Source organism: Cucumis melo, chromosome 8, assembly GCF_025177605.1.
Source record: "Cucumis melo cultivar AY chromosome 8, USDA_Cmelo_AY_1.0, whole genome shotgun sequence".
NCBI classification, from domain to species: Eukaryota; Viridiplantae; Streptophyta; class Magnoliopsida; order Cucurbitales; family Cucurbitaceae; genus Cucumis; species Cucumis melo.
In genome coordinates, this window is record NC_066864.1 from 10,729,319 (window position 1) to 10,801,407 (window position 72,089).

General features: G+C 33.7%; 2 protein-coding genes across 4 annotated transcripts in view; both read left to right on the forward strand.

Annotated features, from left to right (window-relative positions):
* The first annotated feature begins 42,248 nt into the window (after nucleotides 1-42,248).
* Nucleotides 42,249-44,568, forward strand: LOC103495813 (transcription factor bHLH100-like). The gene is made up of 3 exons (XM_008457481.3): nucleotides 42,249-42,641; nucleotides 43,062-43,424; nucleotides 44,334-44,568. The coding sequence occupies exons 1-3, from the start codon at nucleotides 42,321-42,323 to the stop codon at nucleotides 44,397-44,399; spliced, it is 750 nt and encodes a 249-aa protein (XP_008455703.2). The 5' UTR covers nucleotides 42,249-42,320; the 3' UTR covers nucleotides 44,400-44,568.
* A 24,872-nt stretch (nucleotides 44,569-69,440) lies between these two features.
* LOC103495814 (uncharacterized) overlaps nucleotides 69,441-72,089 on the forward strand; it is a 15,820-nt gene continuing 13,171 nt past the window's right edge. Inside the window, exons 1-3 of one of the 3 annotated variants that reach the window (XM_008457482.3) lie at nucleotides 69,441-69,768; nucleotides 71,207-71,345; nucleotides 71,438-71,580. In XM_008457482.3, coding sequence (XP_008455704.1) covers nucleotides 71,261-71,345; nucleotides 71,438-71,580 — 228 coding nt within the window. In that variant the 5' untranslated portion in view covers nucleotides 69,441-69,768; nucleotides 71,207-71,260. Of the gene's footprint in view, nucleotides 69,769-71,193; nucleotides 71,346-71,437; nucleotides 71,581-72,089 lie in introns of those variants that run through there. The other 2 variants (XM_008457484.3, XM_051088251.1) reach the window with 2 other exon arrangements.

The following is a 72,089-nucleotide window of genomic DNA, read 5'->3' on the forward strand; positions in this document are numbered from 1 at the left end:
TATGTTTCTAAGTTAATTCCATATAAACTAATAGAGAAACCTTATGAACTTATAGATCATGAGCTCGAATGATTGAAGCTTAGCTTATTGAATCCTTTTAGACCGAGTTAATCAACATTTGTTAACTAACGGGTCATTCCAATAAAGTCTCGTAGTTGCACTACCCTCACTAAAGATATATTTGTGTCAATTTGATATAACCATGATTAGTAAGTTAATCTTTCACAAGTTGTTCATAACTCGGCTGGATCAAAATACCATTTCATCCCCTAGACTACATCTTGTTTCTTACATCCCACTAATACACTATATTGAACAATTGGTTTAAGGTCTAACCTATAAACTGAATTCCTCTCAGTCCAATGAGAGGGTGGGATCACTTGTTCAAGACTAGGATTTAGTTCTTAAGGGAACAACCTATCTACTAACTCTAAAATAGGTAGGAGTGGATTTTGTATTGCACCCTATGTCTCTAGTCATTCACTCGATCTTACCCCTGAAATGAGAGGCTTATTTGGCCAACGCCATTGAGCTACCCTCACCTATTCATATCTAAGGATAATACCATTAGAACAAAAGTTCGTAGTTAGCTCAGGATTAAGATTAAGTTACCTAGGTCATCATAATCAAAATATTTAGTTTATATATAGTTAATGGTGTTATAATTTAAAAGTGACTATTTCATGGTTCCAACCTTATGTAAACTCTTGACATAGGATGCCCCCACTCTCATGTCTCTACATGAGCGATTCAAGATCACATCGTTTATACTAACTATAGAGCAGGTCGCAGCCATAGTGTTCTTGGAATAAGGCGTCCAACTTTATTCATACACTATAGACCGTTTGGGCTAGAAACTCAAACTTGATCTACATTTATGTCTCTACATAAAGTTCAAGTCTACACTTGATAACCTCGGGACCTTAGTTTATTTTATTAAAGATTATAGTATTCTATTTTTACTAGTAAGTCCTCAATAACCACTTTATTAAATAAAATATAATTTTAACTACAAACTACGAGTTTTAGGACATAAATTCCAATATTAGGCCATCTTCAAAACACTTACACTTATCTTCTTCATCCAATATAAAGTATATCGTGTACTTTGCCATCTCAGTAAACTTCTTCTCATACTCCGCAATAGTTTTATTGCCTTGTTCCAATCTAAAAAATTTCCTTCTTTTCTCATTAACAAACGAACGAGGATATAACTTCTCCTGGAATCCCATTCGAAAATCTTCCCACGAAACAAGATCCATCAATCCTCAATGTTTCCTTCCAACAAGAATGTAGCCAACTTGACTCTCTGGCTTTTGGGCAACATATTACTCTAAATCACTTTTCTACTAAACGCATTCACTTCTCTACGTCGACTGGATCTGCAGTTCCTTCAAAAATCGTGGCTCCTAGCACCTTTAACCTTTCTATGCTAAACTGTTCCTCCATGTTCGGTTTAGCAAATAGTGGCTCCTTTCTTTCTCTTCTTGCTTGCACATTGATCGACCGTGCTTGCTTTTGAAGCTTGTCCTCTACTCTTTCCTCTTCTTAGCAACCTTTCTATGCTAAACTATTCCTCTATGTTTGCTTTAGTAAATAATGGCTCCATTATTTCTCTTCTTGCTTGCACATTAAGCGACCATGCTTGCTTTCGAAGCTTATCCTCTACCCTTTCCTCTTCTTAGCATGACAACAACAGCTTCACAAATCTTAAGAATAGCCCGATTGAAAAGACTATTTGGTTGACCAACACAAAACCAGATTATATCACCTCCACCATGCCGACATCCTTGAAAAAGCTACGACCAAATGCTAATCTATACAAACACTGATAGGAGTGGCGTGCACATGTGGTGATAAGATTATGCTATCACCAACCAACAAACTTTAATATACCAACCTTCCTTCATATTTATACCCTCTTGCTTCTTCTAAATTTTCCAATGTGGGACAAGATTTATACCTTTTTTATGTAGTTCTTGAACCTTGCTTATGGGTTAAGCCCACACATCATTTCCAACACTTATAGTCAAAAGTTTTAAATAGACCAAAAGTTCAAACTAAAATGTTTCTTTTTATAACAAGGATTGAAAGTGATGGTTAACATTCATTTTATTGGATAAAAGTAAAATAATATGTTTCATCTCAAAACAAATTGATAATTAAAAGAGTAATCCGCGATATATATACCATTTTGGCTTTTAGTTATAAATTAAGTTTATAAATACTATTTTGATGGACAAGCAATAAAAGACATGCTACAACAAAAATAAAGGATAATGCTTTACTCTATATGCATCTAAACGTTTTAGAAGCTAACATGCACGTGCTATGCGATGGACCTAAACGAAAAGCATAAAAGGTATACGAAGAACTTACCTTTTATAGTTCTGAGTTTCTTCTTTGATCCAAAGCTTTTTCTATGCCTAAAATCACGAGCAGGGACAACCATCAAGTTGACCTACTAAGCTCATGACCAAGAACGGAGTTGTGGGACTCAGTTTTGTAAAGTAAAAATTAGATAGAGTTGGAAGTGATGTATCGTTTAGGTATTTTTTTCCAGAAAAACATCAGCTTTTTCTCATTCTATAATGAGAAGTTTTATATGAAATTTACATGCAAATTGCATGTAAATTATTTCATATATAATCAACATCTAATCAATTCATTAACTCTTTAATACAATTAGTGGCTTCAAATTCACAATAATCTGCCACATTTCCCATTAACCGTTAATTAATCAAGTAATTAGTCAAAGGAACATTTTGGTCATTTGACCAATTAAGTCAAAGTCAAACTTTGACTTTTCTTAGTCAAAAGTCAACTTTTGATTTTTTACTAATTTTCCCGTCTTGACTAATTATAACCTCCCGAGTATGAATTCTCATTCATTTTTCTAAAATTCAAATCATATTTGAATATAAACCTGGTCAAAATTTTGTTTCTCAAAGTTAAAAGTCAACAAGTTGACTTTTACAACTTTGACCGTTTCAAAACTTTTAAGCTTTTAAATATGAATCTATATTCATATTCATTTAAATCATATTTAAACAAATAGTTTAAAGTTTATTTCTACCAACTTATATCTTATATCTTTGTCGGTTTCTCTCTCTCTTCTTTATTTGAACAATTTGAATTACTTCAACATGCTTGTTCTTAGTTGTATCCATATGAGCTAGTAGGGGAACCTAATGGACCTATAGATCATGGGCTCCAACGATTCGAGATTAACTGGCTAAACTCTTTTAGACCAAGCTTAATCAACATTCGTTAACTAAAGAGTCATTACACTAAAGACTCTTAGTTGCACTCCCCTCACTATAGATATATTTCTATCCACCTGATATAACCATGATGAATAAGTTGATCCTTCACAAGTTGTTCGTAATCTTGGTTAAGTCAAAATACTGTTTTACCCTCGAGATTACATCTTGTTCCTTAAGACCCATTGATCCACTATTGAACAATTGGTTTAAGGTCCAACCTATAAATCTGAATCCTTCTCGGGCCAATGAGAAGGTGGGGCCCCTTGTTCAAGACTTGGATTCAGTCCTTAAAGGAACAACCTATCTACTATCCCAGAAATGGGTAGGAGTGAATTTTTTCTTGCACCCTATGTCCCTAGCTATCCACTCGATCTTATCCCTAAAATGGAAGGCTTATTGGACCAGCGATGATAAGCTGCCCTCACCTATGCAAATCTAAGAATACTACCGAATGAACAGAAGTTCATAGTTAGCTCAGAATTAAAATTAAGTTACCTAGGTCATCATAAATGAAATAGTCAATTTATAGTTTACGGTGTTATAACGAAAAGTGACTATTTCGTGGTTCTAGTCTTATGCAAACTATTTACATAGGATGCCCCCACTCCCATGTCTCTACATGAACGATTCAAGATTACATTATTTGTACTAACTACGGAGCAAGCTGCATCCATAGTGTTTATCCAGAATAAGGCGCCCAACCTTATTCATACACTATAGACTATTTAGGCTATTAACTTGAACTTAATCCATGTTTATGTCTATACATAAAGTTCAAGTGTATTTGACAAATTCAGTAAAATAGCCTCGGGACCTTAATTTATTAGTTTTAAGATTATAGCATTCAATAATAAAATTTATTGGATCAAATAACAAAGTATGAGTTTTAGGACACAAATTCCAACATATTTCACGTGCAGGTGTATATACCAGTTTTGAAAATTTCTAGTCGTTTGCTTTAATAACACTATCATAGATGTCTGTTGCCAACCCTTTAATGTCGATCTTAAACCGATATTAAAGTCCAGTTTTTGAACTATTGTCTGTATTTTGTTATCCACTTTTACTAACGTTTTTAAAATTCAAATCATGGTTTGTGAACTATAAAACGTAGTTTTTATATTTAGAATTTGACTAAAAATATAAATATTTATTAAAGAACAAAAAGTAGAATACATAGTATAGAGAAAAAGTAGAGAAAATTACGAGCATATAAACTTCAAAAATGGAAAATGAATAGTTGCATGAAGTGACCTGTGGGACAATTATTTTAGGCAAATTTTATTGTTTTAGATTGTTCTTTTTATATAATGCATGAAACTTTGGATTAACTTTAAAAAATATTTTTCAAGAAGTCATTTTTGTTAACCATTTTTTATAAAAACTATTTAAAATTAAAAATGAGTCATGTTTTGACAACTTTTGTAAGTGTTTTTTCGTAACGACCCAACTTTTCAAACTAAGCTGAGGTCATTTCTTTACTACTAAGACACTTCATCAAATAAAAATTCATAACAACCTATTTAAAATCAGTAAACATCCAAAAATAAGAAAAATTGTCTTGAGGCCCAATTTCAAACAAATTCAAAAGTTCACATCATTTATAAAATCATAAAAAACAACAAAAAAGCAAAACAAATATATATGCTAAACTTGACTCATTTTTCAATCCTCAAAATTAAAAATAGTAAAAAAATAAGTGGAAGCATTAAAAAAAATGTTCCTATATGGCGATCATGAGTCCTTCTTGTCCCTCTCTGATCTACCTCTCGCATTATCTTTGCCTAAAAGAGTTAAACAAAAAAGGTAAGTATAAAACATACCTACTAAGAGACGCACTACTGATCCCGTTAGGGGTAAGGATGTTAGATTCCTACTAGGAGTACTCTGTAACATAACAGTCTAGTTATCCTGTAGGATGCACACATCAATCTAGTGATCCCGCAGGATGCACCCATCAGTCTAGTGATCCTATAGGATGCAATATCAGTCTAGTGATCGCTTAGGATGCACATATCAGTCTAATGATTCCGTCGGATGCACATATCAGTCTAGTGATCCCAAAGAATGCACAATGTGGTGATTCTGTAAAACATTGTGCCTGTAAGGTACACTACCCCATAGATAAAGTTAACAGATACCCCCCAGTCCATTCTAAACAATCCATGACAGTCACATCAAAACATATTTAAAACTAACAATTCGATCTCTACGCATAACCAGTCAAACCATCTAAGTTTAGTCAAAATTATACAGTCCATCAATATATCTAAACTACACATAACAATCAAATCATTAGTCAATAGTGTAAACTAACTGCACATAACTGTTAAACCATGCAGTCAATATGTTCTAACTACTGTCTTAGTCAATACAGTCCAACTTCAATATGAACCCAGTATTAGAAATTCCTTACCTTACTCTTAGCTAAGATCATTGATCAACCAATAATTCAATATAAACATAAACATAAGGATTCAAACGTTATATGAAACAAACTCACGCCAACCAATTCACCCAAATGTGAATTCCACAACTTAACCAAGTAAATAGAGAATCGAACTCCAATCAAACTTGTTGTATAGTCTAAGAACTCGAGCTCCAACCCTTCAAGGATCTAGTGATAAATCAACCAATTAATCCAACATTATTACTTAAGCAATGGTTATGAAAATAACCACAAATCCACAAATTTCATCCTTGCCACAACTTTGACAGTTCGCAATAAGGCAGAGCCAGTGGTGCTTGAACCAACTAAACGATGGCATGTTAAGCAGAACAACGCGACTTTCTTGAAGAAGTGACGGTCGGTTTGCACTCACGACTTGAAGAGGAGTCGCGCGCAACTATTGAGGGGACAAAGAAACTAAATGGCTTGGGCTACAGCTTGGGTTTGCTCGACGGTCGTCGTAGGAAGAAGAAGTCAATGGTGCGAACAGACGAGCGTGACGATGGGCAGCTGGGCTTCAAACGCGATGGTGGCGGCTTGGCTTCCAATCCGATGAACGAACGACAGGGGAGCGCGACGGGGTTTGATGTAGGCACGACGACTTAGGGAGAAACACGGCAGCAGGCGACGTTGAACAAAGGGAAGAAAAGCAGGGGCGACAGACGACTATAGTAAAAGAACGGAGGAGAAGATTATTATTATTATTATTATTATTATTATTATTATTATTATTATTATTATATTATATTATTTATTTATTTTATTTATTTTATTTTATTATTTCCTTTTCTTTCCCTCATCTTTTCTCTTTTTAATAAAAATTTTCTCTTTTCTTCGAAAGAAAAAATCAACAATAATACACCCTAAAATTTTATAATTAAACTTAACCAAATAAGTCGGAGAAATACCTCCAAATTTTGGGGGCGTTATATTTTTGTTACAAGCTTTTTGCTAAAAACACTTGCAAAAGTTGCATTTTTTGTTATATGCTAAAAAAATTTTTATTGATAATAAATTACTATAAGAAAAACACCTATAACATACTATGAACTACTCATTTCAAATAATTGTTTTTGGAGTTGAGGGAATCAAACGTTTGAGTTAGCAATTTCAGTGGTAGTGCAAACTAGATTTTGTTGGCTATAACAGTGGTACTAAGAGGTAGCCCGCAATGGACAATGGTAGTTGCGACAATATGCTAGAAGTGCAGTGGATGAGTACTATGGTGTATTGGTAATTTTAAGAATAATACAAATTAGGGGGAGAACGATTAACCGTTGAGCAATTAAAAGTCATTTTTAAAACTTAATATTCCTAGTGTTTATCCTAAAACAAACTTAGCGTAGCAAGCCTAAGATTCTAATTAACACACATCCTTTCAACATACTTTGTTCTTACTCGCATTGCATGTGACGAAAATTATTAGGAGGTCACCCAACAAAAAATTACTCCAAGCTAAGCACATTGAAAAAAAAAAAGTGCACCTCGTTAGTATAGACAGTAACTTTCAATTCTTTTAAAGAGTTTCTTAACCATACTTTTATGTACTTAAAATTCATCTCATTCGAATGTGATCTCAGTTTATTCATATCCCCTTCTAAAGTCGGAGCGTTACATTAGCTTAAGAAAAAAAAATTATATGGATTAACTTTGAAAGAAAAATATCCAAAACTAATTTTTAGTTGAACTTTTTTGATAAAAATTGTTCAAAATACACTTCGAAAGTTATTTTTATGTGTATGTGTTGTGAAGCACTCTAATTTTTTTCAAAATAACTTATTTTTTAAATTAAACACTTGAAAATACATTCTGAACACGTTCATATTTTATAAACTCGATCGGTTTATCAAATTTTAGTTTAAGAGGTTGCTAAATACTTTTGAGTATTTTTGAAAAATGATTTTTTAAAAAGAATTTAACACTCAAAAATATACTCCACACACCATACATGATCCAAATAATGTACCTTAAATTGTTTTATCACCTAATGGTTATGACAGAAAAGAATGAGTAATCCAAGCACAATATCAAAGGCATTGAAGTACATTCCAGAGCTTCAACAGCAAGTGGAGGGATTAAGGAGAAGGAAGGAAGGCCTTGTCACAAAGCTTAATGAAGAAAATTTAAAGCAAATAAGAAAGAACAATAAGGAACCATGGATGAGTTCTTTGTGCGCTGTGAATTGGCTTAGTGAAACAGAAGCACTTCTCCAAATAGCTTTAGAAGAGCAAACCCACACACAACTTCCCTTTTCACAAATTCTCCTCTCCCTAGAAGACGATGGGCTTCTCCTCTCAACTGCTTCTTCCTTTCGATCCTCCAATGGGAGTCTCTTCTTCACTTTACTCCTTCAAGTATGTTTATCTAAGGCCTGGTTTGATAATTATTTTGCTTTTTATTTTTGGTTTTTAATAGTTAAGTCTACTTTCTTTTAATTTTCTACAATTATTCATGTCTTAAAATTGTATTCTTAGCCAAACTTTAAAAACAAAACAAGTTTTCAAAAACTATTTTTAAGTTTTCAAATTTTGGTTTAGTTTCTAAAAATATTATTGATAAAAGTAGTTAAAAAGTAAGTAATTTAGAAGTAAAATGAATGTTTATAGGTTTAATTTTTTAAAAGTAAATAAAAACTAAATGTGAAATACTTATCAAATGGAATAATCTAGATTTTTTTAAAAAAATTTATGTTTGTTTTAGTCCCACAGTTCTTTATAATGATTTTGTCTTTCTTTAAAGAAACATCTAAACTCTTATTCAAAATCTAAAACTTGCCCAATTTTAAAAACTATTTTTGTGATGAACTTTACCTTCCAAATTTAGCTTAGTCTTTGAAAAAGATAAATGGTAAAAATAGAAGAAATAATATATAAATTTGGAGGTGAAACTAAAGTTTATAAGTTTAATTTTCAAAAACAACACGCAAAACATAAAATGATTGACTAAACGAATCAAAATATTTTAAATTTACAATAATCTATCAACTTTAAATGTGTTTTCTAGTTTAGTTATTCAACTTAATTAGAATTTACAAAACACCTCTAACGCATATCATAAATGCAAATTATATATAACAAAATCTATAAATGATAGATTATATCACTCATAAACTCTTATCAATTATACAATCTCACAAATTGAGATTTAGAAGATTAGATGTAAATTATGTTATATTTATAAATTCTTTTACATCAGATTATATCTATAGATACTTTAGATCTGATTTCTATGTTTTCAACTATAATAACTACAAACTTAAGAGTTTAAGAAGAAGGGTGATTTCTATATTGTGGTTCTATATGTAGGCAAAAGCTAATATTCTTCCAAGAGTGCTGCAGGAGATCTTGAATAAAAAGCTCAAGCCATTGTAGGGGAAGATTGGATATATTTTTATATGGATAACTTCTATAACTATTAAAAATAGAAAATGATAAGAAGTTTTCTCATAATTTTTAGAGTTTTTCTTAATGATTGTAAGTAAACATATAGAAATTTCATATTGAAATATGTTATACAGTAATTTGCATTTGTAGCATTCATATATATATATATTTGACTTATTCAATGGAATTTGTTTAATATGAGAGTAAATGAACCAAGTATATGAACTTATAGCAACTACTATTAAGAAAAATGTAGAGATGGCATGATCAATTACATTTATTTTTACCGTACTACAACACACATATAACATACGATATCATTAAAAATACATTTAGCTTTTTTAAAAATATTGTAGTAGGCAATGTTATTGAAAATCTACATCATTGTGTAACATTATTCTATCATAACAGTATTCTTGTGCTATAAAAAATGCTATAGCAACTTCCTTTTACGGTTAATTACATAATATTTGTGGTATAAAAACTTTTCATAAGACCATAACAAAATATTATAACGAATTTTCTATAGCATTTTTTGCAGACCTTAAAAATGGTATAAATCTAAGCTATTCAAGATTTATTTTTGGGCAATTATCAAAAATGACAAATTTAACAAAACATTTATAAAACATAACAAAATTTCAGATTTTATCAATGATAGACATTGATAAACACTATATTTAAACAGTAATAAAAATTGATAAACAGTAATAAAAATTTATCAATGTCTATCATCGATAGAATCTAAAATTTTGTTATATATCGTAAATATTTTAGTTTATTTACTATATTTAAAAATGTTATGTTATTTTTTAAATTCTTTTCTCCATATATTTAAAAATGCCCCATAAAAACAGATTATTTCGACTTTGATGACCTAGGTAACTCAACCTTAATTTTGAGTCAACTATGATCTCTTATCTACTCGAGATTGTATTTAGATCTGCACAAGTGAAGACAGCCCATCAACTCTAGCTCAATAGATCTTCCATTTTAAGGGTAAGACTGGGTGGATAGCTAGAGACATAGAGTGCAAGATGTAATTCACTTCTTCCCGCTTTTTAGGTCAGTGGATTCGTTTCCTTGTATGTGGAATCTAGGTCTTGAGCAAAGTAGCTTCACCCTCTTATTAGCTCAAGAGGAATTCAGTTTAATATTAGGATTATAAACCAATTGTTCATTATAGGATCAACAAAAGCTTAAGAAATAAGATGTAATCTCATGAGCAGAGCGGTTATTTGACCCAGCCAATTAGTTAACAAATGTTAATTAACCTGATCAATAAAGTTTAACCAGTTAATCACAAATCGTTAGAGCTCATGATCTATAGGTTCATTAAGTCCCTCTGCTAACTCGTGATGGATTTAGACTTAGAACACGATGATTGAGAAACTTGAATTGTTTGAATTAGTTGAGAAAATATATCGTTAGTAATATTTTATATAACTAATATTGTTTTATTGTCCTAGTAATCTTTGAGGTCTCAATCTGGATGGAGAAATTTCTCCTTCAATCGGGAACCTCAAAAAACCCGCAAACTCTGTACTTTTCTCTTGTCGTGCATTCAGCCTAATGAAACTCTTTGCATTTGAAGTGATGTGAGAAACAACAGTCTAACTGGCAGCATACCTCAATAATAGGCAACTGCACAGCATTCCAGGTCTTGTATATATTTTGTCCTTCTCATTGAATGCTAAAGTGTTTTAAATTCTATGTGGATGACTGCTAAAGCTTCTTTCTTATAACTTGGCGGGGACCTGTCATGCAATCATCTCAATGGAGAGATACCATTTAACATTGGTTTCCTTCAAGTAGCCATAACGTATGTGTTCTTGAAGTGATTTTGCATTTTTACGTGGGTTTAAATGATCAATTGTTGTTTTATTTCTGTATCATTCGGTCAATTGTTATGATTGTCAATTTCAGGTCCTTACAGGGTAATCAGCTATCGGGTCCCATTTCACCTGTAATTTGTCTTATGCAGGTGCTTGCTGTGTTGTAAGCAACTTTAGCTTTCTCACAAGCCAAGTCCATACACTTTCTTTTCTCAGGATATTTCTCACATGATTTTTGCTCTCTTTTTCAATTATGTCTTTATTTCTAACTTCTCTCTCTCATATCTAAATTAGAGATTTGAGCTACAACATGTTAACTGGTCCAATCCCCTCTATCTTGGGGAATCTGACTTATACCGAGAAGTTGTAAGTACACTTTTACTACTCTCTCTCTTTCTATTTTTCCTAGTAGCAGCACCAAGTAAAATTCGTGTTATATAAGTCGTCCTAAATTGTAAAGTGAAGAAACAGATAATAGGAACTTGATACTTTGTTTTGTAATGACTTTGGAGGGGCACTAAGGGTAAGTTTATGCTTAAGTTTCAACTTGATGCAAACTACAATATTGCTGGTCTCTTAATCGAAACTTACATTTGCAACAATTAAATAATATGTTGATGCTTATGCTTATGTAGTTAGTGTTTTTATTTATCTTTTACGTCTTTTATGGGTCTTTTATTAAAAAACCTTGGTTGAATGAACCTTTGCTTATTTTTAAAAGTTCATTTGTCGGCGTTATTAAGAAGGTGAAATCTCTTAAACATGTACTTAATTAATGTTTACGCTTATGCTTATGGATTTTCTGAAATGAATGTTGGCTAATATCCATTTTCTTCAACTTTGCATTTAGTTGAAGAATTTGTGTACCATAGCATCGATTAAGTCCATTTATGTGTCAGTTTGATTAGATTAGGTCACACATACGGATGTAATATTACAGTTAATTTATCTTTAGGAATATTGCGTAAAACCTTAACCGACAATATAATTTACATATTTTATTATCAATATAAAAATCTTTCTAAACATATGTGGGTAATCTTGATTCATGTATTTAGATTTGATTCATGTATTTAGATTTTTTTACATAAGAAATATATGATAGAAAAAATGTGTTGTGAATTGAAAAATAACGACGCCAAACAAGTTAGAAACAGTGTCACCAAATCACATTTCTTGACAAGAATTGGTGTCGAGTTATAGATAAAGGTGACACATTTAAAGCATCATTATAAGGGTACTAATGATAATATATTTGTGTCGAGTGATAAATAACGGTGACACATTTAAAGCATCAATATAAGGGTTTTAATGAAAATATATTGGTGTCAAGGTATAAATAACGGTGACACATTTAAAGCGTCAATGTAAGACTATTGATGACAATATATTGGTGTCGAGTGATAGATAACGGTAACATATTTATTGCGTCCAAGTAAAAGTATTTGTAACGGCCCAACTTTCCGGCCTAAGCTGAGGTCAGTACTCAGTACTAAGACTCGACCACAAAACACATAAACTCATAAAGGACCGGTTACGATTCATTAAAAATGTTTTATAATATTACAAAAGCAGTTTCGGGCCCTATTTTAAATCACAGTCACGAGAGTTTCAAAATACAGTACTCAAATCATCAAACACAACTCACAAAACCAAATATTCTAACCGTGACTCGATCTGGCAATGAAAATAGAGAGTAACAAAAATACATCAGTGGAAGCATAAAGAAAACCAGACGCGTCCAAATGGCTTTCACTCATCCTTCTTGCCTCTCGTCGATCTGCCCCTCGCTGTACCCTTACCTGAAAAGTTAAAGAGGAGAAAGGGTGAGTATAAAATATACCCAGTAAGGGACCCACTACTGGGCCCGTTAGGGAACAACAGTTAACTTCCTATTCAGGGGTACCTTACATAAACAGGTTCCGTAGAACGCACACATCAGTCTCCTGATCCCGAAGGATGCACGTATCAGTCTAGTGACCCCGAAGGATACACCTATCAGTCTAGTGATCCCGAAGGATGCACATATCAATCTAGTGATCCCGAAGGATACACATATCAGTCTGGTGATCCCGAAGGATGCACGTATCAGTCTAGTGATCCCGAAGGATGCACGTATCAGTCTAGTGATCCCGAAGGATACACCTATCCATAAGGTACACTACCCCATAGATGAAGCTAACCGTTACTCCTTAGTCCAAACTTTTATTAAATAAATAATAAAATACATATAATATAAATATAAATAAATAAATATTAATTTGGGTTGGGTTGAAACGAATTTTTCAATCCCCCAACCGGAAACCCAACCCAAACCAAAAAAAACTAAAATTTTCAACCCAACCCAACACATATAATATGGGTTGGGTAGTCTAGATTGTCAAGTTATTCGGGTTAGACTTACACCCCTAATTATGAATGTCTAGTTCATAACATCCAGACTCACCTATTTATAGTTATTTACCAAAGCTTGTATATGTTGGACGTAAGTAATAGAATTAGAATAATTGTATATTACACTGTATAGTCACTGCAAAAGATATTACTAGGCATCCAATTTGATAGATCATTAAGTCCTTGTGTTAAACCCTGGTTTAACTAGGAAACCCTTATCAACGTTTATACTTGGGTGTTAGAAAGGAAAACTTGTACTCACAGGATATATCATTAGAATTTTAAAACACGAAACTAAGTTATCATCACATTAAGTATTTGACGCATAATAGATAGTTCACCACTAAATTAAAGTCAATTGTACACTTAGAGCCTTAATGAAATATCAACGAATTATGAGCATAAGCAAAATCCTTACCTGTGAGCATCATGACATCATCATGGCACTTCATATAACAAAATAAAATGTTTTATCATATACATCACGCTTAACATACAACAAAGTACATCTTAAAAAGTTTTCATAACCAATCACATTTTTTGATTCTAGAAGTAATTTAAAATACAAACAAATAAGAAAAGGTTAAGCGCCATATTTTCCCACTTGCAATTATAACAAGCGGAATAGACACTCAACGCATATCTCTCTGCGAGATAACACGCTAAATGCCCAATAAGCGAAATAACCCAACAATAATCATTCTAAACGTGTAATAAGAACTAGTTTAACAACGCAATAAAACTTTGAATAAAAATTTTGGAGTAACAAACATTTCGTTAGAATTTAACAAAGATTACATGTGAGATAAGCACAAAAGAGTTTCCACAAAATAAAATAAATAAGTTGTGTCCCAAAACAACATTTCTTCTTGCTTAACTCTATATGTTAGGCGATCAGACTAAAGATTACTAACAAGATGATATGACTCGATTATGGCACAACAAGCGATTAAGATTACATGTCAAATGTTGGATGTCCTTCCCTACTTGAAGATTAGACAAAAGAGTCTAGTGAGTGTGTTTTTCACCAATACATTTAATAAATAAATTCTCACCATAACGCGTTGCAAAGTTCTTTTTATAATACCATGCAATATAAATAAGATGTGCTTCAATAGAAGTATGAGTTCAAATAAGAAAGATCATTTTGTTGCGTTAGATGATTTACACATTCAAATCTCATTTGTATGACTACATTAATCTCATGGCCAATAGCCTACATTTATTGATAGAATGCATGCTTATCCACTGTCTTTCTCTCATTTCCTTACTATTCATCTTATTAAAGTGTTGTAAGTAGTTTAAGTGTGTGTTATGTGCTTGAAAGGAATGTATTTATGACTAATGTGTGTTTAAGCTAAATGTATGTTTATGCGAAATGGTACGTTTATGTTTAAAGATGTGTTTAAGTGACTTGGTTTGGAACAATTATGATTATGAAAGGTATTTCGTAGAAAGGTTTTCTTAAAATTTCACTAAGTCTTTTGATTTATATGTTTTTAAGTTTTACCTTCTAGCTGTCAGGGGTTAAGACCAATTAAGGAAAGAATGAGAAGCTTGCTAGGTAAGAAAAGGCTACCAACGCATTTTGTAATGTCCTAAAATTTTGAGGTAAATTTTTTTAACACTTTTATCCTAAATTTTGAAGATTTTATTTTGTTGGGTGTTATATTATTTGGGTGGGTGAGAAAAAAGAAAAGAAAATAAAATGGAAAGGAAAACATTTTGGGTGATAATATAAAATAATAAAAAAATAATATAATATAATCATATTATTATTATTATTATTATTATTTTATTTAAAATAAAACCTAAATCATCTCCTTCTTCTTCTTCCTGCAGCCCCCCTCTCTTCTTCTTCCTCTTATTCACCGAGCAACAGCGCCACCACTCACCCCCTTCTCTCTATGTTCCTTCATCCGACCGACCATCGCCCTCTTTTCATCCAAGCTCAGCGTCAGCCGCTGTCAAGTCCTTGTAAAAGCCCGAACCTTTCCTTCTTATTGTTCCTCCACGCACGACGTCGGGTCTAAAACAACGTGCACGATGTTTTCCGTACGTCTCCTCGTCCGCACGAAGCTCGCTTCGCCGCCCGCCTCAACCTCGCTTTCTTCTTCCGCCCAGTTCCGCCACTACGGGTTAGTCCCGTTTTCGTTCGCCCTTCACGTTCCTCTCGAACCCAGCCACCGTCACCGCATTCTGTCTGCCTCCCTCTCCGTTTGTGCGTCCAGAATCGTTGCTGCCTACAGATCCGCCAGCCGTCGAGGTTTATGTTAGAGGTGAAACTTGTGGATGGATGTCCATTTTCATAGTCATTGTATTTGTCTTGATGTCATATTAATTAGTTTGACTGTGGTTTAAATCCTTGAAGGTGCGATGGAGAAGTGACATTAAATTAATGAAATTCACAACAAGGTTGGAGTGAGGTTTAAGTCTCCATAGATTGGGTAAGTTTGTGGAGGTCATGTTTAGGTGAATGGACGATTCTATTTGCGAAAGTGATTGATTTCTTGTTTATGGTTAGGTTGATTCTTTGGACTTCGCTTAAGCAAGGAATTTGCTATTTCGAGGTAAGGGATTTTCTACTACTGGGCTCAAATTTTAGTTTTAAACGTAATGAATTATATAGAAGTATGTTTTAGAGGCTACATTAGATTGATGGTTATGTGCTCATATAGAAGGTTGTAATGTTATACACTTGACTGGTTTTAGATGGCATAACTGTTACATATAGTTTATATACATTGATGGGTCGTGTTGTTGGCTGAATTTAAATGATGGGGATTTGACTGTTATATGTAACTTAGATAAATGGTTGGGTTGTGCTATGAATGGTGTAGTGATATCTGAATGCTCTGTGTAGTTTATGCATGTTGTTGAGTTGTACTGTTGATGGACTAAGGGTTCGAGACCGTCATGTGTAGATTGTATATTTACTGATGGACTGTGCTACATACTGAATTTAGACGTTATGCATATTATAGATCACTTGTAGTTGTGTTATTGTTTGGGCTGAGACAAATGTGACTGTCAAGTGTAACTACTTATTGATGAGTTAATTTAATGACCAAACCTAGACTGTCTGATTGATTATACTTAGAGACTGGATTGTTAGTTTGAGCTATATTGTGATGCGACTGTTGTAGACTGTTTAGAATGTATTGAGGGGTAACAGTTAGCATTATCTATGGGGTAGTGTACCTTATAGGCACGATGTTCTACGGGATCGCCACATGTTGTGGATCCCCGGGATCACTAGACTGATATGTGTGTCCTTCTGGATCACTAGACTGATTGTTGTGTGTGTCCTACGTGACCACTAGACTGTTATATGCAGGGTACCCCTTAATACGAAGCTAATTGTTATTACCCTATCGGGACAAGTAGTGGGTCTCTTACTGAGTATATTTTATACTCACCCTTCATGGAATGTCTAGTTTTAATGTTTCTGCTCAATGTCTTTGTTGTTTTTGTTTTGAGGATTTTAATTTAAGTTTTGATTAGAACATTGTTGTTTGTTTTGTTTAAAATTCCATAGACTATGTTTTGATGTTTTTGAAATTGATTTGAACTAGGGCCCACAAATGATTTTATTCATTTTGAAGTTTTAATGAATTTTTAATAGGGTCTTTATTGAGTTTTTCATGTTGGATGTCGCGTCTTAGCAGAAAGTAATGACCTCAGCTTATACTGAAAAGTTGGGTCCTTACACGTTTAGCTTAAGTTTAAGTGATTTATGTAATTTTGTAAAGTGTTGTAAGCGTATGACCTAAGTAATAGAAGTTTAAGAATTGGTTACTTCTTTGGTGTTAAGTTGTTTAACTCCTTAAGTTTGTGTTTTAAGTTTAAGGGTAAAATACTAAGAGATTAAGCAAAGATTAAGGACCTTAAGTTGAGTTTTTTTTATGTTTAACGAGTTAGAGATTCTCAAAGTCTTACCACATCTCGTATGACGAGTTGGGATGTGTGCGAGGTGGGGTGTGACAACTTGGAATCAAAGCATGATTTTGGGTTACCTAATGGTTTAAAGTGTATTTAGGATGAACTAAGTATTTAAGTTATTTTGTAGACAATAGTAGAAGCTATGCCGCCAAGAAGAGCAAGAGCAAGATCAAGAACAACCAATGAGCCCATAAAAGACTCGGAGGCGCATTAAGTAAATACAAATGCAAGAAGAGAATAAGAAGAGGCATTATATGATAGAGTTGCTCAACAGTTGATTGATGTTATGGCACAACAACTAGAAAAGATTTTGGAATAAAGAGATTGAAGGCATTGGGAGCTATTGAGTTCATTGGAACGAATGAACCAAAGGAAGCTGAGAAATGGATAAGGACATTGAAGAAGTGTTTTAGAGTCATGCAATGTCTGGAACAAAGAAAGATAGACTTAGCAATATTTTTATTACAAGAAGACATAGAAGATTGGTGGATTCTTGAGGAAAATAGGCGAGGAAGGGTTGATGTGGAAGATTTTAAGGAGACTTTCAATAGTAAGTATTTCTCTGAGACTTGTAGTGATGAAAAGAGAAATGAATTTCTCCCTTTGGAACAAAGAAACTCTCTATTGCTGGATATGAGAATAAGTTCACGGAATTCACCAAGTATGCAATGGTGCTAATTTCCTTAGAGACCGAAAGATGTAGGCAATTTGTGAACGAATTAAGAGAAGAAATTAGAACTCTAGGCATGCCAATTACTGTAAGATGTGATTATGCAGAGTTGGTGGATGTAGATCTACAAGTAGAAAAGAGTTTAAACATTAAAAGACCAAGTTTTGAGTTAAATAGAGAAGAAGAAAAAAAAAGTATAGGAAATCCTAAGAAATATTCTAAGACTATGATAAGTCAAGGGTTGTGCTGGAATGCCGATCAGAAACAAAACTGCAATGACTGTGGTAAAAGACATGCGGAAACATGTAGGCAAAAGAGCATTACTTGTTACCAATGTAGCGAGAAGGGGCACTACAAGAGTGAATGTCAAAATAAGTTTAAAGAAGACAAAGTAAGATCATGATCAACTTAAACAGGGGTGTATCTCACTCAGTTCAACAGCCTATGCGAGGAGGCTCTATAGTAGATAAGGGTAAGAGGGTATTGTAGATGTAGAGTTTAGAGGAAAGTAAGAAAAGAGAGTGGTGCAAAAGTGAAGTCTATAATTTTGTTTTATGTAATTTTGATGCACCATGTAAAATTGTAATTACAAAGTTAAGTAATGAAAGAAGTTTTTATGGAAGTTTGGAGTAGTAGTGTTGGTTATTTAAATTTCGAGGACAAAATCTCTAAAAGAGGTGAAGAGTTGTGAGACGCGTACCTAATTAAGAGGTTAAATTTTGATTAAGTATGAAATATGTAGCAAATCTAACACATATAGTTGACTATGAGTTGTTGCAAATTAATGAGAATTTGAGCTATGAGGAGCAACCAATTGAGATATTGGCAAGAGAGATCACGCTGCTCTATGATAGAAGAATTGCACTTGTTAAAATTTTTTGGAGAAACCACAAAGTTGAAGAGACCACATGGAAAAGAGAGGATGACATAAGAGCCTAGTATCTCTAACTATTCAAGGATTAGAACTTTTGAGAACGAAAGTTTCTCAAAGAAAGGAATATTGTAACGTCCTAAAAAATAAGGTGGCGAATATTTAATTAATTCTAATTCCACAAAACAATCAATTCTAAATCAAATATCTCAAAAGAGCTCTCAATAAATCCAACATAATTAAATAAAATTAAGATAATTGAATTCAAAATTATCTTCATTTTTAGGACGTTATAAGAGCATCTAGACTACCCAATTTTGTAAAGTTTCCATATTCTTGATAGTCTTAACCCTATTTTTGTTTGGTTCTGTCCTTTTGACTTTAGCACTTAATATCATGAAAGTGCTCTGAAATACACTTGTAATTAAACATATTAAATCTTATGAAAGCGACTCCGAATACAAGGTTAAATAAACACAATTTTGGTGTGTAACACCCTTCAACAAACTACATACTCACAACTTTGTCATCACTCTCAATAGTTAATTCTTCAATTCTTCGAAAATTTTGTTGAATGAACAATCAAAATAATATGGGGAAATTGCCAAAAATAGATTAAAAAAAGAGGTTTAAATGAATTTTGGGAAAAGTTTTCAAACGAAAGACTTTTAGGACAATTTGGGTGTGAATGGACAAAAATGTCCTTCATTAAATTTCTATCCCTCTTTATTGAATTTTTCGCCTACCCACGTTCGCTTTCCCTTCTCTTTCGCGTAGAACACCTGAAGTAAAAAAAAAACATCTCCTTTCGTTGGCTTTTGAAATTTCCCGCTCTGCTCTTCGAAGATACTCCGACTGTTCGTCGGTCGTTGGTCCTCTAGTGCATTTCGTCGCTTCTTCTTTTCGAACCTAAGAATCAACTTTGAGCGTTTTCTCTTATTTCAGTGAGTTTTATCTGTAACCCATTTTCAATATATTTGCTGTAAATGTTTGGTTTTGGAATCGACTAATTTGCTGGAATTTGTTCCTTTTTCTTCAGGCTTCAATCATGACATCGACATCGACCGATGGACCCTTGTACAAGATTAATCCTTCCCATCATTTTTATTCCCTAGTAAGTTGTTTGTCTCATTTAGAAAAGACAACACACAATATTAAGGCCAAACTCAAACCCGATCAATTAGCCTTATTTAAGAAAACAAAGTTTGGGCACTTTTTGGACCTAAATATTGTCTTTAATGGGCCACTCATCCACTACTTACTGTTAAGGGAGGTGGAAGATGAAGAAAAGGATTCTATAAGTTTCTTACCAGGGGGCGTTGTTTGTACTTTCGGTAGGAGAGAGTTTAACATCATAACTGAACTATGGGGTCCTAAAGAGGACTATATTCAGTTGGTTGGGAATAGTCGACTGTTGGAGAAATTTTTCAAAGACAATGAGTGTATTTATGTTAGCGACTTAGAGGATATATTTTTGGAATATGAGGGTGATGACGATGATATTGTGAAATTAGCTTTAATCTACTTTATAGAGATATCTTTGTTGGGAAAAGATAGGCGAACCAAAGTCGACATTGGTTTTTTGAAGATTGCTGATGATTGGAATATATTTAATAATTATGATTGGGGTCGGATTGTTTTTGTACACACGCTAAGTGCCTTGAAAAGAGCCTCGGACAAGCAATATGCCAAGGGAAAGAAGAAATCAACACAGACAAAAAAATATACTATCAATGGATTTCCGCATGCATTACAGGTATGTGACTTCTTACATCTTACTTCAAAACTTATGCATACATTTAAAATTAAACGATCGTTTAGTTATTTTAAACGATCGTTTAGTTGTTTTAAACGATCGTTTAGTTTTTTTAAACGATCGTTTAGTTATTTTAAACGATCGTTTAGTTGTTTTAAACGATCATTTAGTTATTTTAAACGATCGTTTAGTTGTTTTTTAACGATCGTTTAGTTATGTTAAACGATCGTTTAGTTGTTTTCAAACGAATGTGAAACCACTTGTTTATATATCTATATATATCTTGTGGCACTTTCTAAACTTGTTTGTCAAATGTCGAATAGGTTTGGGCATATGAGTCTATACCAACCATCATTGGATGTGGTGTAGATAAAGTAAACACGATCATGCCATACCACGAATGCTGAGGTGGGTGTGCCAACAATCACCAAAGTCCCAAACTATAAGCCAGGTGTTTGACTCGCCAATGGTAAGTAGCAAGCAATAGTAACTTACTTAAGGATCGCATGATTTTGTGCTTATTTCTTTGTCCTAAATACATTTGCCTTTTTCGATTTGTAGTTTATAGTTAAGGCGGTCATTGAGATGACACCTGAAAAGGAGCAGTTGAAAATTGCTTCAGGTCAACTTTTTGAAAACTTCCGCTCATCTACCATTATTCAGTCGAAGAATGGTGGTTCAAAAAGAGTAAGAGAAGTTGTTAATGATGAAGATGACTTCAAAAAGAGTAAGAAACAGAAGTCCAAGACTAAGATGAAAAAGGCTATTCGGAATCTCCAAGATCGAGTAGCGGTTGTTGAAGGGCAACTTAATAGTATAAAATCAGATATTAACGAATTGAAGGGCATGATGTCAACCATATTGAAGCACATTGGACTTCAAAGAAAGGTTAGGAATGAAACTGTTAAGTGTATTGACGTTAGTTGTTTCATATTTGGTAATTACTCATACGTTAAGTTGCAGTTCTCGCTAATTCATTTTGAGGTTCCATAGGGTGACGAAGGAGACCGCAGGGTGTCTAAAGGCTTAGTAGATCATACATTAGAAAGTAAAGAAGTGGATAATGCTAAGACCGAAGATGTTGACACAGGCGGTACCCCTAATTGGTTGAGGATGCCAAAGGAGGATGAACACATTGAACTTAAAAAGAAGGTTTGGTTCCATGTTTTTGCTAATATTGATGCTTAATTTCTATCATTATCCACACTAATGCATTATGAGCTTCCATAGGGCGATGAAGATGTGTTGGAGAAGAAGGTTGATATTGGTTTAGAGGAGCCAATAGATGTCGTTGACGATGAGGTTCAAATTGAGGACAGTGGGAAAAAACTTCGTACTCATTTTGATGAAGACGTCACAGAGATAGAACCATTTCTCACTCAACGACCACACGTTCGACCCGCCCGTAGGAAGCGTGCAAGTGTTTACCTATCAACCCCATTCACAACTCTACCTAAACGGTCTATGACATCAACCACCAGCACCTCTCAGTCTGAACCAATTGTTTATGATCCTATGCACAAAATACTTGACGTCCATTTAGATAGACTTCGAGCTTGGATTACAGACAAGCGTACAGACGATGAGGTGCGTGAAACCTTTCATGGGAAAAAATCGAAGGTTTTTTTTAGAGACTTGTTTATGTGTCGCCGGTGGTTGGCGGATGAGGTAAGGGATTATCTTATCATTTATGTCATTATAATTTTTTTATTGTTATGGTTCTATACATTTACTGCTTACTTTTATTTCTATTAGCATTTGGATGCACTTTTTCTTTTCATTAGCTTGAAGATTAAGGAAGTCAGGATACCTTCTTCTCAGAACTTCACAACTGCAGACACAATCTTTATGGTTTGGAATCGTCACGTTACTTTATGTATGTATTTGCGTATGATATTTGTCTTTCGGTCTGATATTTGAGTTTGTATGTTTTTCTTTGCAGCACATTTTTTAGTTGCAAAGTGACCCCTATACAAAGAATGTATTAAAGAGAATCGCCCGTTTGACTGGGAGGAAGAGTATAGGTTGGTTGACTATGTTGTCGGGTCAAAAGAGGACTTCCAAGATCCTTGGGCAAGTGTTGATTACGCTTACTCTCCATTCAATGTCCATGGCAACCATTGGGTTCTATTATGCTTGGATTTGGAAAGTTGTCAAGTGAAGGTATGGGATTCGCTTCCGTCACTTACAACTGTCGAAGAGATGACAAACATATTACTGCCCATTCGAGAGTTGGTGCCAAATTTGTTAGATAGTACTGGCTTCTTTGATAGGAGAGGTAGATCATCGACATACAAGGAACCTTGGTCAGTTGTCATTGTTGACTCAATTTCACTTCAACGAAATAATAGTGATTGTGGCGTATTCACAATTAAGCATTTTGAGTACATAGCTGCTAGTGTTGGTTTAGATACATTATGTCAAGAAAACATGTCCTACTTTAGAAAACAATTAGCATTTCAATTATGGACCAACATGCCTATGTATTGAAATATTTACATAAATCACAAGTATCAATTGGCTTTTCGATTATTCTCTATGTTGCATTTCAATTAGTATCAATTGGCATTTCAATTAGTAGTATCGATTATTCTCTATGTTGCAAAACTACTTGTAGCTAAACGATCGCTTAATATTTTTTATGATTTTAAGAAGATCGTTAAGACTTTACTAAACAATCGTGTAAAGATATGTGCACGATCTTTTACATTAGTCTCAAACATATAAACGATCGCTTAATACTCTTCACTTGAACGTTTAGGAAATCGCTTAAACATCGTTTATTAAGAAGATCGTTTAGACTTTACTAAACGATCGTTTAGACATTACTAAACGATCGTTTAATATTTTGACGTTTATTAAGAAGATCGTTAAGACTTTACTAAACGATCGCTTAAACATATGTGCGCGATGAGTATTTCTCTACACGAATGTTTTGTGATATGTATCTAAACGAATACAAATATTAACTCAAAAGTACAAAAACCAAATATATTTTTTTTATTTAGCAAAAGTATTTAATCGCCCAAAGTTCCAGCACATATTGTTGTCTAAACAGTTTCATGTTTGGCACAGTTAGACAACCAAGGTCACTACCAGTTACAAGGCATTCAACAAATTTAGAACAGAAAATTCCACAATCCAATGAACGCCCTTCCTGTAATGTGGCCTTCGATATGCGTATTGGCCAAGGGCCATATGTGAAATGATCTGAATGGAGGTTGACTCCAATTTCAATTGCGAGTGAGGCGATGCATCGTGCAGGCATTTGAAGAGCTTCATCAACAAGTTTCTGCTCAACATAATTTGGCATTGAGTCGAACACGTAGATCTTGCATTTTCTCATATCAGCTGCAATAGACAACCAGTGGTCTTTTATGTTGATGCAGCTAGTCACGTAGTTGACATCTCCCCACCCTGGTATTTGGTCGTAATTACAAACAGCTGTGTTGAAATAGTATTCCACATCTTTTTTTGTCCATATAGTTAGGTGTGCTGTTGGATCTGTCCATTCAGCTTTGTTATTATCTGGTGTCACCAGATGAGTATCAAAAATATGGTTCCAAACAATGCAGTCTGGTTTATTGATTCCAAACTTAAAGAACAAGTAAAAAAATTTAGTCAGAATATAATGATGCAGTTTAACTTCTATACAAAAAAAAATTAAAGAATAACAACTTACTAGAAACGAGGAATGTAATATTCTAAAAGAACGTTTGCCAAGTTGCTTGAGATGCAACATTTTATTCTGCAAGTGGGATAATAGCAAATCCAAAGTCTACAAAGAAAAAATAAACGATCGTTTAGTGAATGAAAAGAGAGTATAAGCGATCGCTTAAGAAATGTACATGTGATCGTTTACTTACTAAGCAATCGTGTAATATTAACTTAACGATCGTTTAGTTAATAGAAGCGATCGTTTAGTTAATAGAAGCGATCGTTTAGTTAATATAAGCGATCGTTTGGGAAGAGTACTTACGTCTCCATGTACTCATGTGTTTTCTTCAAGCTGTCTGAAAAAGTCTTTCTTTCTGGTTGTGGAGACTACTTTCCTTTGTTCATGGGTTGTTTTTCTTGATCTTTTCCATTGTAAGTATTCCTTCCATAATTTTGGATCCACTTGCCACATCGGATTATATCTATCTACTTCTCTGATTTCCACATCTGGAACAGGTATTGTAGATTCTGATATGATCTTAGTAGATGTTGTAGGTGGATTACCTTGTTCATCTTCATCTTGCACCTTTTTATTTTCTATTTTACATAGCTTTCTTCTCTTTATTTGTTTTTCTTGTTCATCTTTATCAGACACAGTTACTGGTTCTTTTTCAACCAAAGTAACTGCTTCATCATTTTTTTGAATCTCAACCTGTTTTTTGTTGTTTCCTGCAATGTAATCGTATTAAACAAGTAACAAACTATTAATTCAAACGACTACAAATTTGTTGTGTATACATACCAGTTGAGATTCTTCATTTACAATTTGTACAGTTTGATCCAATGGAGCCAATTCACAAAGTGCAAGAGGTTGGCTCACAAGTGGAAGGGTAGTAATCATTTGTGGCAGGTCTGTTGCTTTCTGAATTTTAGCACTTAGACTATCTGATATATCTCTTCTAGTCATTAGCAAGTTTACATCCCTGCCGTCTATGCTTATATCACTACCACATTTCTGTTGATGTTCCCTAAACAAAATGAGAAAAAAATGAGAATAAGAAAAAAAAATACGATTGTTAGGTATTTATAAACTAGTAAACAATGAATGAAAAGTTAACCTTTGGGTTTCTTCTTGATGTTCAGTATGTTGTTGTTCAGTATGTTGTTCTTCAGTATGTTGTTCTTGAACAACATACTCATTGTCATTCTGATCAGTATGATTCTAATAAACAAATAAAAACGAACATAAAATTAAAAAAATAATGTATTGTTAAACGATCGTGTATATAAAAGTAAACGATCGCGTAACTTTGATAAATGATCGTCTATCAAAGTTAAACGATCGTGTAACTAATGTATTATGAAAACAAATTTTACCTGAACCAATCTCTCCAGCATCTGCTTCATTTCATACAGCTCCAATGACTGCTTTGTGATTGTGTCATCCATCCTACAGACTATAGAAGTCAGTGTGGATAAATCCTTACGAACTTCTTTTATTTCCTTCTTCAGTTTCTTGTAGGATTTTGAATGACTTTGTTCTTCTTTGTCATTGGACTTCTTTGATCTGCAATGTTTCTTCTTGGTGATTGGATGCATTTCAGACTCGTCAGTCACTGTTTAACTTTGTTCTCTTTGGGGTGACAGTTGTTCTCTTTGTGATTGCTCCAATGATTTGTTGTTCATTGCTCCAATGGATTCATCGTCCTCCATTTGCATGTTATCATCCCCTCGAATTCGACTCTCCATGAAAGCCTTCTCTTGGGTTGACATCTTCAGTTTAGGTTGAACAACAGTCTGCAATGTAATTGTATTAAATGATCTTGTAATTGTATTAAACGATCGCTGACAAGTTTTACTTACATTTTTGTTGTCGAATATGTTCTTCTGCAGCATTTTGTAAGATGGAGCTTGCGTACAATTCCATCTCAATATCCTAGGGATTAATCCCTTACTGTTTCTTGTGGCCAGGTGCTCATTTGCAGTTAAGAGTACTTCATAAGCCCACACCTACAACATTTAAACAAATATGTTAAACTTTGATGTTCAATTGGCATTTACTTAAAGTGTATGAACAAATAAAAATTACCTGAAAAGCAAGCACGTAGCCTTTGATGTTGTAGTATGACACTACTTTGGAACTTGTTGTCTTCTTCAGCTCGTATGCTTCTTTTTTTCCTTGGAGACTTGTCTTTAAACTGTTGAGCAGACGAGTGTAGAAGAAAGTTGACCAATCGAAGCTTTTAAATGCTTCTTCATCATCAACTCTTCCTAAAATATCCATGTCAAACTGTGTTTTTTTATCCTTCCGACCATCACAGTTTCTATAAAGACAGCCAAGGCGACCTTCACAGCATCGTCATCATTTGTAAACTCAAAATTCTTGAAAATTTCCTCAATTTCCAAGCATGTTATTAGTTTCTTATTTTCTGATCCGAATAGAAGACTTTGTAGGCGCTTGCTATCGCAATCTTTCTCCAATTGATTGTTTGTTGACCACAATCCAGTTATGATGTTGAATTCCATTTGGGTAAAACGGACGTTCTTCCCCAAAACTGAGAAACAGATTCCATCTACGTTACTGTCTTCAGGTATCTGCCTCAGCAAGAAATGATGGATCAACTGGCCGTTGAAGACCATATTCACATTCAGCAATGGACCAAAAATTGTTTTGTCGAACTTTTGCAGCTGTTCCTTGGTCAGTTTATCCTTAATAAGATTGCCAATCTTGTGCACTTGGCATGACACAGTGGCAGGGAAATACTTGTCGCTAGGTACAGCCATCCTGAAAATATAGTTAATCGGAAAGTAATAAATTTAACAATCTGAAGAACTATATTGAAGACAGAAGTCGAATCCGAAACCCTAAACGCTTCACAATAATAATTTAAGAACACAATGATAGTTTTTCAAGACAGAAGTCGAAACGTTTCAAATATAAAGAAAGGAAAAGTGTAACGTTATAGTAGGAAAAGTTTGGGAAAATGCCTTTTGACGTTGACGAAAAATATGGACTGAGACAAAAATGGTCTGAGAGAACAATGGACTGAGAGAAAACGAAGGTGAGTGATCAGTGCGCTTGTGTATTGCGAAGTGACGAAAAACGAATGAAGAAGGTAGAACGTATATATGGGTTGTTTTTACCAAAGGGGCAATATTGTAAATTTGCGTACTTTTTTTGAAATGTTGAATCGCGGTTGTAAACAATTCGCGGGTGTGTTTCGTTGTTTTAAAAGATCGTTTAGTTTTTTTAAACGATCGTTTAGTTGTTTATAATCGATCGTTTAGTTAACTTCAAACGATCGATTGGTTGTTTTAAACGATCGTTTAGTTTTGTTTGACCAATCGTTTAGTTTTGTTTAACTGATCGTTTAGTTGTTTTCAAACGATCGTTTGGTTGTTTTTACACGATGTTTTGGTTGTTTTTAATCCATCGTTTAGTTTTGTTCAACCGATCGTTTACTTTAGTTTTGTTTAACCGATCGTTTAGTTGTTTTCAAACGATCGTTTGGTTGTTTTTAACCGATCGTTTAGTTATTTTTAAACGATCATTTAGATATTTTTAAACGAACATTTAGTTATTTTTAAACGATCCTAAAACCAGTTTCTTGTGTTCCTAAATGAATAAGCCAAGTGTAATAATTAGCACATAAACTATAAACATTTATATTACGATCCCGTGCTGCAGCTGTAACGCCCCGAAAATTCGAGGTAAAATTTTCTCGTTTTATGTAAATTTTTCGGAAATCTAAAATGTTGGTGTAAATTGATATAATAATAATAATAATATAATATTAATTATATTATTATTATTATTATTTATTTTATTTATTATAATATTAATATTATATTTATTATTATTATTTAATATTATAGTAATATTATTATTTTAAAACAATAACATTATCATTATCTAATGTTAATTTATTTTATTATTTAATATTAATATTTTTATATATTATTATTATTACTTTATATTATTATTATTATTATTTTATAATTATTAAAAGTATACATACATACATACATATATATATATATATATATATAATAAAATTTTTTTTTTAAAAACCCTAAAGGAGGCGCGCGCGAACACACACCCCCCCCCTTCGTTTTCGATTTCTCTCCGCCGCCTTCACGAAGCGCCGCCACCATCTCCGTCTCCCTCTCCTTTCCGCCGCCGTCGTTTTCTTCTCTTTTCCCTTCCGTTCGTCTCTTCGCCATCCATCCTCTCCGTCTCCATACGTGTGGTAGTCGTCCGCCTTCGTCTCTGTCGTCGGAATCTCACCGCCGCGGCTTCCTACCATTTCGGGTCTCCTCTCACCGTGCGTCCTTCGTCCGACGTATCCGCCGTCGCCCTCCGCCGCGTGGAAGTAGGGCCAGTCGTCGGACAAGCTGCGAATCGTCCCGGTCGTCGAACGCCGAAATCCGTCGCTCGTGGTTGCTCCGGTTCCAATCTGACCCGACCCGAATCGCGAACCCAAGCCGACCCGAACCAGAGACCGAGCTGAGCTGCGCCACGAGCCGCGCCACAAGCCGCACCACGAGTTGAGCCACGAGCCGAATTAAGCCGAAGACCGAGCCGAGCCGAGTTAAGTTGAGCCGAGCCGCGAGCCGAGTTGAGCCGAGCGAGCCGAGTTGAGCCGAGCCGAGCCGAGTTGAGCCGAGCGAGCCGAGTTGAGCCGAGCCAAGTCGAGTTGAGCCGAGCCGAGGCCAAGCCGAACCGAGCCGAGGGTGAGTCGAGCCGAGGCCCAGCCGAGCCGAGCCGAGGGTGAGCCGAGCCGAGGGTGAGCCGAGCCGAGCCGAGCCGAGCCGAGCCGAGGGTGAGCCGAGCCGAGCCGAGCTCCCTGTTCACCGAGCCACCTAAGCCTTCCTTCCTCCACTCCGGGTCGCGGTGAGTTTTCGATAAGGATTGTTTTCGATGAATTCCCTAATGTTGCTACATCCGATTCGAGTTTGAATATTGGAATAAGATATGGCCCTACTTTTCTCCCTTGAAGGTAGTAAGGAGTTGACGCTTAAGTTCTCGGGTCCCGCGGCAGGCTTGTTTGGAGATAGCTTTCCTTTCCTTGGGTAAGTCAACGGGTATCGTTTCGGACCTTTTAAACGACTCCTACTAGAGTCATCAACTAAAACCTTTGTGTTTTCGTTTAGGTTGATCCGTTGAGCGTGGATTCGATCGAGGGGCATAACCGAGTATCAGGTAAGGGTTTTCCTACTACTGGACCTCGAATCGAGGCTGAAAACGTGGAAATCCACAGGGGATTACACGTTAGTGACTGTACTGAATAACTGTATGTGTGTTGACTGTTAAGCACTGTTATTATATTTTGTCTGATGTAAAGGTACTGTGACTGCTAATTGTAGATTGGGATTTTATGTGATGGACCTTGAAGTTATGGTTCAGTATGTAGTAATCATTGGTCTGGATGTTGATCATGGAGTTTGGACGGGGAAGGACAGTGAGTCCGGTTTCGGTTGGTTAGTTCATTGGGTCTAGGGTCATCCCTAATGGTGTGCGAATTGGTGATGCGTATAGCAACTGAGGGTGTAGTTGTTTAAACCTATACTATCTGACTGACAAAGCCTATGGAGGATCTGTATTATGAATGCCGTTGGGGTGTGACTGATGTAGACGGTTTAGTATGGACTGTGGGGTAACGGTTAGCTTCATCTATGGGGTGGTGTGCCTTACGGATATGTGCATCCTTCGGGAGCACTAGACTGATGTGTGCATCCTTCGGGAGCACTAGACTGATGTGTGCATCCTTCGGGAGCACTAGACTGATGTGTGCATCCTTCGGGAGCACTAGACTGATGTGTGCATCCTTCGGGAGCACTAGACTGATATGTGCGTTCTACGGAACCACTAGACTGTTATGTAGGGTACCCCCGAATAGGAAGTTAACTGTTGTCCCCTAATGGGCCCAGTAGTGGGTCCCTTACTGGGTATGTTTATACTCACCCTTTTCTCTTCTTTAACTTTTCAGGTAAGGGCACAGCGAGGGGCAGACCGGCGAGAGGCAGGAAGGACGCGTGAAGGCCATATGGACGCGTCTGGTTTTCTTATCGCTTCCGCTATGTATTTTGTCAGAATATTTGACTTGTGATTTTGAACCGATGACTTGAGTTTTTATTTGAGACTTTTTATGATTGATTTAAAATAGGGCCCGAAACTGTTTTTTTTTTTTTTTTTTTTTGTAATGTTTCTAATGCTTTTAATGAATCGTAACTGGTCCGTTTTAAATTTTATGTTTAATGGTCGAGTTTTAGTATTTGGTAGTGACCTCAGCTTAGTCCGGAAAGTTTGGTCGTTACAGCAGCAATGGCATGTGAACATGGTAGTTGCTCAACTTGAAACTCCTTGCAAGTGCATTCTTTAGTCTGAAGATTTACGACCTCCTCCTTACCTAAATCTTTGACATGAAATTCGTAACAGTCAATTGGGTTGACCTTCATTGTCAAAGCTCCTTCTTGTTTCTTTTGAATAACTAACTCTATCCATTTGGTCAATGTAGACGTCACTTTAATGCCTTCTTCTCGATGCTCCCAAAACCAACTTTGTAGCAAAGCTCGAACATTTTCAAGGAATGAAGCAATAGGCAAATCTCTAGGTTCTTTCAGTATAGAATTCATGGACTCTGCTATATTTGTTGTCATCATGTTATATCGTCTTCCTGGGCAGTGAACACGAGACCACCGTGCTATTCCAACATCATTTAAATATTTCTCTGAACCGTTAGGAAATGCAAGAAGATGTCTCCACGCTTCTACAAACGTTGATTCACGATATGTTCTCAATGCATTATAAAACAAAGTAGCAACCGTGTCATTCTTATATTTATCATGCAAATTTTAACTCAAATGTTGGACACAAAGGTCGTGGAATGTAGAGGGGAAAACTGATGAAATACCCTTGGAGAAGCATGTTTTTCGATCTGTCACGAAGCCTAGATTAGGCACCTCCCCTATTGCACCTTTCAATTTTTCTAAGAACCACTGTATTGAGTCATCTGTTTCTCTATCAACTACTCCAAAGGCTAGATGATAGATCTAATTGTTACCATCTAAGCAAACGGCCACTATCAACTGACCCCGATATTTGTTCTTAAGAAATGTTTCGTCCATGACTATGACCGGTCTAATGCAATTTAAGAATCCTCTAACACATGGACCAACAGCCATAAAAAGATATTTAAAGAAACGATCATCTTCGAGTTCCATGTGAAATATTGTACCTGGATTTGTAAATTTGAGTGCTTCACCATATCTATGCAAAAGATTATATGACTCTTCAGGAGACCCTCGCACTCGTTCATATGCATTTTCTCTGGCACGCCATGCTTTCTCATAACTCATATTTATGCCATAGTCTTGCCTCATGTCTTCTATGATATCATGTGGTTTGTATATGCGACCGGGTCCCTTGAATTTGGACTTTATTAATTCTCCAACAACCCAAGATTTTGCTTGCCTATGGTCACGATTCAAAAACTCAAGAGAACATGAATGAACTTTCACATACTTTTTAATCTTGAATATATTTGAATCCTTCAGTCTAACCGCTCGCAATCTCCAACCACACTTCTTGTCGATGCATCTAACGAAAAGAACCTCTTTTGTAGACTTTTTTACTACAAACTGAAAAAAAAAAATTTCATTGCCAACACACTTAATCTCATTGACAAATCTCTCTTGCAAAAAAAGATTTGTCCTACATCCAACTTTTCACTTGTAGAGCTTTCTTCGGACCAGCCACTTCCTTTGGTCTTCAACTTCCGACTAGAGGAGCTGTAGTCAACTTTACCTTTTCCTTTGCAATCTTTTGTAGAAGCATCTCTTTGTTCTGGGATGTCAAACAATTCATTGTACATCTCAAATGACTCCCATGTAAAAGTATCATCTTTTGAATGATATGACTCATATGATTTCCATATAGCCGAATTGGTCCCTATCATGTTATCACACAAGCCAACCTGAACTTCACCAATATCAACTTCATTCTCATCTAATGTATCCATTCCTATTGGAGGATGAAGGTTTAAATTTTGAACTTGGTTGCTCCCAGATACTGAATTGTAATCTTTGTTTAACACTTTCATGCTTCGGTTGCTTGTAAACTCAAATGATAGGTATAGGGGGACCTCCAATGGATTTTCACTAAGAATATAAAACTTCAAATCACGGTCATTGCTTAACTCAAATGGAGGAGCTTCCTTTTCCTCTTTGATCTCATATATACATCTTATCTTTATGTCGAACTTTGTAGGGTCAACTTCTGCAAGGTCATATAATTCATACTGTAAATCTTTGTGCGTTATTTCTTTACTGACAACAATGCCTTTTAACACTCCTCCTTCATATTTTCTTCGTCCCTCATCCCATGCACCACCATGACGCACTTAAATCCGAACATGTGTCATCCTTAAACTACCTTAAGTAGTTTTGTATCTTCAAAAATTGATTTGAACTTAAGAACCTACAAGATGCGTGCAAGATGTAAAGAAATAACAAAAATAACTGCAAGATGTGTGCGGGCCTAAGAGAGTTACTAAACATGCAAAGAATAGCTCTAAATGGATTAGGAGGTGTACCAAGTTGATTTTGAAATAAATAGTGAAAGTTTGGAACGTGAAAGATACGTGTGAGATAAAAAAAAGATACGTGCGAGATAAAAAAAAACACCTTCATTCCTTCTATTCCTATTGCTTACTCCTCCTCTATTTGATCCAACTAAATCCTCATCCTCTAGTTCAATTCATTTTTTACTACCCATTGAACTTTCTAAGAACCTAAAACTAAACTTTGACTAAACTAATTTACGGCAAATAAGTCCAATTCCAAAAACCAGACAATTACGGATGAAAATAGCACCAAATACCCCAACCAAACATTTACTTACAGCAGATAAATTGAAAATCGGTTAGACATGAAACTCACCCAAATAAGAGAAAACGCTCGAAGTTGATTGAATGGTTCGAAGAGGAGCGACAACGACCGACGAAGGCCAAGCGACGATGGGCGGAGTAGGTTCAGGTGTTCTACGCGAAAGAAAAGAGAAGGGAAAGAGAACTATACGCGAAAGAGAAGGAAGGGAAAGCAAACGTGGGAGAGAGAAAGGAAAAGAAGGGCATTTTTGTCCATTCACACCCAAATTGTCCTAAAAGTCTTTCTTTTGAAAACTTGTCCCAAAATTCATTTAAACCTCTTTTTTAACCTATTTTTGGCAATTTCCCCAATAGTATGTGTGCACTACTATAAAAATTGGATTACTTGACGTTAAGACAGTGTCAAGTAAACGTTTACTTGACGTTTTTAAAAGCGTCAAGTAATCAACTGTCAAGTAACCGTTTCGCAATACTTGACACGAATACAACGTCAAGTAAAATGTCCTTATACTTGACGTTTTTCCTTTAAAATTGTCAATACTTGACGTTTTTTTAACAAAAGCGTCAAGTATGTAAAAGTGCCTAGTGTCAAGTAAAGTAGATTTTGTAGTAGTGGTGGCAACCCTAGCAATGAAATCTTATTCAGCATAATAACAACAATCGGAACAAAAAAAAATAATCTCATAATAAATCAGCAGAGGTTTGAAAATGGCAAACAACAAACATATTAATATAATGTTAACTTGTCGTCGAGAGAATGATAACTTTTAAATATCTAATGTCAAGCAAATTAGTTCTAGTCACAGTTTTTGGTACCCATGTTTGTGTCTTCCATTCCTCTATTTTAATAAATATATTTCCTACCATATATTAAATTTCATGAACACAACTTGATACCTTTAATTTGAACAGTACATTTCACATTATTAATTCTATAAAGTTTTCGTTCAAGGAATTGTTATATATATATATATATACACACACACAATATATTGGAGATATATATGTATGGTTGGAAATTGACAGGACTTTATAGAAAAATATCATTAATTCTTTTTTCTTTTTATCTTTCAATAAATCTTTTAACTTCCAACTAAACTATTCACTATTATAAAGTGGTTGACTTTGTACACTTATTTAATCAAACATAAGTATGTGCAAAGCCTTAAGAAAAAAAAAATTAGTGATATATATCATTGTGAATCTTACCTAGGTTTTCTTTAAATTAACATGCAAGTAAAAAATCTAAACTAGAGGTAAAATTTGCAACTCTAGTTTATAATTTAAAACTAAATTCAACCATTGAGAGCTCGTTTGGATTCACTCTCTTAATGTTGGTAGAAACTTTTTTTTTTATAAATACTTATTTAAATACTTAAAAAGTCAATCTAAACACATAGTCCTCCGTCCAATAGAATAAATTTGATACATAAGTAAATCATTGTTTTTTTCCTTTGAAAAGAGTGGTCAATATCATAATTATTTTGAGTATTGTGTCAATTAATAAATTACTAATTGCATCAATTTAAACGTCAAACTTTCTTATCATCTTACACCCTCTTCAAATTTCAGTCGATAAATATGGTGTACAACTTATAACTTAGTAATTATAATTAGAAAGAAAAACTTATAAATCAATTTAGACACTTCTCATTACGATTACTATTGAAAACCATCTATTATTAATCTTATATTTGGATAGACTTCCTCCAATATCAGTTTTAGAAAATGAAAAATTAGGGTTGAATACAGAGGCGATTCTAAATGTAAATTCTAACGAAGAATTTCTAAATGGATTTTATTGTAAAAGTCAAAAGAATCTAATTGATATAATCATGTTCTACCAAACAAAAGATGAAGAGTGTTCAAAAGCCTAATAACCTAAAAACAAAATCATATCAATTGACTAACTCGAAACCCATATAGTTTGGTTAGATTGAGTTCAAATAGATGAATTTATATATATAATTGGTTCATGAATTCACCTAAATTAACTTAAACCCAACCTAAATCTTTTATTAAAGATATGTATTATTTTAAACTTATAACACAATTATATATAAATACATATATACAAATTAAAAAAATTAGGGTTTAAATTGATAATTATGAATGGAAAGTTTTAATTGATACAACTGTTTATATTATTATTCTTTTATTTTTGGGAGAATCTTACCCTTCAAACTATCATCGATTTGTGGAAGAAAGAGAAGTAGAGAGAGAAATTTGGATAAGAGAGTTAGTAGGATACATGCATCAAACAAACAAATTTAAAAAAAAAAAAAAAAAAAAAAAAAACTTTATTATAAAAGAGTATGACAGGTCACATGATGAAAAGAGAGCGAAAAGAAAATAATAGAGAATAAATTAATTAGAAGTATATTATATAGTTTGGAAGTATAAAATATAAAGTAATTAGATGAAGAACATATTTGTGTGGCGAGTGTGTGGCGCTTGAGACAGCTGAAGCAAAGAGCACTGAGGCGGGTGCACCGGCACGTGCATGTGCTTGGATGGCTTGTGGATCTTACCAAAGCTTCAAAATGTCGTGTGGATAAACCCCTTCTTACACAAGCTAATTAATCTTCATTTCTATATATTAACAAATTACATTATTCTTTTTTTTTATTATTATTTTTTTATTATTTATTTATTTATTTAACCTATATGTGTTTTCTCTATCATGTCATCTTATCGATTTGTGAATGGATTAATAACACAATAGTTTATTGATGCCTTATCAACATTTGGTTTTCTATTGGTTAACTTATATAAATCTTAAAATATCATTTTGATTTTTTTTATAGGTTGAGATTTGTTTCATTTTTATTTCTGTTCTCTTAAATCTTTAATTCTTGTTTTTATACTTTTAACAAATTTTACTGATTAACTCCTTGCTTCTGATCCATTGTTTGTTTTTTTTTAAAAAAAATGGTTAAATTAAAAAATAACGCTGAAAACTATAATGTTAATTTCATTTATATTCTTAAAACTTAAAAAGCATATTATTTGATTTTTAAAATTCGAAAAATTTATTATTTGATAAATAAAATTCGAAAAGCCTATTATTTTCAATAGTTGTTGGAATTACAATACAGCTGATTGTCAAATAAAAAAATATTAATACACAGTGATAGTCTAAAGATATATCAATGTGAGATTTTTTTAAAAAATTTGACTAATTATTGCTTTAATATGTTTTAAGGAGAAATTTTATTTTAAAAATTTGTGAAATTTTATTGAATTTTATGTTTTAACCAAGGTTTCAAATGTCACTCTTGATAAATATATCAAGACTACAAAAAGTTCAAAAAAATATAAATCTAAGTTAGTAAATAAACATTTTATTATTTCCAAACAAGTACATATGTCTATTATTTATATGAGATTTTTTAAAAAATATAACAAACCTGTAAAATATTTCCACTATATAGAACAATTCTTAAAATGCAAAAAACCCACAAGCCCACAATGAAAAATACAAAAAATGCTCAAGAATATTACATGGGCATGCAAGTAATATTCTTCTAAATGATCGTGTATTACAGTCTAAATGAATGATCTACTATCGTTAAGTTCATGATACACGATTGTGTAGTTCTTTTTAACAAATGGGAAAAAAAATGCTTCAAATTTAAACGATCGTGTTAAACATGCTAATTAAATGATCATGTTGACCATGGCAAATGATTGTGTTGATTATGGTAAGTGATCGTATAATCCAATGTAAATAATCGTTAAAAACTTCAAATCAAACGAAAATGTATTGACCATGCTAAAAGATCGTGTTGACCATGCTAAACGATTGTGTTAGTTATGGTAATTGATCATGTAGATCATGTCAACACAATCGTTTGTTTTAAATGATAGGAAAAGGGCTTTAAATTCGTGTTGACCAAGGTAAAACGATCGTTTAGATCATATCAAAATGATATTTAAACGATCTTAATATTCTCAAATATGAGAAAAATGAAGTAGCTTTATAGAATATTGTTGAAAATGGTGAATATGAAATATGAGATTTAAACATAATAATAAATCGTTTAGAAATAGAAGAAACAAAATCAGCCGGAAGAGGAGATGAAGAAATCTGGAAGAGAAAATGGATAAAATTTTGAATTTTTTTTGTAAAAATTTTTAATTGGAGAATTTTTACGTTCAAATTAATGGATCAGTGGATGGGAATTGATATCGAAGTTTATGAAAAATTCATATATCCCATTATTTGTGTAAATTAATACAGAGAAGATATTGTATATAAAAATTATTGTTTTCAATCATGTTAAAAATGTTACGAGTAATTTTGAACCAAAATAATAAATCCTAAAATAAGTGGAAAAGCCAAGAGAATGGAGTGCGGCCATCCAACTTTATACATGAGGATTAGGTATAGAAAGAATTATTGGTATGTGATCATGTCAAAGAAAAAACCACTTAGTCGTTAGACCCTAATTAGGTCCTCTTTAAAGGTTTAGTGTTTGCACATGACTAGTCCTATATGCCCCAAGTCCAAGGAAACCACACAACGTACTTTATATTAGGTTATCTTATAACTGGATTTATGAAGAAAACAAAAGAGATATAGACTAAACTATAACACACTGCAAATATATTCTTACAACGGTAAAAGATGTAACTTGTATCATAGTCTTAAACTCCCTAGTTCCCACACTTTTTCATTATTTGATTAAAAATATCGAAGTGCGTGTGTGGTAAGTTTGACACTAGTGTACATGTTTTCTCTTTTACAAGCTGTCATAGTTTCTCCCTTCAAATTCAACAAATTCCCTACTAGTGTCATGTAAGAGTCAAATGCATTTGTCTTGTCTAGACTTTGAACATAATAATTTACATTCTCAGTTAAGTTGACGCATTAAACTTAATCAGTTTCTATTGTTGAGGTATAATTTTATATCTATTTGACAACTTGGTTCATCGTATATGTCATAACCAATTGGGTATTATGTGTGGGGCAAACTACATTAATATGTTTGTTTTAGTAAAATAAAGGTTAAAACATTTGAACTACAAAATTTTTAATCCTTCCGCACATTTCACATGTAGTGTGAATTATACTTGCTTTCCTTTTGGAACTACTTGTTTGAATTATAAGTTTGGAGTATCTCTGATCTTAATTATTTTAGTTTAGTCTCAAAGAAAATTAAAAATTTAATGATTTTTGTTTTCAAGTATGTATGCGCATATATAATTGAATAATACTCAACTCTCAATGTAGGTGTGTAGCTCAGTATTATATTGTGTTGAACTTATATATTTATTTATGGTTTCTTATATTCATTTGACCTATTTTCCTTTAATTATGATAATAGTATATAGTTTATTTACTTAACTTGTATTCAATGATGGGAAGAATCAACAACATTTATATTCTTACTCATTCTCATGATTGGTGCTTTAATTAAATAATATTTTAAAAAAGGATTTCAGTGATGATTATGACATTTTCTTTTTTATTAACAATTTATGTTTTACTAAAATTTGAAATTCCAGCTATTAATGTTTTCCATAATGACAGAAATTCCAAAGGAATTCCCTCCCCTGTCACCATATTCTCCCTCAAACATTTTTTTCTAATTATCAAATTAAAGTTTTCTATTCAATTATTTATAAAAATTAAAGCGCATTATTTAAATTTAGAATTTAGAATAGTCTATCATATATATATATATATATATAAATACTAATATTTCATAAAATATATAATTCTTTAAATATTCAACTAAATATATTTACATATTTACGTTCAATAGAAAAATACTATTAAAAGATAAACATCGATTGCACTTGAAAATTTTTGGATAATTTATTAAAATATAGTTGGTTTTAAAACTTGTCATCAAAATAGTGTTGTTATAAAACAATTTACTAAAATATAGCTAATCTTTCTTGTTAAATTTCCCCCTAGCTAAATAAATAAATAAATAAAAGCAAACAAAAAACGCAAGAGATGGGCGAGTCTTGACTCGCCCTCTTCCCAACCTTTTTTCTATCCTTTCATTTAAAAAAAAAAACTTTATTTAAATATTTCTATATTCTATCCTTTAAAAGAGCTTATTTAAATATTTTACTTTTCTATCCTTCTCTTAATTATTTACTTTTGAAAAAAAAATCTAAAATTTAGTTTTTAATTATATATATATAATTCTTTTAAAAACTTGATTTTAACTATTTTAGAATTATTATTAATATCAATATGGTTGAGAGAGAAAATAAGTTTACCAAGTAAAAATAATTTCAAATTTGATCTAATATCTAATAGGGTAGGACCAAATTCATTCAGTGAGGTGGACATGAATGAGTAGATAGCATTTAGGAATACGATTCAATTTAGTCCTAATAGTAACTGACAACGTAGAATTGTATAAGGAAATGATTTGTGAAGACAAATAATGCTACAATATATAGTCAAGTGTTTTACTATTAAAAGTCACGCACTATATGGAGTAGTAGAGTCAACACCGACAAACTAGATCATTCGATGTAACAAGTCGAAATGGAGAGAAAAATAAATTAGTTAAGATGTGAGAGAATGTGAGTTTCTTTGTTGGAGGAAGAAAAATAAATTAGTATTAAATTTAAAAATAGAAATTAATTAAAATGTGAGAGAAGATTAAATTAGTTAAAATAATTCTTATTTAAAACGACAACCACACATTTTTTAATTCAATTACTTTCTTTTAATTTAAATTCTTAATTTAACACATAACTTTTTTTAATTCAACACATTTTAACATTCACCTGTCACATTTTAACTAATTCCTTAAAACTCTTTCCTCACCTTTTAACCAATTTACATTTTAATTAATTTAAAAAATTCAACTACAAAGATGGAGAAAAAACCAAAAAGAAATAGAATCAAGACTCGACTAAAGAGGGAAAATAAAAACTAAATTATTTCGATAAATAGTTTTGAGAGAGCGCTATTTTGATAAATAGTTTCTGAAAAATTAACATATAAATTAGAAAATAAAAAAATTAAAGAGATTTCATCAATTTAAAATCACACAGAATAATATATTTGGTATAAAACGCGCGCATAATATATTTGGTACACGATCGTTTGGATTTGACTATTGTTTGGTATACGATCGTTTAGATTTGGTCATTTAATTTGGCTTACACGATCGTTTAGATTTGATTGTTTAGATTTGGGTAGGCAAATCGTTTTTCTTTTGGTACAGGATCGTTTAGATTTGGCTAAATAATTTTTAAAAATTTTTTTTGTATGTGATCATTTATTTTTTTTACACGACCGTTTATATTTTTTTTTTACATGATCGTTTTGATTTGTCTACATGATCATTTATTTTTTCAAGATTCTTAGAACACGATCATTTAGATTTGAATAAATAATTTTTTTTTAATTATTTTGATACGCGATCATTTAAATTTATCTACACGATGGTTTGTTTTTTTACACAATCGTTTACATTTGGCTACTCCAATCTAAATGATTTTTTTTCAAGATTCTTTATATACGATCATTTAGATTTTGTTATTTTTTGTACACGATAGTTTAGATTTGGTTACCCAAATTTAAACGACGTAAAAAAGAAGAAGAAGAGAAGAAGAAAGACAATGGACAGAAATCGCAGAGAAAAAAAAGATGAAAAGAAGAAAAACGATGGAAAGAAATCGCAACGAAAAAAAAGAAGAAAAGAAGAAAAACGATGAAAAGAAATCACAGTGAAAAAAAAAAGAGGAAAAGAAGAAAGACGAGGAATGAAATCCCAGCGAGGAGGAAGACGAGAAAAGAAATCGTAGTAAGGAGAAGAAGAAAGACGGAAGGGCAAACCTAGAATATTTAAAAAATTGCCAATTTTATATGTTTTGTTACACGGGCCATAAATAGTTTGATGTTTTGTTGCCTTCATGAAAATTTCCCAAAAGTATAACTTATTTGATTTGTTCTAAGTGATCTAGTTTAATTTAGCATCACTTACAGTGTAGAGTGTTAAAATGATTGTGTAATCTTTGTCTAAAGATCATAATACAGTTGTTATGATCTAAATCAAATTAATATATAAAAGCATTAGCTTTGGGTCAAGAACCCTCATACATAGATGTTGTGTCATTGAACTGGGTTATCAATCCTATATGTTTATTTCGTTAACTTTTTTATCCGATCCAATAGGCGTATCCTCTGTTGATTAATTGAAGGATCTTTTGATTTATTGTTGTTCGGCGATTTACTTGTTTTATCATATTAACTATGATAAATTTATATTTTCTCGAGCTTTATTAGATAGTAGAAGATTTTCTATATAGTGTTTTTTTTTCTTTCTTTTTTCAAAAAGTTATTTAATAAAAAAAACACAATAAAAGCATGTCTTTTCATAGATGTCGGCTATGGTAGGCCACTATCAAATTTAACTTAAAACGAATTCATATATCATAACATAGTAAGTAATAATAGAATAATTAAGGTTGAATTATAGTAAATATCTTTAAATTTTATTTCTTGTTTAAAAAATTTATCTTATAAAACTTTTAAAAGACTTCAATAATATATTTAAATTTGAAAAGAAATAAATAATTTTATCATTACTACATTGTTTTAAAATAATTTTTAAAAAAAAATAAATTGTAGTGACTTAAATAAATAAATTATTTAGATAAGTATTATGAAATCGACAAATAAAGAACTCACAAAAGGTAATAAAATAGAAAAAAAAAACGATATAAAATTTATGTGGTTTATCGTGTTAGCTATGTCATACTTAGAAGGATAGGACAATTTTATTAAAATTAAAATTTAAAATACAAATATACCTCTCTAAAGATCGTAGAATTTGTATAGTATACTCTCTAAACCTCAAAGTTAAAATAGTAAATAAAATAGATATAGCAAGACCCTAAAGCTGGTCATTTAGAACAAATGAGATTAAATAGGGTTTAAATTAACCTATGTTATAATGACAATAAAGTATAATTAAAATGGAGTAGTTGGGGTAAGATATAAACATTGTACATAAACCAATTGAGAATTTATATATATTTGCAAAAAGTAGCGTAGGCCAAGTTGTGAAATAAACAATATGATACTTGCATTTTAATAATGAGAGAAAAAATTTGTATAAAAGACTGAGGAGGGATCACCATTTCACTTTGTGCACCACACAAAACAATTTCAAGTCACCAATATTTTCCAAAACCCTCTAGTTTCCTAATCCATTTTCATTTCTATCATGTTGGCAGTTTCCTCTCCTTTGTTTTCCCCTCATCAATGGCAATTGGAAGATCCCATCTCTCTCCATCACCAACACAACTCTCTCTTCTCTCCCTTTGAACCTTCAGATCATTCATTTTACCTCCAATTCCCTCCACCCCCGTTGGACCCTTCGCACGACCACTATCCTTCCTCTGCTGCGCCCTCCCCAGAAGCTGTCTCCAACGTCTCGAAGATGGCCAAGAAACTTAGCCATAATGCTAGTGAGCGCGATCGTCGAAAGAAGATCAACTCTCTTTACTCGTCTTTACGAGCCCTCCTTCCCTCCTCAGATCAAATGGTAAGGTTTACCATCTCTATTTAAAAAGTTAAAGTAATATCAAAACTTTAAGTTTAGTCCTTAACTATGTGATTAATTTTATAGACAAACCATACATGATCCAAATAATCAAACATATGTCAAACTCAAGTTAATTGGAATAACTTTACGTACCCTAGAAGTTGGAGAAATATATATAAATAAACATAAAAGTTAACCGTCCTTAATATCTTTTTCCTCTAGCCAAAATAGCATTGTGATTGTGAAATGGAGATTCAAATCTCTTGATTGTTATTTACTTTAATTTGTTAAATTATCCTCCTGTCGACTCCATTGTAGACTTTTAATCTCCATGGAGGTCCTTTGACCACCGTGAATAGTCGAAAACGTTCGTCCATCAATGATAAATTTAGTTGAGAGTCGTGGTCTTTTTTCTCACAGAAGAAACTGAGTAATCCGGCGACGATCTCGAGGATATTAAGCTACATACCAGAGCTACAACAACAAGTGGAAGGGCAGATGAGGAAGAAAGAAGAGCTCATGGCAGCCATGGTTGGACAGGAAGTTAAGAATGATGAAGAAAAGAAAATGAAATCCGCAGCTTCGAGCTCCTCATCGATAATTTCTGCAAGTCGACTTAGTCGACATGAAATGGCGATTCAGATATCCACTGATACCAACGGCTGCCAGCGGAATTATTTGTCGGAAATATTATGTTGCTTGGAAGAAGAAGGTCTCCTTCTGTTGAATGCTTCTTCTTTTGAGTCTTTTGATGGGAAGGTTTTCCATAATTTGCATCTTCAGGTAATTTTTATAGTTTATAATTATATTTCAATTTTGTTTTTTTAGGTAAATTGTTATGGATGGTAAAATATTGAAACAAAAAGTTAAATAAGTTACAAAGAATGGGATGAATTTTACATGAATAGTTTCAATATTATTATTGGACTATTTTTATATACAAAGTGTCCCTTGTTTAAATTTCAATTACGTTTATTTACTAATCCATTTATTTTTACATTTTTAAGTGATGAATGACGTTTGAGAAAGGGTTCTTTTGATCCTTTGTTAAAAAACTACTAATTTTTTCTTGTTATCAATTTTATTCCTAGACATTCTTTTATTGCGAGTAATAGTCAAATTATGATTGGAGGAAGAAATGATAATGGGTTTGGGTGGAAAAAAGGGCTGAATATATAAGGGGAAATAAACAATTAAGCTTAATGCGTCATGTTTAGAATTGACGGTATAAGTAAGTACATTAATATTTAAATTACCTAATCATATTTTCATTATTATCCCTAGTGGTATAATAAAAACCAATTTGAGCATTTAGCTTTTCAATCTCTTTAGTAAAATATATGACTAAAAAGACAAACCATTTCTTAAAGTTTATATCTTAAACTACACTAAAAGAAATGCCATGCCATCATTTTGAACATAATTTATTGGTTAAACATCAATTTGCATCTCAATAGTTGATAATTAAATAATTATTAAACTATATAATTAAACAAAATAAATTAAAAAATAGTAAATGCTTCAAATTTCTTGGGAAAAGTTCCATTTAAACATATATATGAATAACTATTATATAACTTGATCCTCATCAATTTTTCTTGGTTAATTATTATTGTTTAAAACCAAGGTTAAATCTATAAAGATTGATATATGAAACTTAATTATGTTGTTAATTTTGAATGATAAACACAGATGGGAAGCAATTGCAAAATGGAGCCTAAAGTGCTGAGTAATATGCTCTTGGAGATGTTCCCATGACATAGGAAGACAGAGTGGATTAATATGCACCACAAGATTAATTAATAATAGTGTAATCATATTAAAAAGAACTAATGGATGAAAAGACAAATTGAAATATTAGCAAAGGTGGCATGTTTTGATAGGAACTCAATTTATTAACCATATATATCAATGTGTATTTTACTAATTATTAATTGTACTCTCCCCCCCTCTCTCTCTATCTCTCTCTCCCTTTTTAAATTGTATTTGTTGCCATTAATATCTCTCCCTCTCTCTTTTTTAATTCTTTTTTTTTTTTAGATACCTTTTTCGTTGTGCTGTGATACATATAGGCACGAATCCAAAGAGAATCAAGGATAAAAGGAAATAAGTGCTAACATTTTAATTATGGATATCAATATCGATATAGATTATTGCTACTTATTATTAATATTGATTACTATTATGAATATAATTATGGATCTAGAGAAAAAAGGATAAATGATTTAAAGTTAGTCCAAAGGATGATGTTACTTGAGTAATAAATAGAGATTGATGATATTTTTAGGTGTAATAGAATTTATACATAATTATAATAGGATTACATTATAAAGTGAAGTAAAGCCCAATGAATAAAAACGACCTAAGCGAATTTAACTCAACAAAAATTGATATGATCACATTTCACTTCGAAAGTGAGAGATTCAAGGTCTCATTTGCATAATTGTTTTACTATAAAAACTATGATGAACATAGAAAATAGGATTGGCCTCACAATATTTTCTTTATTGCACTCTACGTTTGTGCGTAAAGATGATCTATAACTCATATTTAAGGAACAAAATGTGTAGTTTGTATAAGAAAATTTATTTTAAAAACTTTTTTATTTTAATTATGAAAGTAGTTCAAAGTAACATAATACTTTCATTTTTATCATTGTTCACCAATAGATCAATGCATTAACGTATAAAAGCATCGTCGAGAGAGAGGTAGCTAGGAGAAAAATTATCTCTCGATGAGGTAATCCGGCGTCAATAATAATGGGCAAATCTTGACATCGACGTACCAAGACATCGACAATTACATAGAAAAGGCATTGAATATTAGCACACTCTCGACACCATCACAATTAATTAATTAACTCATCGAAAATTACCTTGATCTCCCAACAACCATCATATGACTCAAAAGATAACCTTTAAAACATTCTTCTAGATTTGAAAAATTTCCTCCCAACGAAATTTGTCCATCTCCTTCATTTCGCTTGTCACCGATCTATCTTCCTCCTTTTAACGTTCCCTTGGTTTACCATCTCCCTCTATCTGCTCATGTCCTTCCATTTCCACCCATCTTCTTTGATACTTTCTCTATCATGCTCTACCCAAAATGTCACTTTATGCGACCAAGCGGGGATGTGACCACCTAGACATTCTATGTGAGTCTCTCCACGGGAATGAAGATAAAAGAGGCAGAGATTGAAAGATGAAGGGGAAGGGGTTGCATGCATGAAGGAAGAGGGGAAGAAGAAAACTCTAGATTTCTTTTCTTTTTTTAAATAATACTAATAAGAAGAAGAAGAAGAAGAATGAGGAGAAATGACCATAATGCCCCCAGTTTAAAACTAAACATCAACTTGCAATTTTCATAATTTATCAACACTTATTAAAATTGCTTTGTCATTACCCAAAATAAATAAAATCTAAAATTTTTCCATCACAAAGACTTAACCTTTATAAAATTTAAAATTGGATTTAGACTTGTTTGTCACAACTGATAAAATATTTGTATAAATAAAAAAAGAATGGAATGAGAGCTTACAAGAACTTGCTAAGATACATGATGTGTTCCATGTATCTATGTTGATGAAGTACATGATGGAGGATTTGAGTTATGAAGAGGCATCGATTAAAATCCTCGATAGGAAAGAGCAAGTGTTGAAGAACAAGTTGATTCCACTCGTGAAGGGTCTTTGGAGATATCACGAAGTGGAGGAGGCAACTTGGGAGTCAAAAGAGTAGTTGAGAAGCAAATACCTCACTCTATTCAATTAGGCTTTCTAAATTTCGAGGACAAAACTTCTTAAGGGGGAGGTAAGTTGTAAACCCAAAACATAATTTTACTTAAGAATTTCTAAGGTAGAAGAAAACCAAAGTTTAGTCGAAGTTGTTATTTGTTGTGTGTTTAGGTTGCTTGGGAAGGAAGAGAAGAGTTGAAGAAAAGAGCCTAACTGTTGAAGCTTTTATGGGGTTGGTGGCCAAGTGAGGCAAAGAAAAGAAGTTAAGAGAGGTTTTTGGCTAAGTGTGGCAAGTTGGGCTTTTAGTCACGTCCTAAGAGTTTTAGACATTGTTAGCCGTGCAAGGGGGTCATGTGATCTAGCCGCCAAGGGGGACAATTCTAGCACGTTTGAAGAATGAACTTTTTCATTTTGATGGCTAGATTATAAGTTATAATCTCTGGGAGTTGAAAGAAGTTTTCTGAAATTTTTTAGTTTGTGAGTAAGGAGTGAAGGTTCGTCGAGCATCAAGAAATATGTCTTATCTTGTGCATGTGTTTTGAAAGTTAAAAGGTTTTTTGGGTTTAGTAGCACACACAGGGCATGGCCAATGCACACCCAGGTGGTGTAGGGCGCATGCCTAAGCCATGTGCACAGCTGCTTGGATGCATGCACATAGGGTGGGGCACAACTTGTGTCACACGTCCATGAGGCGCGCAACATACCTAACACGCTCGTGCGTCTTCAAACATGAAGCCAGGCACCTTAAGGGCATGTGCGTATGTATGCTGCCTTCCCCCATGCCCAAAGTCCAACCATGTCATGACACCTTTTTTAGGTTGTTTTGGTGTTTTTAAGATTTTTGAGCTAAGTTTTGATGTTTTCTGATATAGAAAATTCAGTTGGACTTGAATTCTTTAATTTCAGGACAAGAGGAAATTAGGCAAATTTATAGGCCGAAGAGTTAGGTACCACCTGTGAGTGACAAAATGAGTTTCAAACTTAATTTCTAAACTTGTTTTGCTAAAGTTTATTTAGCATGCTTTGAGTAAAGGTATTTGAGTTATATTTTACTTATATTATTGATTTCCAAAGCATGAGGATAAAAGTTTAGAAAATGTTGAAAAGTATAAAGCATATTGATAAGATTTAAAAAGAAAGCATATTTATCCTAGTTTCTAAAATACTTGAGTTGAGAATATTTTAGCAAAGCTTGTGTTACAAAGATATAGAGATTTTGCTTATGCAAAGAGTTATTTAACACTTGTTGAAATTGAAATATTGTTTTAAAGATTATGGTTACTCAACATGTTTTATTCTATACCTAAGATATATATTTATTATAACTTTGTGGGGGGAGGATATTGTGCACAAAAGATTATTGAGGGGATGGTCTCAGAGGATGGACTAATAGCGTTGATCGCATTTTGCTATTAGGATCGAGAATTAGGGTTATGGTATTGATTTAACTCTGCCTTTCTCAAGGATTAGTTTCAGGGTATAAAGGGGAAAAAGAAGATTTCAAAAAAAATTTTAATGCTTTGTCAAAATTTGCTAAAGTTTGTTTTAATGTTCTATAAAAAGAATGTTAATAGTTAGTCACTCACTGGACTTTTTAGCTTACCCTTTCCAAAGTATTTTTTATTTTTCAAGCAGAGAACAAGGACCTGACACTTGACTACATCCGCCTATCTGCTACTGTATTTTGAGTGTTTAACTAGTATGCCTTGACTCTGGTTGTACATTTTGTTTGTTCATGAGTTTTGTAACACTAGTATTAGTTGTGGGTTGTACAGTATTAGTTTTTGAATTGTATGAACTTTAATGTGTAGGTTGTTTTTTATATGTCTACTTCAGACTTGATAGACTTGTCGTTTTCAATTTGGGCTGCACTCCATGTTTATATAAAGGTTGTTACAGTTACAGTTATGGTTGTATGTTTCATGTTAAGTTTAGTTTCAATTATAGTAGGGTTACTCTATAAGAAATCAGGGCTTTCCCGACACACAAAAAGGCGTCGGAAGAAAAAATATCAGGACAGACGCCTTTTCCTAACACCGTTTTGTCCACTTCGGGGAAAGACAAATACAATATTTAATTATTTACATTTTTTGACACTGTGAATGTATCATCGGGAATAAAGAACCTGTTGGAATTTGTGTCCTAAAACTTGTACTTTGTTATTTGATTCAATAAAATTTGTTATTTAATGCTATAATCTTAAAACCAATAAATTAAGGTCCCGAGGCTATTTTAATGAGTTATTCAAATACACTTAAACTTTATGTTGAGACATAAACATGGATTAAGTTCAAGTTAATAGCCTAAATAGTCTATAGTGTATGAATAAGGTTGGACGCCTTGTTCAGGATAAACACAATGGGTGCGGCCCACTCCGTAGTTAGTACAAACGATGTAATCCTGAATCGTTCATGTAGAGACATGGGAGTGGGGGCGTCCTATGTAAATGGTTTGCATAAGACTGGAACCACGAAGTAGTCACTTTTAGTTATAACACCGTAAACTATAAACTGACTATTTCAATTATGATGACCTAGGTAACTTGATCTTAATCTTGAGCTAACTATGAACTTCTGTTCATTCGGTAGTATCCTTAGATCTTCATAGGTGAGGACAGCTCAACATCGCTGGCTCAATAAGCCTCCCATTTCAGAGGTAAGACCAAGTGGATAGCTAGGGACATAGGGTGCAAGATGGAATTTGCTCCCACCCACTTGTGGGATAGTAAATAGGTTGTTCCCTTAAGGACTGAATCCAAGTCTTGAACAAGGGGCCCTACCTTCTCATTGGCCCAAGAAGGATTTTGACTTATAAGTTGGACCTTAAACCAATTGTTCAATAGTGGATCAGTGGGTCTTAAGGAGCAAGATGTAATCTTGGGGGAAAACAGTATTTTGACCCAGCCAAGATTACAAACAACCTGTGAAGGATCAACTTACTCATCATGGTTATATCAGGTGGACAGAAATATATCTATAGTGAGGGGAGTGCAGCTAAAAGTCTTTAGTGGAATGACTCTTTAGTTAACGAATGTTGATTAACCTTGGTTTAAAAGAGTTTAGCCAGTTAATCTCGAATCGTTGGAACCCATGATCTATAGGTCCATTAGGTTCCCCTACTAGCTCATATGGATTCAACTAAGAACAAGTATGTTAAAATAATTCAAATTGTTCGAATAAAGGTAAGAGAGAGAAACCGACAAATATATAAGATATAAGTCGGTAGAAATAAACTTTAAAATTTTTGTTTAAATATGATTTAAATAAATATGAATATAGATTCATATTTAAAAGCTTAAAAAGTTTTGAAATGGTCAAAGTTGTGAAAGTCAACTTGTTGACTTTTAACTTTGAGAGACAAAACTTTGATCGGGTTTATATTCAAATATGATTTGAATTTTAGAAATATGAATGTGGATTCATACTCGGGAGGTTAGAATTAGTCAAGACGAAAAAATTAGTAAAAAGTCAAAAAGTTGACTTTTGACTAAGGAAAGTCAAAGTTTAACTTTGACTAAAATTGGTCAAATGACCATAATACCCCTTTGACTAATTTCTTAATTAGTAAATGTTAGTGGGAAATGTGGCAGATTATTATGAATTTGAAGCTACTAATTTCATTAAAGAGTTAATGATTTGATTAGGTGTTGATTATATATGAAATAATTTACATGCAAATTGCATGTATATTTCATATAAAACTTCTCATTACCGAATGAGAAAAGAATGAGATTTTCTCTGAAAAACATCACCTAAATGATACGCTCTCCATCTCTCTCTATATTATACTTCACAAAAATCAAGTCCCACAACTTCGTTCTTAGTCCTGAGCATAGTAGGTCAGCTTGGTGGTTGTCCTTGTTCGTGATATTCAGGCTGAGAAGGAAAAAAATTCAAAGAGGAAGCTCAGAACTATAAAAGGTAAGTTCTTCGTTTACCTTTTAGGCTCCTCGCTTAGGACCATCGCATAGCATGTAGTTGTTAACTTCTAAATTGTTAAGATGCATATAGAGTAAAACATGATCTATTTCTTCCACTGCAGCATGCCTCTAGTGTTTTTTTCCATCAGAACCATTGTTGATGTCTTGATGTAATGAGTCAAAAATGGTTAGTAATTAAATAATATATAACTCTTCTCACGAAAACCTCTGCATGGCGTCGAAAATGGGCATCCTTATTCTCGACGTCATGCATGGGGCATCGATAATGGAGAAAATTAATTACGTCAGATCACTATTCTCGCGCCCTATGCATGGGGCATCAATATGGATTTAGGGTTTCTCGACGTTATTAGTAATTCGTCAGTATTCTTGATGAATCACTAATGGCTTCAGGAACAGGAAGATTTTCCAACGATTTCATGGTGCGTCGGGAGTTCCCCTATAAAAACATGTTTCAATTCTGTAATTCACATAACTGAAACGGAGAGAAAGAGAGGAACAATAAAAAACAAAAAAAAGGAGAAGAGGAAGAGAAGTGACTTGTCGCCGTCGTGCCCTTCATCACTATGCCCCAACCGTCTTGCCTCTGTTGTCGCTCATCCCTATCCCGATAAGTATAAACCCTTAAATGTTAGTTTAGGTTAGGGTTAGTTTAGTTTAGTTTTTTGTTTTTTAAAATTAGTTTTAGGATTTTGATTGTGAAATAGTTTTAAGATTTTGATTGTTAACGAGTTTGAGGATATTGTTTCTTAATATATTTTGGTTTTCAAGTTGAAATTTTTAATGGTGTGGGTTGAAAATTTCAACTTGAAGGGGAGTTTATTTGAAAAATTGAAGTTGAGGCATTGAAAATTTGAAGTTTAAATTGTAAGGTTGAGGGGAAGGAGGTTTAATTGAATATTTGAAGGGGGGTGGGTTGAAAATTAGAGGGGGTTTGAATTGAAATTTTGAAGGGGGAAGGAGGAAATTGAATTGAAATTTTGAAAGGGGGAGGGGGAGATTAAATTGAAATTTTGAAGGGGGTGGGGGGTTTAATTAGGTGTAGGAAAGGGATGAGGGGGCTTGAATTGAAAATTTGAGGGGGTTAGGGTCGAAAATTTGAAGAGGGTGAAATTGAAAATTTGAGGGATAGAAGGTCGTATTTAAAACTTTATAGGGGTGAAGACTATTATTGTTTTAAAAATTTTGTAATTTGTGGTTGAGATTTATTTTGTCTTTCCTGCAGTTATAGTAGCCTTTAATTCAAATTTAGTTGTTTGTTTTTTAGTAGTTTTGAAATCATTTGTTGTTGATTTATTATGGCTATCCTGAAGTTATGGTAGCCTTTTTTGTGCCAACTTAGTTTTGAATTTGTTAGTATTTATGAGGGTTTAAAGATGTGGTAGGTAGATTGTAAAGTAGCATTGTTGGAAGGGGTAGGTAGGTTGCAAGGATTGAAGTTGTTTGTGGTTAATTAGCTTGTGATTACTATCCTGCAGTTATGGTAGCCTTTATAGTTTAAACTTAGCTTTAGTGAAAAGTTTAATAGATTATTATTTCTTATTCAAGGGAGTAGGTTTAGGGTGTGAGAGCAGGAATATACTTCTACATTAACCTATTTATGTTTTAAGGGCTTTAATGACGGACAAGGGTTAGATGAAACTTAGGAATAAATTTTTCGTTGAGTATAGAGAGGGAGTGACCCAATTTTTAGAGGTTGCCAAGTTTCACATCATGATTACGAACGAAAAAAGTGTCCATGCAAGAGATGTATGAACTCAAATTGGAACTCATTAGAGGGTGTGGAACGACATCTACCTACTTTTGGAATATCCCCCTACTACACAGAATGGGTGTATCATAGAGAGCTAGTTAACTTGAATAAAGGTACAGAAAACTTTGATGAAGGAACTAGCAGTAACCCTTTTGATGAAGGAACTAGTAGTAGCCACTTCTGAAGATGATATGTTTGGTATGTTGAATGATGTACAAGCTCCAATTGAATCGGAAGAGGAAACAGAAGAAGATTGTTTGGAGAATGAAATGTCGTGCAATATTGGGATAGATATAGAACAAGATACAACAAACATATTTTAAGACTTATTGAATGAAGCATGTAATAAAGTTGTACCTTGATTGTTCAATATTTTCCTCCTTGAATTTTTTGGTTAAATTGATGCACATCAAGGTTTTTAACGGTTGGAGTAACAAGTCTTTCGACATGTTGTTAGAACTGTTAAGAGTAACGTTTACAATGTATAGTAGTATCATCCCTAGTTCATTTTAGGAAGCTAAATGAAAATCGCGTGACTTGGACTTGAGATACGAGACTATTCATGTGTGCATGTACGACTGTGTATTGTACTAGAAGGAATTTGACCATTTGCAACATTGTCCTACATGTGTCGAGGATCCGTACAAAGTTAAAACTAATAGAGGAAAAAAATTCTACATAAGATATTGCACCATTTTTCGTTGGTACCGAGATTATAGCACTTATTTGTCTCACAAGAAGGGTCCGCTGACGTGAGATGACACAGGGATAAACATGTTGAAACAGCTGATGTTGAGGGATGAAAGCACTTTGATTATGAATTTCCTTATTTTGCTTCTGATTCACGGAACGTCCATTTGGGTTAGCTTTAGATAGGTTTAATCCATTTGATCATATGAGTACCTCATATAGTATGTGATCTGTTGTGTTAATTCCTTACAATTTGCCATCTTGAAAATGCATGAAATAGTTAAATTTCTTCATGTCATTACTCATACCCGGTCCTAGATCTCCTGGTAGAAAAATCGATGTTTATCTCCAACCATTGATTGAGGAACTGAAAGAGTTATGAAATTTTGGGGTGCGTACATATGATTCTCTTACTGGTCAGGTTGTGGACAATTAATGACTTTTCGACATATCGTGACCTATTAGGGTGAAGTATGAAGGGGTATCATACATGTCTCATATGTAAGGGAAATAGATCGTGGTTCAGGATACGAGGTAGAATATCTTTCTTCATGAAACATCGACTCTATCTTCTAGAGAACCACGTGTGACGTAAAAGTAAGCTACACGATGGAAAGGTAAAGTGTAGGACTCCTCCAGTGATAATGAATGAGCATGAAATATTGAAATAACTAGATCAATTGGAGTTTCCTATTATGAGTAAACATCCTTTAGTAAAAGATAAGAAAAGAAAGAGAGCTCGTAATTGGACAAAGAGAAGTATTTTTTTTTCAAACTTCCTTACTGGTCGAGACTACTATTATGTTACAAACTATATGTAATGCATATTGAGAAGAATGTTTGTGACAACTTGGTTGGTACCTTATTGAATATCGAAAGAAAAACCAAGGATACCACGAATGTTCGGTTGGACCTACAAAATTTGAAGATAAGATAGGATTTACACCTTATAGAAGTTGGTAATCGATTGGTCAAGCCACACGTGGGCTACACGTTGACTAGTAGCGAGTGAGCTGAGTTTTATAAGTTCTTGAAATTAGTTAAGTTTTCTAATGGATTTGTTTATAATATTTCACAATGTGTGAATGAAAGGGAGAGGAAATTATCTGGTCTCAAAACGCACGACTGTCATGTTTTACTACATGGACTACTATCTATTGGTATTGGAGCATTTTTACCGAAAAACGAATACACCGCTATTATCAAACTATGTATTTTTTTCGTGACTTGTGCACCGGAATGATAAAAGTAAGTGATTTGGACAAATTGCAAGCAAACACTCTAATCATATTTTACTTTGCAAGTTGGAAAGAATAGTTCCACCTGTCCTTCTTCAGCGTTATGGTACATCTTGTCGTTCACTTACCATATGAAATCAAGGTTACTAGTCAAGTTTCTTACAGTTTGATGTATCCCATTGAAAGAAGTATGTGCACTTTCAAATAGTATGTTTGGAACAAAGCATGTCCTGAGGGCTCTATTGTAGAAGCACATGTGATGAATGAATCAGACACTTTTTGTTCGCGTTACCTAAGTGGTATTGAGACATAATTCACTAGATATAGGTGAAATGATGATGCCATTTTCGATGACGAACTGATTGGTGAGTTTGGAATTTTCAAGCAGAAAGTACGACCTTTAGGTGCGTCAAGTTCCGAACTCTATCAAAGGAAGAGAAACGCCTCTTTCATTGGTACATCCTCAACAATGTAGACGAACTATTAGAGTATCGCAAGTAAGCATTTCTTACCTTCGTATTTTTTAGGTATAGTTGTCGAGTTTTTGTTATATATTGTTATTACACAAATTAAACTCATAATCATCGCCGTCAGGAAACATTTAAGGTTAATATGTTGGCAGACTCAAAACGCTACTAATTTGTACAAAAGACATGAATGCGTATTTCCGGAATGGTTCCGAAATTAGATATAGAGTGTGCATGCATTTGATAACTTATATTTACACACTAACCTATTTGAACGTGAATGTATATAATCATTGTCACATGAATTTCAGGTTATAAAATTGCGTGAAACGGAAAATTTATCTCACGATTTCTTCTCACTTGCGATAGGACCATCACTTGACGTTCAATGTTATAATGGATGCATTGTCGATGGCATGAGATTTCACATGGCTGAATGTGATTCCCGACGCGCTATACAAAACAGTGGAGTGATGGTAATTAGTGAAAGCAATGCTAATGGAAGTGGTGACAACAATTTCTATGATGTTCTAGATGAAGCGTTGCATGTTCAACATTCGATGAGAAGAGGTGTTTGACTATTTAAGCGTTGGTGGTATGACATCGACAGCAACAAAAGCCAAAGGACACATGTGCAATTAGGGTATAAAGCAATCAACACGTCCCATTTTTGGTTCGTCGAGGAACCAATCATTCTTATGACGCAGGTACATCAAGTATTTTACCTAGATGACCCAAAAAATGGTAGTAATTGAAAAGTTGTCGAAGTGGTCCAGAATAAGCATATATGAGACGTGCCCAAAGTGGACGATATTGAAAATGAGCAACTGAATGTACTCGAAATCATCGTCGGCTATCGAGTGGATGCACATTGAGGAGAACACTTTGTGTAGGCTTGAAGTTGATCCTACAATCGTTAAAAGATTGGTTATACATCATGTCGCTGACGAATTCATAGACGATAAGAATGAACAATTGTCACATTAAACGGATCAACGATCACGAATGATAGTGACGGACGCACCCACATATTTAATTAGTTTATATTTCCAATCTGAGTAGGTATTTGTATTTTCTTAATGAATTTTTGTTTCTTTATGTCCACTGGTACTATGTCATCATTCTCGAGCAATTTTGAGAAGACAGATCAGACGTTCCTCGAGTTTGGCGAGGATCTAAGCATTGCAGAAGGGTCATCTTCGGTGGGCAACAATTTGGGTGAGTCTCTCGGTACGTTAACTCATTATTATTTTAACTTGTTTCTCATATGAATTTGTTGTTTTATGCAGTAGAAACTACTCAACCCTCTTCGACTCCTAGGAATCGTGTGCAGTCTAGACTCTTAAAGTTGGAGAGGTACGTTCACTCCAATAGTAGGATTCCCATGTCCACAGCTCTTGCCGCGGAGAAGCCCATTTTTCCATACGTTGTTCGGTTCAGTAGGCCATTAACTTTGTGTAAGGCATACATTTCCAGTCCGCTGTGTAACGACCCAACTCCTTATACTAAGTTGAGGTCATTACTAATTAAAAAGAGAATAAAATTTCTTAAATAAAAAATAAAAATAAAACAAAACCTCAAATACTTATTAAAATCATAAGCAAATGTTTTAAAGATAAAATTAAACAAAATCCTAACTCGGGCCCTATCTAGTTTTAAATAAAATAAATAAAACAATGAAGCAACAATAATCCCTATGGCTCGTTACGGTCACTTCTTGTCATTCGCCAGCTTCCCTCTACTCTTACCTCTGCTCTACCTGTAAAATTAAACAAAAAAGAGTGAGTATAAAAATATACTCAGTAAGGGACTACTACTAGTCCCACTAGGTTTATGTTAACTTCCTATTACAGTCCTGTAAAGGTAGTACCCCTGAACTGGCACTATCCTGAACACGTACAATCTATAGTCCCGTAGGAACATAACTGACCCTTGGTGAACCTAAAGGAACACCTAGAACAAACTGGTCTTTAGTGTACCTGAAGGACCACTAAGACGATCGGGCTGTGAGTAACACTGTCGAATTACTCATAATCATGTCAATGTCATAATGGACTGGTGATCCCGTCGAACTACACAGTCATAAAAGGTGGTGATCCCGAGGGACAACCATGTAGGTACGACTCTAATAGATGAAGCTAACAGTACACCCTATCCATAGTATATAACGTGTCATAACATTATCATAAACATGACATAACATAACAATCATAACATACTTATCCAAATATCTTAATCATAAACATAACAGAGTCGTCCTCATCAACATACTAATAGTCATAACATAACATCAGTCATCAGCATCAATCATCATTACAATGTCGATCATCATAAATAACATTGTGTTATGCAATTTAGCTACTGTTCATGCATAGCCGTACATACATGCGATTTTTTAATTTCAGTTGAAAGTCTAGTAGTAGAATCTCTTACCTGGAGATTAGCTTAATCCAAAGAATTAAAATCCTGATAGCTAGGTCAAGCTTCCCAAGAAAGATCCTAGATATTAAAGGTAAAATGCTAAGAAAATAACTCAATTTGCAGTTAATTTAGGATAAAAAAATCTAGTTAATTCAACTTACCCAAAGTTGAGGTCGGATCCAACTCAACCTTAATGGGCAAGGTTTCACAGTTCAACCTCAAATTGATCTATAATAAAAATAATTCAATTAAATCCATAATTAAATTATTTAGGGTCCAAAACCAATATTTGTTGGGCACTAACCAAGACCCAACTCAAACTTACCAAAAATAGGTAAAAAGCCAAAAATAAGCTTGGTGGCTCAATATGGCTTGGCTAGGGGAAAAACTGGCTAGGTGGCTCAACTGAAGGAAGACAGGTGGCTCGGTTCGGCAGGAAAACGACTCGACTGAAGGAGGAAATCGGCTCGGGTAGGGGTAGGCTCCAGGCGCGACTCGGCTGAAGGACACACGAACGACTCGGCTCAGGGCTTGTGGATCGGGTACGGCTCTCGCGGGTGGGACTTTGTGCACGCATGGCCCAGGTGTACGACGATTGCTGCTGCACGATGGAGGACACGACGGGATGCGAACGACTGATAATGGAGGAGCTGTGACGAACGGCTGACACAGTTGGGCTTCACCGACGACGCACGAAACGCCGATGAAGACGCTGACGACAGTGAGGCTCACCTCGGATCTGCGGTTGGACGTTCGGAGAGGTAGATCAGCTTGGTTTGGCTAGCGGTGCAGACTCACACGAGTTCGGGTAGGGGTAGCGGCTGACGAAAAACACGACGGCAGCGGAGAAGGTAGCAGCGGCAGGATTACGGTTAGGGTTTTTCCTCTCTTTTTTTTCTTTTTCCCAATGAAGGAGATGACATAACTTCCCATGCCATATTTAAACAAAATAATAATATTAATTATTATTTTTCTTTTCGTTTTCCTCTCTCCTCAAACTCATCCAAATAAAACAAATATCTTCTCTCTCTTCATTTAAAACCCATTAAATCCCTCTTTTTACTCAAATTTCCCTCTCTCTCTAAACCAATCATCTTTATCTTTAAATGAATATCTCTACCTAATTATATTATCTACAACTCAGCTAACGACGAAACACAATGAGGACACTCGAATAGATAATGCCGATTTGAACTGACCACTTCAAAACGTTGTGGTTCAAGGCGGTACGCGGCATGGGTGGTCGTCGTCCGGTGACTGGGGTGGTGCAACGATAGTTGGGCAACGCGTCGACGTGAAGAAGTAAATGAAAGATATGGCAGCAGAAGAGATTTCGAAAGGGAGGGGGCCGATTGATTTAGAAGGTTTTGGAAGGAGAAAAAAAAGAACAAGAAGAAGAAGAGAAAAAAATATATTTCTCTCTTTTTTTTTTTATAACACTAAAAAACAAGAAGAAATTACTATGATGCCCCTTAGATAAAACTTTTCAAAACTCACAAAATTCAAGCCTAAACCCAACCAAAATAGTTCTAAATTTTTCTTAAAAGACAAATCACCTTAAAAAGTATAAAAGAAAATATTCTAACTTGTTTTTCACCATTTGGACAATATTAAATAAATAGATAAAAATAGAAGAGAACGGAACGAGGGGTTACATGATGTAATGCATATTAAGAAGAATGTTTGTCACAACTTGGTTGGTACCTTATTGAATATCGAAAAAAAATCAAGGATACCACGAATGCTCGGTTGGACCTACAAGAGTTGAAGATAAGAAAGGATTTACATCTTATAGAAGTCGATAACATATTGGTCAAGCCACATGCGAGTTACACGTTAACTAGTAGCGAGCTAGTTTAGTTTTGTAAGTTTCTGAAATTAGTTAAGTTTATCGATGGATTCGTTTCTAATATTCTACGATGTGTGAATGAAAGAGAAGGAAAAATATAAAGTCTCAAAACGCATGATTGTCATGTTTTGTTACATCGACGTCTACATATTGGTATTCGAGCATTTTTATCGAAAAACTTGTACACAGCTATTACCAAACTATGTATTTTTTCTGTGACTTGTGTGCAAGAACGATCAGAGTAAGTGATTTGGATAAATTGTAAGCATATATCATAATCATACTTTGCAAGTTAGAAAGAATATTTCCACTTATCCTTATTCAGCATTATGGTACACCTTGTGTTCACTTACCATATGAAATTAAGACTGTCGGTCTGGTTTTCTATAGTTAGATGTAGCCTATTGAAAGAAGTTTACGTACTTTGGAAATAATATGTTCGGAACAAAGCACATCCTGAAGGCTCTATTGTAGAAGCATATGTGATGAATGAATTGGACACTTTTTGTTTGTGTTATCTAAGTGGTATTGAGACTCGATTCACTAAAGATGAGTGAAATGATGATAACATTCTAGATGACGAGGTGATTGGTGAGTTCTAAATTTTCAAGCAGAAAGTATGACCTATAGGTACGTCAAGTCCTCGAACTCTATCATATAAAGAGAAACGCCTCTGTTTGTGATACATTCTCAACAATGTAGACAAAATATCGGAGTATCACAAGTAAGCATTTCTTACCTTCGTATTTGTTATGTATAGTTGTTGAGTATTTATTTTACATTGTTGTCACACGAACTCATAATCATCCCGACAAGAAACATTTGAGGTTAATACGTCGGCAAGCTCAAAACGCTACTAATTTGTACAAAAGACAATAATGGGCATTTTCTGAATGGTTTTAAAATCAGGTATGTCGTAGCATGCACACATTTGATAATTGACATATATGCACGAACCTATTTGAACATGAATGTATATAATCATTGTTACATGGATTTTAGGTTATGCAATTGCCTGAGATAGAAAATCTTTCTCACGATTTCTTCTCACTTACGATGGGACCATTATTTGACATTCGGTGTTATAATGGACGCATTGTCGATGGGGTGAGATTTCATATGGCAGAACGTGATTTCCGACGCACTACACAAAACAGTGGAGTCATGGTAATCGATGAAAGCAGTGCCAGTGGAAGTGGCGACAACAATTTATATGGTGGTCTATATGAAGTGTTATACGTTCAATATCCAATGGAAAGAAGTGTTTGGCTATTTAAGTGTCGGTGGTATAACACCGACAACACCAAAAGCCAAAGGGCACGTGTGGGATTAGGGTACAAAGTAATTAACACGTCTCATTTTTGGTTCACTGAGGAACTGATTATTCTTACGACGCATGCACATTAAGTATTTTACCTAGATGACCCAAAAAAAAAGGTAGTAATTGGAAAGTTGTTCAAGTGGTCTAGAATAAGCGGATATAGGACGTGTCCGTAGTGGACGATTTTGAGACTGAGCAACTGAATGTACTTGAAATCGTTGTTGGCCATCAAGTGGATGAACACATTGAGGATGATACTCTATACATGCCTAAAGTTGATACTACAGTCATTGAAGGTCCGGTTGTGCATCATGTTGCTGACGATTTCATAGATGATGGTGATGAACAATTGTCACATCAAAGTGGATCAAGCGATGACAAATGATAGTGATGAACCATGTATCCACATATTTTATTAGTTTATATTTCCAATCTGAGTAGGTATTTGTATTTACTTAATCAATGTTTGTTTCTCTATGTTAATAGATACTATGTCATCATTCCCGAGTGATTTAAGAAGACAGATCAGATGTTCCTCAAGTTCAGCGAGAATTTAAACACTGTAGGAGGGTTGTTCTCAATGGACAACAATTCGGGTACGTCTGTCACACCCCCTCCTAGACTGCCTGCTAGCTTAGATCAAAAGACGACGTGAAGCCGACCGACAACGATTTTTCTTTACCTGTATCTATCGACTCTACTTAAAACTTTAATGTGGTGAACTTGCCAGTCTAGTATATAAACTATTATACATGCAACAAAACACAGCGGATCCTAGGCTAGTCAAACACATACATGAAGTATACCTCGGAATTAACTGATTTCACGAGTAAACCTAAAGACACCTTAATAAACATATAACCAACAAAAATTTACACAATTGCAGCTCCTAAAGCTTATACAAACTGTGGAGTATCTATAACATACAAGGGTGTATATACATCATAACACAACAGACTTTATGCCCAACTCGAAACACGTACTGGCAATCGATAACGGAGCTTCAACAAACTAAGGCAGTCTATCAGGCACCGGAAACTCGATCTCTACCTGAAAAATGGGTAAAACATTTTGGAAAGGGTGAGCTATAATGCTCAGTGAGTGACTCAGTTTAAAACTATAAATTTAAAGATAAGAGCACGTGAAAACTTTATACATATAAATCTGTTTATACAAGTCGTAAATGTAAACGTGTAGTAGTAAGAATAGCTTTCTCAAATACTCAGCATGTACGTCATTGAAATCTAGCAAGGCATATCAAGTATATCGAAATATTTTAACTAACATGACAAATCATCTAAAAATATTAAAACATGTCTGCTTATAAATCTTACACAAAGCTCAAACTTTACTCAGCTCTTTTGTGGAATATTGTAGTTCTTAAAACAAAAATTCTTACTAATTCATTCTTTGCTTAAAACATTGTGGTTTAAATACTTTCCAAACATTTAATATCCACGTGCTAGCATAAATTTCATTAAGAAATCTAGTCTCCAAATGTATACTTGAAAATAGTCATGAAATTCAAATACCTTTCATGGCTTCGTAAATAAACATTTATCGCATTCAATCATAAATAACAGTTGTGGAAAATATTTCAAAATTGGTTTTGTCACTCACAGTCTTGGGCTAGATCCTTGGTCTGTAAGCTCGGTTTAATTCTTCTCGGCCTACCAACAACCCAATCAAGTATTAGAACTCTCAACATTTTGGTTTTTTAAAGATATACATAACATGTTCCACTAAAGATGACGCTCACGAAAACAAAGCTTAAGATATAAAATCCTATTTCAACAACTCTCTAAACTTTCTAGATTTCTAACATAAATTTCAAATGACTATAACTTTCTCAATACTTAACCAAAATTAGTGTTCTTTATATCAAAATATTCATTTTCATGTCTTTTTTATTTACTTGAAGGAAAGAAAATATGATTCCCAACAGATTGCTACAAAAATGGCACGAAACAGAGAGAGTTCAAAAATAGAGTCTTCTGCTATCCCCTGAATTGTTTCTGAAATTAAGCTTACTTTCAATCATATTTAGCTCATAATTTCTTCATAAAAGTTGTAGTAAATTGAATAAGCATTTCAACCATACCAAATAGAAATCCTAACTCTACCGGTACACTCTGAAATACAAGAAAAACCAGAGACCTCCTAAATTCGCGTGAAAACTAGCTATCCTGTTTTCTTCATCAAAAAGCACCCAATGAATATCAGAATTTGCTCCAACTTTCTTCATAAAATTTGTTTGAAAATGAGTTAAATTTCAGTAAATGTAAACCTCACCTCTTAATTCCTTTTGAATAGTTCAAACCAAATTAAAAATCAGTGATGTGCAGAATGAACCAAGATTCTGCCATGGATACACTTTGCTTGAGTTTTCCTTCTCTTCTTCAACCTCAAAACTCTAGTAAAATTCCTCTTATTCTTCCTTCCAAACTTTCTCTTAAATTTTCTCTGTAAATTAAAGAAGGAAAAATGGAAGATGGATGAGAACTTTTTCTTAAAAAAGTTTGGTGGTGAAGGGAAGAGAAGAAGAAGAAAAGAAAAATGAATTTTTTTCCTTTTATCCTTTCTTTTTTTTTTCTTTATTTTACCTAATAAAACCATTATATATATATATATACACACACACTTAATTTCCATTTTCTTTTCTTTTCTTTTCTTTTCTTTTCTCTTTTTTTTCCACATTTAAAGAAATTAAACCAAGAAAATATCGGGTTTACAACTTACCTTCCTCTTAGAAAATTTCGTCCTTGAAATTTAGGATGTCCTTAACTGAAAAGTATCGAGTATCTCTTCTTCATCTGATCTTTCAGTTCCTAAGTTGCCTCCTCCACTCCGTGATGTCTCCGCAAAACCTTTATGAGTGGAATCGTTTTGTTTCTTAAAACTTGCTCCTTTCTGTCGAGAATCTAAACTGGTGCTTCAACATAACTCAAATCTTCTTTTAATTCAACTGGTTGCTCTTGCAACATATGTAATGGATCTGGTATATATTTTCTTAACATGGATACATGGAAAACATCATGTATTCGAGCAAGTTTTATTGGCAACTCAAGTCTATATGCTGCTGATCCCACTCGTTTCATTATCTGATATGACCCAATATATCTAGGACTGAACTTACCTTTTCTTCTGAAATGAAAAACACCTCGCCATGGAGATAATTTCAAGAAAACTTGATCTCCAGCTTGGAATTCTAAGTTTCTTCGTCGCTTATCCGCATAACTTTTCTGCTGATCTTGGGCTATCTTCAGGTTTTCTCTAATTAACTTAATATTGTTTGTCGTAGTCTGAACCAACTCAAGACCTACTAACTTTCGCTCTCCCACTTCATTCCAACACACAGGAGTTCTGTATGGTCTCCCGTATAAGGCCTCATATGGTGCCATACCGATACTAGACTGATAGCTATTATTATAAGCAAACTCCATAAGTGGCAAGTGGGTATCCCAACTTCCTTTAAGTTGAAGGACACATGCTCTCAACATGTCCTCTAAAGTTTGGATTGTCCTCTCGGACTGACCATCTGTTTGGGGATTAAATGATGTACTAAACTTTAGCCTTGTTCCTATTACTTTCTGTAAACTATGCCAAAATTTAGAAGTAAACCTCGGATCCCTATCTGAAACTATGGACACTGGTACTCCATGCTGACTCATAATCTTATCAACATATGATCTAGCTAACTGGTCTAACGTAGATGTCGCTTTAACCGATATAAATCGTACCGTCTTGGTGAGTCTATCTATTATTACCCATATACCATCATGTCCACTGGATGTACGAGGTAATCCAAATAGAAAATCCATAGTAATATGCTCCCATTTCCACTATGGCACTGGTAAAGGATTAAGAAATCCTCCTGGCCTCTGTCTTATTGGTTTAACCTGTTGATAAATCAAACATCTATCAACATATTCAGCTATCTCTTGCTTCATTCCGGGCCACCAATAAGTCTTCTCTAAAGTTCTGTACATCTTTGTGCTACCTGGATGTGTAGCGTAAGCTAAACTGTGAGCTTCTTCTAGAATAGCATTCTTAAGCTCACTGATATTCGAAACATATAATCTTCCCTGTTTCACAATGGCTCCATCTGTTCTCAGCTCAAATTCCACCTCTAAGCCTTTCTTGGATTTCCCAAGCTTCTTCTGTAAATTACTATCCTCTGACTGTCTTCATACAATCTCAGTTACTAGAGAAGACCAAACTTGAAATTGAGCTAAAAGACTTCCTGAATTCTCTATAGTTACTACTGCCTTGAAACCTCTTAACTCATTCAACAAAGCTACTCGAATACCACACAAGGCACTTTTCGGAAGTCTTGACTCCTACTTAATGCATCCGCTACTACGTTAGCCTTACCTGGATGATACTCTATAGTACAATCACAATCTTTAATCAGTTCTAGTCATCGTCTTTGTCTCAGATTTAGCTCTTTCTGATAAAAAATATACTTCAGGCTCTTATGATCTGCGAAAATATGGCACTTCTCCCCGAACAAATAGTGTCTCCAGATTTTTAATGCTAAAACAACTGCTGCTAGCTCAAGATCATGGGTAGGATAATTACACTCATGCTCCTTCAACCGCCTTGAAGCATAAGCTATTACATTCTCATCTTGCATAAGCACACAACCTAATCCTAGCCTTAAAGCGTCACAATAAATCACATAGTCCTTCCCTGTTACAGGAAATGCCAGAATAGGTGCTGTGACCAGTCTTTTCTTCAATTCCTGAAAACTTTGCTCGCATTTATTTGACCACTCAAACTTAGCATTCTTCCTTGTCAAAGCGGTCAAAGGCAATGCCAATCATAAGAAATCCTCAATAAAACGCCTATAGTATCCTGCCAAACCCAGGAAACTAGGTACTTCTATCGCACTAGTTGGTCTTTCCCAATTGACAACCGCTTCCACTTTTTGTCGATCGACACTAACTCCTTTTGCTGAAACTACATGTCCAAAAAATACTACTTCTTCCAACCAGAACTCACATTTGCTGAACTTAGCGTACAACTGTTTATCATGTAGAGTCTGTAGAACAATCCTCAGATGTTCCTCATGGGCTTCTCTGTCAACCGAGTAAACTAATATATCATCAATGAACATGATCACAAACTGATCTAAATACTGATGGAAGATCCTGTTCATGAGATCCATGAAAAACGCTGGCGCATTCATTAAGCCGAATGACATAACTCAAAACTCATAATGCCCACACCTCGTTCTGAATGTTGTCTTAGCAATATCTGATTCTCTAACCTTCAACTGGTGGTATCCTAACCTTAAGTCAATCTTAGAGAACAATGTTGCTCTCCTTAATTGATCAAATAAGTCATCGATGCGTGGTAAAGGATACTTGTTACGTATTGTAACCTTGTTTAACTGTCTATAGTCAATATATAATCTGAGGGACCATCTTTCTTTTTCACAAATAGCACTAGTGCTCCCCAAGGCGATACACTAGGCCTAATGTATCCCTTGTCAACCAGTTCTTGTAACTGCATCTTCAATTCTTTAAGCTCGCTTGGAGCCATCCATACGGTGCCTGTGAAATAGGTGCTGTTCCTGGTAATAATTTAATGGTGAACTCAATCTCTCTATCAGGTGCCAAACCTAACAGATTATCTAGAAATACATCAAGAAACTCTTTCACTACAGGAACATCTTCTGGCTTCAAATTTTCTCTCTGCTCTACTACGATGTGTGCGAGAAACGCTGTGCAACCCTTCCTCAGCAATTTCTCAACTTTCAAAACTGAGATCAAACTTTACTTAGCTCTTGCGTGGAAAACTGTAGTTCTTAAAACAAAACTTCTTACTAATTCATGCTTTGCTTAAAACATTGTGGTTTAAATACTTTCCAAACATTTAATATCCACGTGCTAGCATAAATTTCATTAAAAAATCTAGTCTCCAAATGTATACTTGAAAAGAGTCATGAAATTCAAATACCTTTCATGACTTCGTAAATAAACATTTATCGCATTCAATCATAAATAACAGTTGTGGAAAATATTTCAAAATTGGTTTTGTCACTCACAGTCTTGGGCTAGATCCTTGGTCTGTAAGCTCGGTTTAATTCTTCTTTGCCTGCCAACAACCCAACTGAGTATTAGAACTCTAAACATTCTGGTTTTCTAAGGATATACATAACATGTCACACTAAAGATGACGCTCACGAAAACAAAACTATATTTCAACAACTCTCTAAAATTTTCAGATTTCTAACATAAATTTCAAATGACTATAACTCCCTCAATACTTAACCAAAATGAGTGTTCTTTAGATCAAAATCTTCATTTTTATGTCTAGTTTATTTACTTGAAAGAAAGAAAATACGATTCCCAACAGATTGCTACAGAAATGGCCTGAAACAGAGAGAGTTAAAAAATGGAGTCTTCTGCTATCCCCTGAATTGTTTCTGAAATAAGCTTACTTTCAATCATATTTAGCTCATAATTTCTTCATAAAAGTTGTAGTAAATTGAATAAGCTTTCCAACCACATCAAATAGAAATCCTAACTCCGCTGGTACTCTCTAAAATACAAGAAAAACAAGAGACCTTCTGAATTCGCATGAAAACCAACTACCCCTGTTTTCTTCATCAAAAAGCACCCAATGAATATCAGAATTTGCTCCAACTTTCTCATAAAATTTGTTTGAAAATGAGTTAACTTTCAGTAAATATAAATCTCACCTCTTAATTCCTTTTGAAGAGTTCAAACCAAATTAAAAACCAGTGATGTGCAGAATGAACCAAGATTTTGCCATGGATACACTTTGCTTGAATTCTCCTTCTCTTCTTCAACCTCAAAACTCTAGTAATATTCCTCTTCTTCTTCCTTTCAAACTCTCTCTTAAATTTTTTCTGTAAATTGAAGAAGGAAAAATGGAAGATGGATGAGAACTTTTTCTTCAAAAAGTTTGGCGGTGAAGGGAAGAGAAGAAGAAGAAAAGAAAAATGAAAATTTTCTTCTCTGTTTTTTTTTTCCCTTTTATCCTTTCTTTTATTTATTTTACCTAATAAAACCATTATATATATATACACATACATACTTAATTTCCATTTTCATTTCTTTTCTTTTCTTTTCTCTCTTTTTCTTCCACATTTAAAGAAATTAAACCAAGAAAATATCGGGTTGACAACGTCTCTCAGTACTTAGCTCATAATTATTTTCACTTCTTTCTCATACAATTTGTTGTTTTATTCAGCTAGAACTACCCAATCCCTTTCAACTCCTAGGAGAAGTTTGCAATCTTGACTCTTAGAGTTGGAGAGGTACATCCATGCCAATGGTAGGATTCCCATGTCCATAGCCCTTGAAGGAGAGAAGCCCATATCTCCACACGTTCTTCGGTTCAGCCAGGTCATTGGTGTGTGTGTGAGGCGTACATTTCTAGTCTGGTGCTTTAAGTGACTCTTAGAGTTTTTTTCTTTTTCAATTTTTTTTTTGTTATATTTTTGAAAAAACTGGTAAGTGGAAAGTAGTGAAAAAATTTTAATAAGAAAAGAAAAGAGAAGATAAAATCAATGTAGATTTTTACATGTATGTATATATAACAAATTTCAATTTACAATTTTCGCCTTTTTGGTCGGGGAACAATTAAGGCTAAATTAATGGTGCCATTATAGCAAGGGTTGAATAATAGGTGGGAAATAACATTAATCTTCTTGCCTAAATTAATCACGTATAAATCTTTCATTCCAAGTTATATATAAATTACAAAAAGACTTGGCAACTTAGTATTTCTTTTTTCTTTTAAAATATTTTGAGTGGTTGGGAGTAAACAGATACCTCTGCTCTTTGCTCGACAAATTATAAGGAGAACTTGTATGACCTTAGCTTGAGTGTAAGAAAATTTGTAGGTTATTAAATCTTTGTTGGTAATCGTTATGAATTAAATTCTTAATCTCTTACTTTTTTTATATATCAAGTCATGTCACTTATCTTCACTATACCTTTTTTTGACATTGTTTATTTGGCGTCTAGAATTTAGAAAGTAGGTAATTGCTTGGTCAACCTTCAATGATTTATTTGACATTTTTTTGGAAAAATAACCTTCAGTTATCATCCTATTACAAAAATTCAATCTTAATAAGTTAATTAAAAAAAACTGACAACAAACAAAAAAAAAAAAAAAAAAATTAAAAAATTTATTAGACATTTTTAAAATGATTTTTTTTTAAAAAAATATAACAAATCGGTAAAATATTTATACTATATAGAATAATTCTAAAAATAGAAAAAGTCCAGAGACCTACTATGGTAAATACCAAAAATACCCTAGTTAATACACGATTAATCGATCACACAAGCACAAAAGTAATATTCTTTTAAATGATCGTGTACTATACTCTAAACGAATGATCTACTTTCAATTAGATCATGATACACGATTGTGTAGTTTTTTTTAACGATGAGGATAAAAGTTTCAAACTTAAACAATGGTGTTAACAATGGTAAATGATTGTGTTAACTATAGTAAGCGATCGTTTAGATCATGCCAACAAGATCATGTAGTTTATTTTAAATGATGAAAAAAAGGTTTCAAATTTAAATGATCGTATTGTCAATAGTAAACGATCGTTTGGATCATGTAAAATTATATTTAAATGATTTCGATTGAGGAAGATGAAGTAGTTTCATAAAATCTTGCTGAAAATGGTAAAAATGAAATAAAAGATTTAAACAAAAGAATAAATCTTTTAAAAATAGAAGAAAGAAAATATGGAAGAGAAGATGGTGTAAACGATTTTTTTTCAATATTCTTTATACACAATCTTTTAGTTTTGGTTATCGCAGTGAATGAAAAAAAAGGAAAAAGAAGAAAAGGAAGAAAGACATGCATGTACACATAAAAAAAGAGAGAAAAATAAGAAAAACGATAAAAAGAAATAGATTTGGTTACCCAAATCTAAAAAAAAAAGAACAAATCGCAAAGAGTACGAAAAAGACCATAATAGCAAGAGAAATAGATTTGGTTACCTAAATCTAAAAATAGAAAAATGGAAGTATAGAGGAAGATGATAAAAAAAATAGTCGGAGAAAAGGATGAAAGAAGCAAATTTAGAATATTTAAAAAATGGCTAGCTGTTTTCTTACCGTCCCTAAGTATAAGTTTCTCTTTATTATATATAAAATTGAAAAAAAACTATTTTATGATATAAACTTAAACTTCCGAGCCAAACACAATTTGATATTTAAAACTTTTAATCGTTTTGAAGAATTGTTTTTTCTTTTTGAAAAGGAAACAAAGAATTTTTAGGCCATTTTAACTTTTTTTTTTTTTAAAAATTCTTTCTGAAATGTATAATTTTGTTACATTATCGCAAAACATTCATACTTCCCTTATTTGGAAATTAAGGGAGAAAAAAAAAAAAAAAGAAAAAAAAGAAATAGTGAAACGGAAGCTAAGCTGAGAGTCAAAATCCGATTCCCAAATGTAAAGCCAGTTTTTTTTTAAGGCCCTGAGGGTTAATTTTGCATGAAGAACGTTCTGTTCATTGCGTTTCACGCTTTCTGTTCCTGCTTAATCCTTACTCAAACGACAATCAGAACAATACATTACAATAATCCGTAATCCGCCTCCAACCCTTTGCGCCTGATTTGGAGGGGGACGATCCAGCGGACTCTAAGAGCTTTGCATTTTTTCGACTTAATTGCTTCAAATCCAATTACACGAGCCCATTGAATCTTTCGGTGTAAGTCTCTTTGGATCTGATCGAACCCCATTACTCTGTTTTGTGAATCTTTCTTCACTTCTGTTTTTCTATATCGTACTTGTTCAATTTCTTTGATTTTTGGAGCTGGGTGTAGATCTGTGTTGCTTAATTCCGCTTTTTTTTTTTTTTTTGTTCTGGGTATTGGTGTATTAATGTTTATTTTCAGTTTTTGACCCTAAATTTTGTTAATCTTGGTTAGGAAGATGCCTCTGTTGAGGTTTGTATCGTTTGGTTATCTTGCTAGTCGATATGCAATTTGAGATCAGTTAATTTAGATAGGTATGGTGGCTTTGAGCTGTGTTAATCTATGTACATTAATTCTTAGAAAGGAAAATTTGGATCGAGAAGGGTTCTTGAAAGTGTGACTAGCGAATTCATATCTCTCTGTGGAAGACTTGTACTAGAATGATAATTTGTTCCGCAGATCTGCTGTTGGCCTTTCTCTTCTCGGCTCAACCCAATTCCACACCCCAGCTCACGAATCTATTGCATTCATTCTTCTGCTCCCATAGTTCCTTGTTCTTTTGGCTATTCCAAAATCGTGACCACTTCATGTACCTCTTTGGCTGACGAAAGTGGACCTTCTTCCTTGAGTCATCTCTCAGAGGCAAGAGATCACTCCCACCCTCATGTGTCAAAGTTTCTCCAATCCCCACGTCTAATTTGTGCTCTGGTTTTTGTTCTTTTTTTTTCACCCAACAAAAACATGGTAGGATACCCGTAACGCCTTCTTAACATCATTCATTCTTAACCTTTGAAATACTCACAGCATTTGGGCATGAGGGTAATGGTTAATATGGAAGAGAAATATTGGTAAACCGTACTTGAGTTGATTGAGTTATATTTGCATGTGCGTGGTTTTGAATTTTGTGTGCTGTAGATCAGTTTTTGCAATGGCCTTTGTGTGCTGAAATTTCCTTATGCTGTAATCAAGATTGTGTGTTTTCCAAAATACTATTTATTTTAAATTTTATTGAGACAATCATCTTATCTTATTATCGCTTCTTTTATATAAAGTGGAAGATGTTTATGGTTATATAACTTGGGACACTTATGTTTTGTACTATTGATGGAGTTCTAACTCATAAGAGATATTTGTTTTGATACTATTGAATCATTGATTGAATTAATTAAACAGTCGTTTATGGTTTTTTTCATTTAGGAATATTGAAGTGAGTGAGGGCTAATCTTAGAAGTTTCATTTACTCTTTTTTGTGTATTTAGTTAAAACCAGCGGCCCAACTGAACCTGAAAATTTGGGTTGTTTGGGTTAAAAACAAATCTCAATCAGACCTTGGCCAATTCATGAACATCCTTTTAAGACTATGGGGCTCAAGAACTCACCAGAGCTAAGACAAAATTTCATCCATTGCTTTCTTAGGGTCTCTCATATATATGCGTTAGTACATAATTGCAGGTTATTGACAAGGTTTGAGTGGTGAAAATAACACCCACACTTTCCATTTAATCTATGTTTGGAAATCCAGTGGCAGTTCCTGCCAATAGTAGTCCACATTTAAGAAAATCTGGAAGCAGACCTGTAGTATCGGATTTGGGTATACCTCTTTTAATACCTTCTGGTAATTATGATTTTTTCCATCATTTCCTTTTTAGTGTCTGATCTATGAAAGAAACATTCTTTTTACAGAATATTTGTCTGGTACCGAGACAGGAAATGGTGTGGATGAAACTTTGTTGCATTCAATGGAGGTCGATGATTTGAAGAGTACTATATTAACAATGAATCCTGTAGCCATAGTTCCATCTCCTATTTTGTTATGGAGATTCAAGGTTTGATTGCCTTTACTGCCACCTTTATTGATGCATAATATTTAAGTTATTTTTTTTAGCAAAAATAAGTACTGCATTAAGCTTTTTATTTTATTTCTTCTTATAAGAGTTTCTTCTTTTGAAGAGAACTTAGTTTTAGATCTCATGATCAACAATTATATACACCATGTCTTGAATATGATCTTGGACACAGTGAGAAACAATAAATTGGATTTGAGTGACGGTGCCAAATTCTATGTCACCATATTTAGAAAGTGATTAAAATTTTCTTGAGTTTCTTCTTAGTCAATTCTATGCTTCATTAAAAATGGGTAAGAGAGAAATAGTGCCAACTTCCAAGTTATTCATTGGATTTTGCACTATATCTAGAAAGTGATTAAAATTTTCTTGAGTTCTTCGAAATCAATTCTATGCTTCATTAAAAAATGGGTAAGGGAGAAATAGTGCCAACTTCCAAGTTTTTAATTGGATTTTGAGTAGTGGTGCCAATTTCCAATTCCTTGATTGTA

What these genes read in the sequence shown, in the direction of transcription:
- LOC103495813 (XM_008457481.3), top strand. Translation starts at nt 42,321, where the DNA reads ATGTTGGCAGTTTCCTCTCCTTTGTTTTCCCCTCATCAATGGCAATTG. An exon ending in TTCCCTCCTCAGATCAAATG is followed by an intron (nt 42,642 to 43,061) that starts GTAAGGTTTACC and finishes TTTTTCTCACAG; the next exon opens with AAGAAACTGAGTAATCCGGC. An exon ending in TCCATAATTTGCATCTTCAG is followed by an intron (nt 43,425 to 44,333) that starts GTAATTTTTATA and finishes TGATAAACACAG; the next exon opens with ATGGGAAGCAATTGCAAAAT.